Here is a 70,168-nt window from a genome sequence, read left to right on the forward strand (position 1 = left end):
GGGATATAGTGGAGGAGCTGTAGAAAGGGAAGGAACGGAGTGTTGGCATTTATTAGTTTCAGAAGTCTTCTTTAGTTCAGAGCCAGTTGCTAAAATTTCTTATTAACTTTTTTTAAAAAAAAGAATGTATTTGTGCCCCTCCTAGAAGCTTCTAATTTCCAATCAAGGTATGTGTTTCCTATTCATTCAGATTAATTTTAGAGTAGGCATTTTCTTTTCTTTTTTATTAAAAAAAAATAGTGATTTGACAGTGAGAGAGACAGAGAGATAGAGATGTGTTATTCCACTTATTTATGCATTCATTGGTGGCTTCTTGTATGTGTCCTGGCTGGGAATTGAACCTGCAACCTTGGTGTATTGGGATGACACTCTAACCAACTGAGCTACTAGGCCAGGGCTAGAGCCAGCATTTTCTAATTTTGCATGCAAAAATTAATTTAGGTGCCCCAAATCCCTCCATTTTGATCATTTTAATTGATATAATTTCTAGTGAAGTCTTCCCATTTCTGTAAGTACTTGCAAATAAAGGCTTCCTATTTATTGTGTATCCGCAGGAGTATTAATGGGAGCTGGGCTGGGAATTTTTGGCCTTGGAGGCACAATTTCCCATGTTAATTTTAGTTTTCTTTGGATACCTGCAAAGTCTAAACAAATTTCTAGGGATATTGTGTGGTGGGTTGAAGTGTGCTACTTATGTGTTGAGCTCTGAGCGGCTGTTACCACCAGAGTCCCATTCAACCCTCTTACATGTTCCAGTTTCTCTCCCTGGCTGTCTCACACAGCCCAGGACTCAGAGCACTAGGTAAACAACCTTTATGTGTGCATCCCTGGATGAGTCAATTGATTAATTACAGTTGAGATGGAATTCTCTATGGGCTCCTGCACATCATGGGGGATAACCCCTGACACTGCCACAAAGATTCTTAGTCACCTAAGAATACCTTAGACTCGAGAAGGAGGGTGGAAGTGCCCCTTATCTTTGTAGCTGAATGTGTTCAGGTTCTTATTAGTGCAGTAAAAGGCTTTTGTTCAGACGCTCAGAAAACAATTATAATTGAAAACCCAAACAATACCAGCCACCCATTATTGCTCCTGTCTTGCCTTAGCTTAGGTCCTCTCAACCTTGAGCTCTACCTCAAGGATTTTAAAATACGGCTCAAATAAAATCAGGGCCTCTTACCTTAAAACAGGGAGGTCCAGCATTCCAAGGAAACTCACACGATGCAAAGCAAGGAGCTGGTAGGGCAGGTGGGCCCTGCTGGTCCAGCTCCATCTCTGCACCGTGGTCCGGGTGGGCGTCTTTGAGTCCCATTGCACTACGCCAAGTAGATGTCAAGTAAGAAACGTCCAAACCTGTAAGAATTTTTTATGAATTTATTTGTGCCAAACTGACAATTGCTGGGAAGCAAAATCTCAACAGATTGAGGAAATGCTCCAGAAAATGGCAGATTTAACACTTATTTTATACAGCAGAATCAGAGGAAGATGGAAGGGGGTTATATGAAATCCATTGGTGATAGATTAGGGAAGTGGAAGAGAGCAAAGGAGGTGGTGGAGGAAGGGGAAATGTCTAGGATGGGATAAAAAGTAAAACGAATAAACATACTTTCACATAGGCGCATATGGAATAGTTAACAGTTAACAATTAACATGATACTAATAACAGTGAGGGGATCTGTGCTATCTGCTCTGGTGTGGTGGTTGTGTGTGGGATGGGGGAAGGGGTGGGGAAGGAAATTACTTTGATATTCCAAAGGTATGTTATCAGATGTGTTATTGTAGGTGCAAAAAAAGACAGCAGACAGGCTCAGTTAAGGCAAAGATTGATCTTTGTTAGGAAAAAATACTGGCCTAGGACATGACTACCCTCCATGAACTGCTTTTAGTTAGAAAGTTTTAATTCCAGGCCATCCCATGTGGTTACTTTAGGTCTCTGCGTTTGTAAGGCCACCAAGTAGGCCTCCCCTGAGTTGTCAGGTTTAGTATGTGGCCCCTTTCTTGTCCACACCCTCCACCAAGCCAGTCGTCCAGGGATTGGCCTGCTCCAGGCTGGGAGGAGGAGTGGGCAGTGGGAAGAGGCCAGTCCCAAGCCTTCTGTGCTCCTGCCCAGCCTCAGCCATTGGCCACTGGCCCAGTTGATCATGAATCAGTACTTTGTTTCTGAACATGATAATCTCTGGGTTCAGCTCCCCAGGTGTAGTGGGAACCAGGGGGCAGGGAACTGGCAGGGCAAGTTTTGGGAGCATTTAGAGGTCCCTTAGCCAAACACTATCAAATGTCATCTAACATGCCTCTGGCTCTCCACATTTCAAATGTCTGTAAACCTGGAGCTAGAGAAATGAAAATGCATTTAAAAGAGTTGCTAAATTTGCAGTGGCTTTTTCTCAACCTACTAGCTGCAAACTTAACTACTATCATGGGCAGACCTTCCTACTTGAAAAACTTGGGGGTCATTGGGTTCCAAGAACAAGTTCACATTATGATCCCATGGCCCAGCCCCCACCCCCTACCCGCCCCCCCCCCCCCCGACACCTCCCCCAATTTATAATCCCACACTGAAGCCCCTGGGAATTCTAACCCACTGTGCCTTTGCTTAAGTTGTTTCCTCCACCTGGTCTTCCCTTCCCCCACCTTCAGCTCAAGGGAGCATTCCATAGTCACCTCCATCGCACAACCCAACAGGAAGTGCTCCCTTCCCTCATTTTGAAGCCCTCAGCATCCCTTTGCCACTTCTCTGCTGTGTGGCTTTAAACAAGCTACTTAACTTCTCTGAGCCTCACTTTTCTCATCTGTGAAATGGAGCCAATAAGACCAACTTTCAGGGATGGCTGATTAGCCAACGGTTTGCCTTGGTTTCCGGAGTGGTTTAAGCCCTCCAAAGATGGGACAGCTCTTATGGGTGAGGACCCTGGAGCTCAGAGAGGAGCAAAGACGCTTCCAAGTTCACAGAGCCATGTGCAGGCGAGCCAGGGCTCAAAGCCAGGCCATTCCTCACCGCCCTCCCTCTGGTTCTGGTCTGTCTGTGTCCCCAGACTGGGCAGGGCCAGGCAAGGGAGCAGTTTGCTCTTTACCAGCAGCACTCCCTTTGGGGCCAGCCCTCGGCCCCTGGGGCTGGCTGAGCACACACCTATTTCCCAATGTGACGAGGGAAATGGCCTGGGTGTTGGAGGCCCTGGGACATTTGGCAAGTGTTGCTTATACTTCCTGTGATCCTCCTGAGGCTGGAGGAGGCCCAGCCTGCTGGAGCCAAAGCTGTCACAAGGGCCAAGTTCTGCAGTTTCCAGAGAGAAAGGAGAAGTGAGAGTGCGGCTCTCTCCCCTCTGCCACCCCCTCACCACACCCCCAGCGACTTCTTTTCTGTTCTTTCCCTCAGTTCTTCATGCAAAGTCAATGCCTGCAGTCTCAGCCCTGAAGCACAAGGTGGGTTCCCACCACTCACCCACCCTCACCCCCAGGACCAAGGTTGATTCGGGCCTCCTGGAAGCCCGAGGGGATCACCAGGTCAGGCTGAGCTTGCCCTTCTCAGGCTCCAAACATTTATTGTCTGGAATGTATGCTCTGGGTTCTGATCCTTCTTTCATTTATCCACTATTAAATATATCTTGTGATCCACTCTGGACTGCAATAATCCTACATAATAAAAGCATAATATGTTAAGTGTCCAACTGATCAATGGACCTTTTGGTTGACTGCTCGACCAGTTGCTATCATGTCCACTGACCACAAGGGGGTAGACGCTCTGACCATTAGGTTAGCTTGCTGCTGGGGTCCGGCCTGTCGGGACTGGGTGAGAGGGCCGGACATGCCCTGGAGCCCTCCAGCGGTCCCTCCCCTGCCAGCTGGCCAACCTCCTGCGGCCCCTCCCCAGCCGGCCAGCCCCCTTTGGCCCGGATTGGGACTGGGCAAGACAGCCCGATAGGCCCCCATCTCTGGCCAGGCGGAGGGACCCCACCTGTGCACAAATTCGTGCACTGGGCTCTAGTAGTAATAATAATAATAATAATAATAATGCCATAAGAAAGATCTTCCAGGACCAGGGTACCCAAAGGGGTCCTTTTATGAGACTCAAGGCTCAGGCGACAGACAATTTTAGCATAACCAGGTAGGAGAGATACCCCAATAAGAGGTTATCTCGATAGTGCAAAATGTCTGATTGCCCTTTAGATATGAGGTCAGATCTCTGGAGGGCCCACTCCCCTCCACCCCTCCACCCCCAGGGCCCACCATGAGCCCCTCCTACTCTTGCATCCCTCATCCAGGATCAGAAAATGACCAACAATATACACTGGAAGCCAGACACAGAGGAGGCAGGACAGGGTGGGCGAAGGAGAGAAAGAGCAGGAGAAGCCAGGCCTAAGGGGGAAGGAGAGACTTGTGGGGCCTCCGTGGAGAAGGGCCTGGGCTGAGAATGGAGAGTGGGGACAAATGAGGAAACTGCAGTTCAGCAAGGTTAAGCTCAAACTCACACAGCAAGAAAGTGGAAGCTGGGATTCACGCCTACGTCTGTATGACCCCAGCCCAGCTCTTGACTGCTGTGCTGTGCTGGGACCGGCCGAGTCACACGGCCCAGCTGCCCCCGCCGGCTCGCCGAGGCCATGTGAGCCATGAACGCCTCTCTCTCTGCATGTATCCCACCCAAACCCAAGACCGGAGCGCTGAGAGCTCAGCCTGTGGTGCCACTAGCATGTTTTCCTGAAGGTGGGGTGATTAACTCAACACCTTCTCCATACAGATTGCTTCATACCTATTATCTCGTTTAAGCCTCAGAACGACCCCCACGACAGGCAGTTTCCCCAAGTTTCAGAAGGGTCAGAGGACTTGACCAGAGTCACACCCAGCGTAGGTAGCCTGGCTGGGACTGTGCAGGTCTGCAGGCTCCAAACCCAGTGCACTTTCTTCTGGAAAAAGTCAACATTGTAAGGACACAATCACTCTGAGCCGCAGGTCCCTCATCTCCAAACGGAGCAATTACCCCTCCCTCCTGTGTGGTTTTAGGCTTGGAGGTAATGCATGTGGAGCCTCTGGAACAAAGTCCATGCTGTGCAGCCACGTTTTTCATTCTTAAGCAAGCCAGAAGGGTCTTGTTGTGGATGGGAGCATGAAGGAAGCCCTTTTAGAACCAGGCAGCCCTGACTGGTTTAGCTCAGTGGATAGAGCATCGGCCTGCGGACTGAAGGGTCCCAGGTTCGATTCCAGTCAAGGGCATGTACCTTGGTTGCAGACACATCCCCGGTGGGAGTGTGCAGGAGGCAGCTGATCAATGTTTCTCTCTCATCGATGTTTCTAACTTTCTATCCTTTTCCCTTCTTCTCTGTAAAAAAATCAATAACATATATTTAAAAAAATAATAATTATAAATAAATGTTTCCCCATTCTGCCCTTTAAAAAAAAAAAAAAAAAGGAACCAGGCAAAGAGAAAGGAAAAAGAGAAGACACTCGGGAAGTCTCCCGTCTTCCTGGCTCCTCGCAGGCTTCATTAGACTCATAAAATCAAAGTCGGGGGAGACAGGGCTCCAGGGGGCTGATGGGGACCCAGCAGGAGAGAAGCTGGTCTCCCCTGAGGACCCACCCCCTTCTCTCATCACCATGGAGACGGAGCTGGCTGCCCTGCAGGGTTCCTGCCCACCCAGGGCCTGAGGTTGCTGCAAAGGGAGGGGCAGGAGCTCAGCAGACAGAGACCAGTCTAGGAAGCTGGGGATTGGGGGGATTGTGTCTACATCTTCCTCCCCCCCCACCCCCCGCCCCCAATCCCCAAGGCACTGAAGGACTCAGGCTAGTGTGGAATGTATCTGGCGGGTCTGAATCCCAGCTCTGCTAGCAGCTGGCTGCATGACTGTGGGAAAAACACTTCTCTCAAAGCCTCCGTTCCCACATCTGTCAAAAGAAGGGGTAAAAGGAATAAAATGAACACTTGATGAAGAAAACTGTGGGATGAGGAAGAAATGAAATATGATGCACGTAGAAGAATATTTAGTGCTCAGGGAGAACATTCACTCCATACTGTTTATTGAGAGAGAAAAAAAGAGAACTTTACAAAACTGACCAGTGTGATCCCATTTCTCTTTGTTAAGAAAGCACACACTCTATTTATGTTTACCAAGAAAAGGAGCGGGGGAGGTGAAGTACTCTAAAACACTCTGCTTGTTGTCTCCAGAATGGGGACTGCAGGACATTTTTTATTATTTCTCAAATTTTGGCCAATGACCATGGATTACCGTTAAGGTCAGAATGACATGAGTAGCTATCATCTGTGTTTATGATGTAGGGACATTGGCGTGCACGTGGTTTAAAGCCTCTTCTGCCTTCACAGTCACGCAGGGAGGGAGAGTACCCTGACTGTCCCCACTTTACAGAAGAGGAAATTGAGGTTCAGTGAGGTTAAGGGCCTTGACCAAGATCTAACCACCGAGTGGCAGGGCTAAGATTTAAAATCACACTAAGATACTGGACTTCCAAATTCAAGCATTTAATCATTATCGCTACCGCCTCTCAGGACAGGAAAACACTAAAGGTTCTATTTTCTTAAATGGTTCACTATGGAAAATATCGAGGAAATAAAAAATCAAAAGCAGAAGGAAAAATGTAACTTTCAGCTGTAAAATGAGTAAGTCCTGGGGGTCTGATGTACAGCATGGCGACGATAGTTAAGAATACGATATTGCATACTTGGAATTTGCTAAGAGAGTAGATTTTAAGCGTCCTCACCACACACAACAAACGTATAATGACGTGAGATGCTGGACGTGTCAGCTTGGTTGTGGCAATCATTCACAATGTAAACCTACATCATATCATTATGTTGGCTTTGGCCAGGGAGCTCTCAGTTGGTTAGAGCGTCCATTTCTGGTCAGGACAAATACAGGAATCAACCAATGAATGCATAGAGACGTAGAACAACAAATCAATGTTTCTTTCTCTCCCCCTTCCTCTCTCTCTCTCCCTCTTAAAAAAATGAATAAAAAGAACTGAATCTCTAAAAGAAATCATTATGTTGTATGTATATATATCCTTTTATTATATAGGTCAGTTATGCCTCAATAGGACAGGAAAAAAAGAAAAGTATACTGAGCTCTGTCTGATGTACCCACCACCCAGCTCCCAAGAAGTCCTTAAAATTTAGGCTTAAATGAAGGGCTGCGGGTGGGCTCAGAGAGGGGGATGGGAATGTTGCCAGAGCCTTACACACACACACACACACACACTCCCCACACCACACACACCTCCCAGACTCCACTTCTGGCTGCCTCTGGGGCTGTGGCCCCAATCTCGGTGGGGAACCGCAGGCAGCCGTCCTCCCCCTTTCCCACCCCCACCCCAGTTCCTTCCTCCTTTCTAGCTTCTGGTGTAACTTGCGTTTCCCCAGCCGGCTCCTTTGTAGGTCCCTAGTTCCTTGCCAAGACCTTGAGGCGTTGCCAGCTCCGGAGGACGAAGACATGGCCCGGGGCCCTGACAACACACCGAGGTGGGCAGCCCTGATGGTGCTGGCTGCCCTGGGCACAGCGGTGACGGAGACCACCAACCCTGGCATCGTGGCCAGGATCACCCAGAAGGGCCTGGACTACGGTAGGCCTTCCTTCCCTCCTCTCCCACCCCCCAGGAGCATTCACTGAGCACCAGCTGTATGCAGCCCTTTAACTCCAGTGCATGGCATGCTCACAGCTCCTCAAAGTAGGCCCTTCACCCATCTGTATGAAGAAACAGAGGCAAGGAGAACTGCCCGAGATCACAGGGTCGGGCAGTAGCAGAACTGGGACCGGAGTGCGGGGCCTGGAGGACTCCAAGTCCAGGGCCCGGACCCCCAAGGGTTTCATCTTCATGGGACCCGCCTTCCCTCTGCCCAAACCTCAACTCCGGCGTGTAGGCGCTTTACTTTCTTTCCCAGCTTGCTCTCAGCCCTGTCATTTGCCTACAGGTCACTGGCCCCATCTTCAGCGTGGGCAGAGCTCAGGCAGCGAAGAGGCTGAGTGGGCAGGGGGAGGGGCAGAGGGAGCATAGGGAGAGCCCTTCTTAATGGCACCTCCAGGGCAGGGCTTGGCGGCCATACTGTGCACACTGCCCATCTGGGTCCCCCAGGCCACTCATCCAGCCCCAGATAGAGGAGTGCGGGGCAGGAAGCGGCTCCTGCTGACCCGCTCACCTCTGAGCGAGGAGCTTTACACACATCATCTCGTCTCATCTTCATGTCCCCCTGGGTGGAGCATACTGTTACTAGCAACGTTAACGATGAGCAAACTGAAACTTGGAGAAGGCACTGACTGGGTAGGCCAGAGGGCCGCCTGGATTTGAGCTCTGGTCCTGTCTGATGTCCCCTAGTGGAGCTGCTCGATGCTGCCTCCCAGTGGCAGAATGATGAACTGCAGAAGAGTGGAGACATAGACCAAGAAGGCAGAACCTCAGGCTCTGGTTTCCACTGCTGCATCAGGTCCCGGCTCAGGGGGACCTGGTCTCTCATCCCTGAATTCCTACCCCGACACAGGCCGGATACCTCTGAACCCCCAGGGGAAAGGAGTACGGCCCTTCTCTGAACAGTGCTGGGTGGCCCTGAGGGCTCGCCAGGAGCAGAGGTTGGGCTCAGCCTTTAAACCAGAAAGTCTCCAGATTCTGTCACAGCAGCCCTGCTTCCCCTTCTACTCACACCCCATGTGGAAACCACAGCGGGTTTTCTGAAATGCAGACGACCTGCTTGTGTCCCCCTCCTTACTTACACTAGTCAGTGGTTCCCTACTGCCCTCAGATGCCCTGACCCCTGGGCATGGCATTGGAGACCCTTCATGACCTGGCCACTGCCAACCCACAGATCCTGGCCAGCCCACACCACTCCCCCCCACCCCGCCCCCCGGTAGTGACAATGTGTGTGTGTTATTTACTTTTGACCCCCCAGAAGGCTCATCCCAGGGTACAGGCTCTGGGACCAGAAGGCCTGGATTCAAATCCTGCTTCATCACTTGTCAGCTGTGTGGCCACCTTTCTGAATTTCAGTTTTCTCATCTGAGAATTGGGGGTGACAATGGACCTACTTCCTAGGATTGTTCTGATTCAGTAACTTGATGCATGTCCAAGGCCCAGAACAGTGCGGGAAACAGAGAGGTTGATAGATGTTTATTATTATTATTATTATTATTATTATTATTATTATTATTATTACTAGGGGCCCGGTGCACGAAATTCGTGCACTGGGTGTGTGTGTGGGGGAGTGTCCCTCAGCCCAGCCTGCCCCCTCTCACATACTGGGAGCCCTCAGGCGTTGACCCCCATCACCCTCCAATCGCAGGATTGGCCCCTTGCCCAGGACTGACGCCTCTGGCCTAGGCATCCGGCCCGGGCAGCGGGGACCTGCAGTGGCAGCAGGGGGCGCCGCGATTGCGCGGGCTCCGCCCCTGCCCCTGCAGGATGCCTCTGGCTGAGGCGTCCGGCCCGGGCAGCGGGGACCCACAGCTGCAGCGGCCCCGTGATCGTGGGCTTCACTTTAGGCCCAGGCAAGGGGCCCCTAGCTCCTGGGACTGCCAGCTTCGACCGTGCCCAGCTCCCATCGCTGGCTCCACCCCTACTTCCTGCTATCACTGGCCAGGGCGGAAGAGGCACCTGATTCTCCAATCATGGCTGGGGGGCAGGGCAAAGGCGGCCCCAGGGCCGCCTTTGCCCTGCCCCCCAGCTCTTAGCTCCCCCCTGGGTTTCTGATCACTGTCAGTGGCAGGGGGCTTCTTCCTGCTTTCCCTTTCACCTCCCTGCATTGTGCCTACATATGCAAATTAACCGCCATCTTGTTGACAGTTAACTGCCAATCTTAGTTGGCAGTTAATTTGCATATAGCCCTGATTAGCCAATGAAAAGGGTATCGTCGTACGCCAATTACCATTTTTCTCTTTTATTAGTGTTGATTATTATTATTATTATTATTATTATTATTATTATTATTATTATTATTACTAGAGGCCCCGTGCACAAAAATTTGTGCACTCGGGGGGGAAGGGGGGTATCTCAGCCCAGCCTGTGCCCTCTCGCAGTCTGGGACCCCTCGGAAGATAACAACCTGCTGGCTTAGGCCTGCTCCTGGGTGGCAGAGGGCAGGCCCAATCCCTAGATGCAGCCCCTGGTCGGGCTCAGAGCAGGGCCAATTGGCGAGTTGGGGTGCCACCCCCTGTCATGCACAGAGCAGGGTGGATTGGGAGGTTGTGATGCCACCCTCAGTCATGCTCAGGCTAAGGCCGATTGGGGGGTTGGGGCACCGCCCCCTGTCACACTCAAGGCAGGGTTGATGGGGATGTTGTGGCGCCACCCCCTGTCACGCACAGAGCAGGGCCGATCAGGGAGTTGGGGCGCTGCCCCCTGTCACGCACAGAGCAGGGCCGATCAGGGGGTTGGGGAGCTCCCCCCGTCACGCACAGAGCAGGGTCGATCAGGGGGTTGGGGAGCTCCCCCCTGTCACGCATAAAGCAGGGCCGATCAGGGGGTTGGGAAGCTCCCCCCGTCACGCACAGAGCAGGGCCCATCAGGGGGTTGGGGAGCTCCCCCCTGTCACGCACAGAGTAGGGCCGATAGGGGAGTTGGCGCACTGCCCCCTGTCACACACAGAGCAGGGGGGATCAGGGGGTTGGGGCGCCACCCTCTATCACCCACAGAGCAGGGCCGATCAGGGGGTTGGGGCGCCGCCACTCTCACACTCAGGGCAGGGCCGATGGGGAGGTTATGGCTCTACCCTGTCACACACAGAGCAGGGCCCGTTGGGGGGGGAGGGGGTTGGGGCGCCGCACCCTGTCACACACAGAGCCGCAGGGAGATCAGGAAGTTGGGGAGCTCCCCCCTATCAGGCACAGAGCAGGGCTGATCAGGGGGTTGGGGCACCTTCACCTGTCACGAACAGAGCAGGGCCGATAGGGAGGTTGTGGCCCCACCCCCTGTCACACACAGAGCCGCAGGGTGATCAGGGGGTTTGGGCGCTGCCCCCTGTCACGCTGATCCCGGTGCCGGGAGGCTTATTACCCTTTTACTATATAGAATAGAGGCCTGGTGCATGGGTGGGGGCTAGCTGGTTTGCCCTGAAGGGTGTCCCGGATCAGGGTGGGGGTCCCCACTGGGGTGCCTGGCCAGCCTGGGTGAGGGGATGATGGCTGTTTTCAGCTGGTCACACACCCTTCAGGGTGGGGGTCCCCACTGGGGTGCCTGGCCAGTCTGGGTGAGGGGCTGAGGGCTGTTTTCAGGCTGGGACTGAAGCTCCCAACTGCTCCTTTTTTTCTTTTTTTTTTCTTTTTTTTATTCTGAGCCAGCTTTAGCTCTGAGGCTCCAGCTCTTAGGCCTCCACTCCTGAAAGCATGTATCTGGTTTGTTTAGGTTCTACAATCGAAACTCTGTATCAACTCCAGGTCTGAGATCCCAGCTAGCTGGAAGCTGGTTTCTAGGGTTTTGTTTAGCTTCTATTTTTGTAACTATGTTTCAAACTGCCAGCTCAGAGGCCGGCAAAGCAGGCGGGGAACATTGCAGTCCTCCATCACTGAAGCAAGCAAGCCTCATGTTCAGTTTAAGCTGCCTGGCTGCTGGCCACCATCTTGGCTGGCAGTTAATTTGCATATCTCCCTGATTAGCCAATGGGAAGGGTAGCGGTCGTACACCAATTACCATGTTTCTCTTTTATTAGATAGGATTATTATTATTATTATTATTATTTATTAACTAGTTCTTGGAAAGCACAAAGCCTGGGATCCCTCATTTTACAAATTACTCCTTCTCACATATTGTTTGCCTTTTTATTCGTTCTTTGACCAAGCAACAGGATTGGCACATGCAGAGGCCCTATAGAGACATAGTCCAAAAGCCAGAGAGATGGATACCTGTGAGGGCACAGCACAAAGCTAGGCACAGAGTATATGTGCAATCAATACCCATATGATGCATGACTGGGTGTTTAGGGGTGATATTTTAGATCAAGGCTTGGCAAACCACAGCCTGCAGGCCAAATCTGGGCCACCGCAATTTTTAAAATATGTTTTTATTGATTTCAGAGAGGTGGGGAGAGGGAGAGAAAGACAGAAACATCAATGATGAGAGAGAATCATTGATTGGCTGCCTCCTGCATGCCCCACACTGGGGATTCAGCCCGCAATCCAGGCATGTGCCCTTGACTGGAATCGAACCCGGGACCCTTCAGTCTGCAAGCTGATGCTCTATCCACTGAGACAAACCAGCTAGGGCCCACCGCATGTTTTTGTGTGGCCTAAGAACTAAAAATGACGTTTACATTCTTAAACAGTGAAAAAAGCCAAAGGAAGAATAATATCTCACAACATGTGAAAATTATACAACATTGAAATTTCAACGTCCATAAAGTTGTATTGGAACACAGCCACACCCATCATTTCCATACTGTCCATGGCTGCTTTGGGCCAATAAGAGCAGAGTTGAGTGGTTGTGACAGAGACAGTAATAGCCACAGAGCCAAAACTATCTACTCTCTGGCCCTTTACAGAAAACTGTAGCTTTAGACCTTTTCAATCCCACTGTCCTGCGATGGACAGGACCCAGGCTCCCAGGCTGTGCCCTGACAATAACTCCCGCTCTCTCCCCTCAGCCCGCCAGCAGGGAGTGGCCACGCTGCAGAAGGAGCTGGAGAAGATGGAGGTTCCCTCTTTCTCAGGGACCTTTAAGATCAAGTTCCTGGGGAAAGGGGAATATCGCTTCTACAGGTGAGGCCCGCCGAGCTCAATCGTCAGTAGCAGGGCTTGGTAGTGTCCCGGGGCCACCGAAGCCTAGAACCACAGGGCCACACACTCCTAACTCAGAGTGGAGTCCCCCAAGCTTCCGCCATAAAAACTGTCTTCCAGGCGCTCACCGTGACTCCCCGGGGGACGTGTCACGAACCCCAACACTCTGTGGTAGGCCCCTATATCAATTAGGATTTGGGGGGAGAGGGTTTAAGGACAGAGAACCTAATCCAATAGGACCTAGGCAGAAATTACTGGCTCACATGGCTGAGAGGCCCCTGGAGTAGGCTAGCTTCAGGTCAGCTGGAGGCGGACTCACATGTCCTTGCACCTGTTTCTCTCTGGCCACCCTGGGCATCACTTCCGTGGGCAGGTCTAACTCTCAGGCAGGTGTCTTCTCCAAGAGGCAAGGTGAAGTCCTGCGAGTCCTGGGGAAGGAGAGCCCCTTCTCCTGGCAACTCAAGCAAAAACCCTGAGATTCACTCTGGTGTATCTCAGGTTAAGTACAGACTCCTGAACCACGCATCGTGGTCTGAGGAATAGAATCTGCTAATTAGCTTATGCCCAGATCCTAAGCGTGACCCCCCTGAAGATGGAGGCAAAGTCAGCTTTCTTTGGAGCAACACAGAAAAGTTAAATGACAGCTCTGTAAACGCAGTAAGGGGGTGTGGGTGCTGGTGGAAGACCCACAATGTTCTGTAGAGAATTTTATGCACCTATTCATTCAACAAATATTTTTTTAAATATATTTTTATTGATTTCAGAGAGGAAGGGAGAGGGAGAGAGAGATAGAAACATCAATAACGAGAGAGAGTCATTGATCGGCTGCCTCCTGCACGCCCCCCACTGGGGATCGAGCCCGAAACTCAAGCATGTGCCCTTGACTGGAATCGAACCTGGGACCTTCCAGTCCGCAGTCCAACACTCTATCCACTGAGCAAAACCAGCTAGGGCTCAACAAATATTTTTGAGCACTTACTATGTGTCTGACACAGTAGGCTTTGCTACAATAGTGAAAAAAGACAGACACATCTCATCCCTTTACAGAACTTGTAGTAAATTGGATAACATTTATCTTTATTGATCGTCACGCACCATGCAAGACAGAATTTATTGTGCCCATTTTACAAATGAGGAAACTGAGGCTCAAGGATGATTCAGTGACCTGCCCAGGGTTACACAATAGTACATGTAAAGGCAGGATTCAAATACAGATTTGTCTGACTTCAAAGCTTTGCCACCCTGCCCAGTGCCCAGGGCTCCCAGGGCTGCTTTCATAGCGTCTGGGTGGGGTGGGGTGGGTGGGGTGAAGGGCTTGGGTGGGAAGGGTGATTCTACATGAACCACTGGCTGAGTCCTTGTGTGGGACCCCCAGGCTAACAAACATTTCTTCTTCGCAGCCTGGTTATCCGTGAAGTCCAGCTGCCCAGTTCCCAGATAAGACTGTTGCCCAGCGAGGGCCTGGCTCTCTCCGTGACAGATGCCAGTGTCAAGATCAGCGGGAAATGGAAGGCAGGCAAGAATTTCATGTGCGTTTCCAAGCCTGGGGTTGTTAAGTGTGTGGGTAAGCTCTTAGCGACACTTGGAAGGGATGAGAGCCAGGATCTCGGGAATGCCCAGTTTTTGCCTTGCCCGTCACCACTTGTCCTCTTGGGGTTCCTGGGGGAATTTTTCACAGAAGATTCAACATAACCCTCGTTTAGTAACTGAACATGTGTCCTCATCTCAATGCAGGACACTGGCAAGGCTGAGTTAGTGCATGTGGCTTAGGATGGAAGGTGAAGTGGGACCTTTAATTTACCCCTTTAACAGTTAGCTATTGTCGTGCAACAAACATTGCTATCTCAGTGGCTTAAAACAGTTAGTCATATATTATCACTTGCACATCTATGTGTTGGCTGGGGTTCCCCTATCTAGGTTGGGCTTAGCTGAGGCGGCTCTTCTCCACCTGTACCTCTTCCTCCTCTCAGGGCCAATGGACTACCCAGAGCATGTTCTTGGAGATGCAAAAAGACAACAGGAAACATGCAGTTCCCCTTAAAGTCTAGACTCAGAACTGGCCCACGGTCACTTCTACTCATATGCCATTGGCCAAAGCAAGTCACAGGACTATACCCAGGGTCAAGTGCATGGATGCACATCCCTCCACCCCTGCCCCCCACACACACCATAGGCAATGGGGAGGGTACAGATGCAGGAAGGGGTAAAAGATTCTGGCAAATCAACCAAGCTATACCCTGAATCTAACTAAATATTGGGCTCTCACCACATGAGTGACCCTGTCCACTAATGATGGCTCAGACTCACTGTCACTTTAGCAACTTCTCTCCTTTGTGGGGAATCCAGGGAGGAAATGGAGGAGAGTGTGAATCTGCCCTCCCTTACAAGGACCACTAGGTCTGTCCGTTCCCTACAGCAAGAATGGCTGAGGTCTTCACTTGGGCTCTTTTGTATCTATTATTTCACTTACTGATCACACACACACACACACACACACACACACACACAGAGTAAGACTTCATTACATTGTAGAAGAGTTGACTTCATTCATGTCCACCGTCTTATCCAAAACTCATCCCCAAGGGAGGCGTTATGAACTCCGCTAAGGAACAAGAACGTTCATTGATTAAAGTTATTGACCCCAGACAACCAGCTTTTTAGTGGCAAAGCTGGTGTCCCACTGCTGCTGCAGGCTCCGGATGAGGCAACGGAAGCTCAGAGAGGGGAAGAAATACTCCCCACGCTACACAGCATGGGCAGAGGCTGAGGCAGTGGGTGAGAGCAGGGTTCTGCCCGGCGGACATGGGTGGAAACTTCAGGGTGGACTCCAGCTTTCACTCAGCTGCTGTGTGACCGTGAGCACGCTGCCTCCCTCTCTGAACCTGGAGGGAGGGAATAGCAAAACCTACCTTCTAGCATCAGCCTGGAGTTCAAAGTGCGTGCTCCAAGCCTTCCCTTTGTCTCCCTTCAGCAAAACCAGCGGCAACTTTGATGTCAGTGTGGAAGGCGTCTCCATTTCGGCTGGTCTGAACCTGAGCTGTGACCCCGCTTCAGGCCACTCCACCGTCACCTGCTCCGGCTGCAGCAACCACATAGACAGCATCCACGTGCACGTCTCAGGCAGCCACCTGGGGTATGGCCTCCTGGGGCTGTGGGTGGCAGGGGGACGTCAAGGAGGACTGTCCTAATCATCCCTGAGTTTAGAAAACATGCCCTGAGTGTCACCTTCCTGCCAGGCCTTGTTTAGAGGCCTCGGGTGTAGGGGAGAGGACAGGAGCCCTCTGAGGGAGCAGACACCGTCCCTGCCTCCGGGGGGCACTTGCTCACTCAGCATGCATTCAGCAGACTTGCTGAGCTCATTCTATTGCCCCAGGCTCTGTGCTGACCGCTGGATGTGCAGCGCGTTATACAATCCTCACCACAAAACTGCAGGCATGTAGCCAGCCAGCCAGCCAGTCAACACATATCTGCTAAGAATCCTGGGCACCAGGCTTATGCAATGTGCTCAAGAAACAGCAGTGGCCAATGCCAATGTAGCAATAGCCAACTAGCTGGCAGCGATTGGACGTGCACCGTAGTTGGCGCTGTTTTAAGCACCTGCATCCCCTCAGTCAGTCCACACAATGACACTGAGGTTAATCCATTTTCAGGGGCGACAACCCAGGCTCAGAAAGGATAGGAAATAACCTGAGTTTTCATACCTAGTGATGATTGAGAAGGGATTTGGCCCAAGACCCTCTGGCCCCAGATTCTTAGCCACACAGTCCCTGTTCTCTTGAAGCCTCCAGCCCAGTGGGGAAGACAAACATTAATCAGATCGTTACATTAATGAGTAGCTCACGGAGAATTGCAAAAAGGATGTAAGAGTGAAAAAAAAAAAAAGAGGTACAGAGTGAGCAAACACATGGAACAGGAGGATCTGACTAGTCTGGGGGTTGGCCAGTCCTTCCTTGATGAAATGACATTTGAGTTGAGATGAAAAGAATAAGTAGGAGTTAATGAGCTCATTGCTGGGGACAGGGATGTGTTAGCAGAGGGAACAGCACGTGCGAAGGCCCTGGAGTGGGAGGAAGCACAGGACACAAGAGGATCTGGCAGAGCCGTGCGGCTGGAGTGCAGAGGGGAAGGGGAGTGGCCAGGAATGAGGCTGAGCCGGGCAGGGGCCCGGCCACGCCCTATGAGGAAATAACCTTATCAACAGGCCCCAGCCCACAGGGGCAGAGGTGTGTAATGGGTGAGTGCATCCCAGGGACCAGGGTGCCTATGCCTATGTGGAGGGGGTAGGAAGGCTTCCCAGATGAGGCAACCTTCTCGGGGCGGCCCAGGGACACCCGGGAACCTCATGCATGTCCCACATGTCAATCTCCAGGTGGCTGATCCAACTCTTCCACAAGAAAATCGAGTCTTCGCTCCAAAAGACCTTGAACGACAAGGTAGGAGGGGCTCCGGTCAGAGCGGGAGGGGCCCTCCGTGTCCACACACTTCATGCATCACTGGACACTTCTGCCCTCACCAGACCCCCTGCAGTCCTTCCAGCCCTGTGAAACCACAACTCCAGCTCTAAAAACCAGGCATGTCTCTTTTTCTGAGGAGCCCAGTGAGAGGCGAAGAAAGGGTCATCGCCCCCACCCACAGCACACCGCCACCTCGGCGTGGATTACCTCTGTTCTCCCCCAACATTCGTCCCTGCAAAGAAACTGCCATCCTCTCCCCACCAGCCCTCTCTTCTCTTAGCCCTCTGGCCTCCTTCCCCATCCCGGCCCACTCTGAACCCCCTTCCAGGTGTTCCCCCCCGAAAGATGTGCAATTGCTGAGGCGGCCAAGCTATTCTCTGAGGCTGGAACTGGTATGGACGGCAGGCACTGGCCAGTCCTCCAAACCTGCCTTCACCCCAATTCTCCTGGCCCCACACAACTTCTACAGCCGAGAAAGGGGCCCTTCATTGGGCTGGTTTTCCATTAATAAGCCATCAGCCTGCAGGACACCCCTGAGCCTGTCGCACTAGCCAAGCAAGCTGGGCTTCAGGGCACTGGAGAGCCAGGGAAGGTTCCAGGCCGGGCCACCTGCCTGACCTGTGCTTTAGAACAACCTCTCTGACTGCGTGGGAATGGCTGGAGAGACCAGAGTGGAGGCAGGAGTTTGGGGAGACTGAGGAGGCTGTGCAGCCTTCAGGTAGGAGACGCTGGTTTCTCAGTCAAAGGCACGACAATGAGATCATTTACCTGAAGGCACGGTCAAAAGTTGTGCTTTGTTTTGTTTTTTTAAATCAATGCATGGTTACCAAAATATGTAACCGTGGATTATACAATGGCTTTTAGAGTCAAACTTTTTGGGTTTTCATTCTGGCTCTAAGGCTGGATCAGGTGTATGAACTTGAGCAAAGTACTTGACCTTTCTGAGTCTCAGTTTCACCATCTGTAAAAAACCTTCATCAGCAAGGAAGCAAGGATTACTGAGACAATGCAGGCAGTGTGCTTCCCACCAGCCTTCCAGACCCATCGTTCAACTCTCTTTGCAATTAAGTGATAGTATGAGGGGAGTGTTGGCATGTATTCAATATTCAGAACTATTAAAGTAGATTATTTCTTGGTAACACCTTAAGAGTGGCCCCTTGATAGCAGCCAAGCTCAAAAGCAATAATACTGCTGCTGCTGGTGAAGATGATAGTGGGGAAGATGGTGATAGTGAAGATGGTGGTAAAGATGGTGGAGGTGAAGGTGGTGGTGGTGAAGGTGGTGGTGGTGGTGGTGGAGGTGAAGGTGGTGGTGGTGAAGGTGGTGGTGGTGAAGGTGAAGGTGGTGGTGGTGAAGGTGGTGGTGGTGTAGGTGGTGGTGGTGAAGGTGAAGGTGGTGAAGGTGGTGGTGGTGAAGGTGAAGGTGGTGAAGGTGGTGGTGGTGAAGGTGGTGGTGGTGAAGGTGGTGGTGGTGAAGGTGGTGGTGGTGGTGAAGGTGGTAGTGGTGAAGGTGGTGGTGGTGGTGAAGGTGGTGGTGGTGAAGGTGGTGGTGGTGAAGGTGGTGGTGGTGAAGGTGGTGGTGGTGGTGAAGGTGGTAGTGGTGAAGGTGGTGGTGGTGGTGAAGGTGGTGGTGGTGAAGGTGGTGGTGGTGAAGGTGAAGGTGGTGAAGGTGGTGGTGGTGAAGGTGAAGGTGGTGAAGGTGGTGGTGAAGGTGGCGGTGGTGAAGGTGGTGGTGGTGGTGAAGGTGGTGGTGGTGGTGAAGGTGGTGGTGGTGAAGGTGGTGGTGGTGAAGGTGGTGGTGGTGGTGAAGGTGGTGGTGGTGGTGGTGAAGGTGGTGGTGGTGAAGGTGAAGGTGGTGAAGGTGGTGGTGGTGAAGGTGAAGGTGGTGAAGGTGGTGGTGAAGGTGGCGGTGGTGAAGGTGGTGGTGGTGGTGAAGGTGGTGGTGGTGGTGGTGAAGGTGGTGGTGGTGGTGGTGAAGGTGGTGGTGGTGAAGGTGGTGGTGGTGGTGAAGGTGGTGGTGGTGAAGGTGGTGGTGGTGAAGGTGGTGGTGGTGGTGAAGGTGGTGGTGGTGGTGGTGAAGGTGGTGGTGGTGAAGGTGGTGGTGGTGGTGAAGGTGGTGGTGGTGAAGGTGGTAGTGGTGAAGGTGGTGGTGGTGGTGAAGGTGGTGGTGGTGAAGGTGGTGGTGGTGAAGGTGGTGGTGGTGAAGGTGGTGGTGGTGAAGGTGGTGGTGGTGGTGAAGGTGGTAGTGGTGAAGGTGGTGGTGGTGGTGAAGGTGGTGGTGGTGAAGGTGAAGGTGGTGAAGGTGGTGGTGGTGAAGGTGGTGGTGAAGGTGGCGGTGGTGAAGGTGGTGGTGGTGGTGAAGGTGGTGGTGGTGGTGAAGGTGGTGGTGGTGAAGGTGGTGGTGGTGAAGGTGGTGGTGGTGGTGAAGGTGGTGGTGGTGGTGGTGAAGGTGGTGGTGGTGAAGGTGAAGGTGGTGAAGGTGGTGGTGGTGAAGGTGAAGGTGGTGAAGGTGGTGGTGAAGGTGGCGGTGGTGAAGGTGGCGGTGGTGAAGGTGGTGGTGGTGGTGAAGGTGGTGGTGGTGGTGGTGAAGGTGGTGGTGGTGAAGGTGGTGGTGGTGGTGAAGGTGGTGGTGGTGAAGGTGGTGGTGGTGAAGGTGGTGGTGGTGGTGAAGGTGGTGGTGGTGGTGGTGAAGGTGGTGGTGGTGAAGGTGGTGGTGGTGGTGAAGGTGGTGGTGGTGAAGGTGGTGGTGGTGAAGGTGAAGGTGGTGGTGGTGAAGGTGGTGGTGAAGGTGAAGTTGATGGTGGTGATGGTGAGGAGGATGGCCTACATAGGCAGCGTGCTTTCAATGGGCTTGGAATTATGCAGAGAACTCTGTACAAGAATTAGCATTTAATCCATACAAAATCCTTACAAGGGGGTGTATGTCATGATTATCCCATTTTAGAGATGAGTAAACTGAGACACACAGAGAAGAAGTGATAGTGTGGAATGCAAGCCCAAGCCACCCCACCTCAGAGGCAAAGTTCTTAATCATAACAAGAGATTGTTTAGAAGAGGATACTGGCCTGAATGAATGGACAGAAGGATGAAAGAATAAATGAGGGGCCAGGGTGTCCATGATGCCAGGAAGGGCTGGAAAGGGGGAAGAGTGAGCTGGGGAATGGAATTCCAAGAAATCCAGAGTGAAGGGTGGTACAGGAGGGAAGAATAAGTCTGTCAGGTTTGGGGGTGGGGGGTGGGAAGAGGGGCAGCAGCAGGGAGCCAGGCTGCAGCTGTGATGTGATTTGCTGTGGTTTGGAGCCATCTGGAGGCACATGGGTGAGCAGCACTGGAAGCCAGCGGCCTTGGGCAAGCAGCCCAGGTGTCCAGCCGGCCCCAGTTACCCGATTTGCTGTCCTTCCCACCCCTGGGCCACTTGGAGAAGAGGCACAGGTTCCTCAGAGAGTGACGTTCCAAGTCCTCTTGGGACACGCAGTCTTAGGTGATAGAAACACACTTCAGGAAACCAAGTTTCCTCCCTCCTTTATCCCTTCCCTTTTCCCTCCTGATTCCCTCCCACCTTGCCCAGATAAAATAATTTGATTGACTAAGGCAGCGGTTCTAAACCTGTGGGTCGCGACCCCTTTGGTGGTCAAACGATCCTTTCACAGGGGTCGCCTAAGACCATCGGAAAACACATATATAATTACATATTGTTTTTGCGATTAATCACTATGCTTTAATTATGTTCAATTTGTAACAATGAAATTGGGGGTCACCACAACATGAGGAACCGTATTAAAGGGTCGCGGCATTAGGACGGTTGAGAACCACTGGACTAAGGGGAAGAAGGGGAGTGTGAATGCACTCTGGACAGATGGCGGTGGGGACAGCCCTGAGGAGGAGTAAGAACCTGAGGGGCTTGGCTGGGACAAGGTGGCCTTGGGCGCCTGTGGCCAGGAGGCAGCTGGGCCCTCAGGCTGGGCCCTCAGGCTGGCGCTCCGGGGAGAGGTGTGGGCAGCTCACCCTGGACTTGGCCACATGCTGGGAGCAGGGAGGAGGTGACTGCTTGGGTCCCCTGACCCAGGCAGGTGCTGAGACAGAGATTCGGGTGCAAGACATTAATTGGGAGGGGACCCCACACAGAACAGCGAGGGGGAAGAAGGGGCTGGGGCATTCTGAGTGGACTAGTGCTGGGGTTGGGGACACTGGGGCTCAGTCCTGTGGGCGATTCTCAGGAACCCTGGGGCACACACCTCAGAACCGCCCCTAAGGGGAGAGGAAGCTGGGGTATTTAGCCACCAACCTCAGCCCTCTTTGGTTGGGGCTTTCTGGCACTGTGACTCCTTGGCGCTTGGGAGCAAGGCCAGGAGAGTTGCGGGGTGTGGGGAGCTGTTCACACAGGTGCAGGGGACGCGGTGGGCCTAGCAGCGGCCTGGGTGCTCCTGGCAGGGCTCCGGGGAACCTGTGAGTGGGCACAGGGAGCCCAGGAGGAAGGAGCTCCGATATGCAGAGGGAAGAGGAGCCCACAGGGTGTCGGGGAAGAGCGAGGGAAGGGACAGGCGGAGAGCGGGGGGAGTCCTGGGTCCTGGGACGCTAGGAGGGCATTTCTGGGAGACAGTGGCCCACCTGCCAGGGGCTGCCCAAGAGTCAAGAAAGGCGAGGACCAGGGAGACTGAGGCAAGCCACCAGACACTTGGGGCAAATCCCAAACGTGAAGGTGGGGGCTCATCTGACCCCAGCCCGCGCCCAGCCCCTATGCCTTCAGTTAGGGAAGCCCGAGACTTTTATCCTGTTTCCAGCTATGTCTGGCTTGGAAATAAAGAGCCCCAAATATGGCGTCATAAAGCAACTGCAACTTTCTATAATCCTCACAGGTCAGGGAATCAACAGGCTCGGCAGGGCGGCTTAGCTCGTCTCTCCTTGCTGACTGGGTCCCATCAGGGGAGACCCAAAGCTCAGGGCTTGGTGCCTGGGCTGGAGACCCATTCCCCAGCTCCTTGGTGCCTGGGACTGCTGAGCCGAGCAACTACCCGTGGCCTCTCCATGCAGCTAAACAGCATGTCCCTGGGTTCCCGGAGGAAGCAACCAGAGAGGCAGCATTTCAAGAGGCCAAAGTGGAAGCTGCACAGCCGTTTATGGCTGGTTTCTGAAGTTACACAATGTCACTTCTGCTACCACGCACCCCCCCTCTCCCCCCCAGATTCCAGCGGGGAGTTCACAGATCCCACCTCCTGATGGGGGGTGGCAAGAATGGAAAATAGAAGCTGTCACGCTCCATTTTACAGATGGGAACATACAGGTCTAGAGAAATGAAGTTACTCCCTCGGTGGCAAAATCAGCATGTGACCCAGGACTTTTCTGACTTGTGCTTATTTCCTTGAGAGTCATGTGAGGGGCAGGGAGGTCAGGGAGTGTCCGTCTGGCCACACTCAGCAAAGGTGAGTGTGCCCAGGCTTGAGCAGAGGTCTGTCCCCTGCTCCCAGAAGCACAGACCGGAGAAGGCTGACACTGACCACCTCCTGTTTCTCACCACCTCATTCCACAAAGGATCTGAGGCAGCAAAAACAAATGGATAAATACAAACAAACAAAAAAGTCCCACGTTAAAACAGAGAAAACATAAATACCCAATAAGAAAGTTCCACACTTGAGTAGTCAATAAAATGCGGACATGCAGGTCATCCAGTCATATACAGTTACTATTTCCAAGCTACATGGTGGACTCTGAGTTTCCTGGTGGCCAAAGAGAAAAGGGAAACTGGATTAGTTACATGATTTTCAAGGAAACATTCCAGGAAAGCAAGGCATATCCAGATCATTATTCTCAAAGAACGTTTTTACACTATGGGAAGTCCTCCCTGATCACTTCTTTTGTTCTCGCCAGATCTGCCAGGTAGTGACCAAGTCTGTGTCCTCCAAGCTGGAACCTTTTTTCCAGACAATGCCAGGTGAGTGCTAGATGGGGTCGAGGAGACCGAGGTAGAAGGGGTTGAGGGGTAGGGAGACAGGAAGAATGTGATGGAGCCTGGGCCTGGGTGTGAAGGGGCAGACCAGATTAATTTCACATGGCAATTGACACTGGATCCCTATTGGGCCAGGTCCTGGGGCAAGTCCAGAAGGGAGGTGGAAAAACACCCACTCATTCTCCTATCCCCACAACCAAACGCCCTCAGCTCTCTGAGGCCAGACACACATACTGTCCTGAGATCTGAGACTGATCACTTTGCCTCTCTGGGCCTTAGTTTCCGTATCTTTAAAACGGAGACAATTCTGTCTGTCCCCAAGTGCTTGGCAAACTGTGAAGAGCCATAGTAGGTGGGGGAGGACTCCCCTGGCCGAGTGCTCACCGTGTGCCTTGCACCCGGTAGAATTGTCTCTCCATGTCCTCACCACACCCCACTGAGTTTGCATTACCTCCCAATTTTACCACGAGGAAACAGGCTCAGAAAGGAGCCGTGACTTGCCCTGGACTCCCTCCCTGGAAGCCTGGTGTGGAGACACGTGGTTTATGCCCACTGATGATGCTTTACTTTGCTCCAGGCACCACCCAGCCCCTCCAGGGACAGAGCCCATCATGGGGATGTTCAGTGCAGTTGCAATGTCCAAGGATTGGCCTCGCCAGGCGGAAAAATATGTTGGGTTTGAGTCCCAGTTCCGTGCCATCTTGCCTTGGACAGGCTGCCACTTCTGAGCCTCTAACATAGGAAGAACGGGCTAAAGAAGGGACCGGTGTTTATTTAATTTGTACTGTTTGCTGCTGGGAAACAGAGAAACCTTTCAGACCTGAGCCAGCCGGGGTTCAGCCTGGGATATTATTGATGCTAATATCGGTGCCTTCTGGTGTTTGAGCCCCAACATGTACAGGGCACAGGGCATGCACCTTCTTCTCATTTAGTCCTCCAGCACCGTGAGCCACTGCTATCACCCCACTCTACAAATGACAAAAAGTGACTCAGAGAAGCAACAGGACATGGCCAGGGTCTTATAGAGTTTGATGCAAGCCCAAGTCTCTCTGCTCCTTTACCCTGTGTTTTAGCTTCATAGAGGGGCTGTTGGAAGAAGGGGGGAAGATGGTGGCTGTGAATGTGGGGTGTGGATTCATTTTCTTTTGAAGGGAGCTCCGGGTGGGCTCCCTGGAGGAGGTGGAAACGGAACAAGCACTACAGTTCTTAATTCAACTTTAGGGGATACTGACCCTGCATCAAAGGCCCCAAAAACGCTGCCATAGGGAGCCAGCTCATGGTCCGTCTTCTTTCCCTCTAGTGACAGCCAAAATAGATAATGTGGCCGGGATCGATTACTCACTGTTGGCACCACCGATAGCCACGACTGAGACCCTGGATGGGCAGCTGAAGGTGAGACTTATACCAACAATCATATACCCTCACTCCTGGGGCTCCCCATCATCCTGGGAAACAAATCTTACAAAGACTCCACCCTTTCCTCTCTTCCTCAACCACCTGCACCCGAATCTTCTTCCTGCTCAGGCACACGGTCCTCCTGTCATTCCTGGAACACACTCGGTCTGCTCTATCCCTGGCCTTGGTCCTGGCCACTCCTTCTGCCCAGAGACCCCCCCGGCTCTCCCTTCCTTCCTTCAAGTCTCTACTCAAATACCCTCTCTCCCTGGAGACACCTCCTCAGACCAGTGTCACTAAATAGCTCCTCCTCCAGCCCCATATCTGCTTTATTTCTCTCAGCAGCATTTATTACTAACACGCACGTACAAACACACACAGGCACTCACTTGGATTGAAAGAGAAGGGGCTGTGACGGCTTTGTTCTTTACTGTATGTGCAACACCTAGAACTGTGCTTGGCATATAGTAGGTGCTCAATAAATGTTTATTGAATGGGTGGATGCTATGGAAGACACCCATTGATGTTCTCTCACATCGTTGTTCCCTCTCTCCCTCTCTCTCTCCCCTTCCCCTCTTTCTAAGATCAAGGAGCATATCCTCAGGTGAGGATTTAAAAAAACAAAAATAAATATGACCATTTTGTCATATTTGCCTCTGACTTTTTAAAAATGAAACACTGTAGACATAAATAGCTCAGGCCCTCTTGGGCCCCCTCTCCAAACCTGCCATCCCACCCTCCTGAATTAATTACACTGAGGATGTTGGTGCATGTCCTTCTTGCCTACGTGTGTCTGTAATTCTTACACTGGTATTTTGTAGGCCTTTACATTTTACATAAATAGTATCTGACCATATGTATTCATCTACAATTTGCTTCTTTATAATGCAATATTATTATTTTTTAGCTAAATAGATTATTTGCTTTTGCAGTGTGTGGCTAAATTGCTCTTCAGAAACATATCCTAGCTAATAAAAGGGTAATGTGCAAATTAACCATCACTCCATCACAAAGATGGCGTCGCCCAGTCCTCTCAGCCCTACCAGAGTCCCCCAGTCCTGGGCAGCGTGAGCGGCCTGGTGGAATGCTTGCTTCGTTGCCATGATGATGAGGCAAGTGTTCCACCCTGGCCATGGAGGGCCTCTGGGCAGCGGGCACGGAGAGGCGGGGGGAGGGTTGGGGAGGGAACACTTGCGTCATCGCCCTGGCAACGAGGCAAGCGTTCCACACCTGGCTGCAGATGGGCCTCTGGGCCACGGAGAGCCTCTGGGCAGTGGGCGTGGAGTGGCCAGGCCCCGCAGAGAGCTATTGGCGCACAGATTCATGCACAGGGCTACTAGTGAAAATATATTCTCTAAGCCTGTGAATGCTTTTACCATAAACTGGATAGGGTGGGTTTAAAGTACAAATATACTGCCTAGTCAGCATGGCTCAGTGGTTGAGCATCGACCTATGAACCAGAAGGTCATGGATTCAAATCCCAGTCCAGGCACATGGCCGGGTTGCAGGCTCAATCCCCAGTGTGGGGTGTGCAGGAGTCAGCCAATCAATGATTCTCTCTCATCATTGATGTTTCTATCTCTCTCTCCCTCTCCCTTCCTCTCTGAAATCAATAAAAATATATTACAAATAAAATAAAGTACAAGTATACTCACAACAGTTCACCTCTCTCTTTGAAATTGCTGCTAACTTGTTGGATGAAAAAACAAACACAACTCATTGTTCGTTTAGTAGAATTTCTGTGCTTCCTGGTAAGGTTGAGGCAGAGCCAGTGGGATGGTGGGGAGTGTGCTGCTGGGCCCCTGATGCCCGGGGTTCCATTCCGGCTCTGCCACTTACCCGAGTGACCTGGGCCAGCCTCCTCACCTCCCCGTGCCTCAGTGTGGGCTCCTGTGAAATGAGCATGATCGCACCTATCTCACAGGGCTGGTGGGAAGGGCACGTGGACCGTGGCACCCAGGAGACGTTTGGTGCTATTGTTAGTTTCTGACCATGGCTTTCTCCTCTGTGAACGCATGTTTGGTATCCTCAATGCATTTTTCCTGGAATGAACATGTTGCATGATAATGCCTGAAGGATGCCCAGGCTCACTCTGCTGCCTCCACCTCCAGGGGGAGTTCTTCAGCCTGGCCCACCGCAGCCCCCCTCCCTTCACCCCGCCGGCGCTGGCCATACCCATGGACCATGACCACATGGTGTACCTGGGCATCTCCGACTATTTCTTCAATACGGCTGGGCTTGTGTACCAACAGGCTGGAGTTCTGAACCTGACCCTCAAGGATGACATGGTACGTCCGGGCCGGGGGTGGGTGTGGGAAGAGCAGCAGACGGTCTGGATTTGAGTCTGTTCACTCTGGGGAGACCAAGGTCTGGACCTGAGTCAGCCAGACCTGAGTTCGAATATTGATTGGCCCCTCTTTTCTCGCTGGGTCACCTTCGGCAGGTTCCTCCACCTCTCAGAATCTCAGTTTCCTCATCTGTAAAACACCAATAACCGTATCTGCCTCCAAAGGGGGTGATGAGGATTAAGTGAGATAGAAACGCACGGGAAGCACTCAGCGCAGGCTTGGCAGTGGGAGCACTCGGCGAGTGCTCCTAGTGACAGCCAGCACTGACTGAGTCCTTGCTTTATGCCAGGCTCTGTAATCCAGTCCCAGCATCATGTCACCATGATTGTCCTCCTCCTCATTATCTCTATATAGTCATGGCTGGGTCCCGCTCTAGGACTCAGTTTACCCATCTGTAAAATGAAGAGATGGCCATTGTCTCCAGAGTCTAGGTGCAACCTGATCCAACCCAGTCACCAACCACATGGGATTCCTCCTGTGCCTCTCCTGGAAGAGATGTCATAGTCTCCCTCCCCACAGAGGTACCACAGGGATGCTGAGGCCCCGCCTGCCCCTGTGGAAATAAATGAAGACCACCCGAATGAAAACTCTGTAGGGCAACGGGGTCAGCCACCACTTGCATTTGGCAAAGACTCAAAGGCAGGCAGGGGGGTGGGAAAGCTTCCTAGTGAGAGAAAGGGAGGGCTTCAATACATGAATTTGGGCATGAGGGGGACACGAAGGTGTGCGCTTTCGGAGCTTGTCGGGTGGGGAAGCTGGATGTGGGTTAATAGAAGCTGGGCATCCTATACGATTGGTTTAAGAGCATATTTGACTTTGCGGGGCAAAAAACATTGGGCAGCTGGCAGTCACGGAGCTGGTCCTGACTGTCCTGGGTTGGTTGCTGCAGAAGCCCTGATCATTGTTCCACTGTCCTATAGGTCTGGCCATTGTGTTTGTATATTCTGTTTCTTGCCCTCATATGGAATTTGCCCCCTAATCTAGAACATAATTCCCCAGAATCTTTTTTTCTTCTCTTTTCTTGCTACAGATTCCAAAGAAATCCAAATTCCGACTGACAACCAAGTACTTTGGAACCCTCATACCCCAGGTAAGAAAAGGCCTGCCCCCACCCACCACCCCCACTGTAGTCAGCTCATGCGTCAGCCGGGGAGTGCTGGGAGGACAGGGCTCTGCTGAGCGGCCTGACGAGAGCCCCCTCCAGACCCAGGGGTAGTCCAGCCTGAGAGCGTAGCAGTAATTTGCAAAGTCCATCCCCAAACAGAAAGGCTCAGGTGTGGGAGTGGCTGTGTGCTGGGGGCCCTGGGCTGGGTATCCAGCCAGAAAGACCATATCCCTGCCTTCCCCGGGCTCCAGTCTAGTGGAGAGAGAAAATGCTTAGTCAGGCACCCAACACAATAAAAAAAGAAATGCAGACTGTGATAAGTGAAGCCAACAGGTTGATAAGGTCATTAGACAAGGCAGCTAAAGAAAGCCTCTGTTCAAACAGCTCAGCTGCCATAACCAAACGCCAGACTGGGTGGCTTAAACATCAGGGATTTACCTCTCACAGTTCTGGTCCAAGATCGAGGTGGCAGCTGGTTCGGTTTCTGGTGAAGGCTCTCTTCCTGGCTGGTAGATGGCTGCCTTCTTGCAGGGTCCTCAGATGGCCTTTCCTGTGGGCACTTATGGAGAGGGGGAGCTCTCTGGGGTCTCTTCTTACAGGACACTAATCCTATCAGAGCAAGGCCCCACCCTGAAGACTTCATTCAATTGCAATTACTGTACTTCCTTAAGGCCCATCTCCAAATACAGCCACACTGGGGATTAGGAGTTCAATATACTATATGAATTTGGGGATGAGGGGGACACAAGTATTTAGTCCTAACAGCCTCTTCAGTAGTGATACTTGAAGGTGTGACTGATAGGGTAGCTAAGGGAATTGTCTTGAAGCTTAATTTGCATAACAATCGCATTCTTTTTACTCAGACTCTGAGTTTACCTGGGGAGGATTGCAGGCCAACAGAGATGGGGTGTCACCAAATCCCTCCTCATTCCCCCTTGAAGCCACCACTGCTTTCTGAGGAGGTGCCATTTGAACTAAGACCTGAGGGAAGGGAAAGAGCCAAGCTGGGAAAGAATGGAGGGACAAGCATTCAGGGAGAGGGAACAGAGAGTGCAAAGGGTCTTGGGAAAACAGCAGGTCCTATTTGCACAACAGGAGTCCCAGGTGGCTGGCACTGGAGGCGTGTAGAGTGGGGCTGGCAGGGTTTCAGCTGCCAGATCATGGGGTCTCAGGGTTTAGTCAAAATGCAATGGGAAGACATTAGAGGTGTTTATGCAGGGCCAGGACAAGACAGGATTTAGAAACATTTAAGTAAAAGTGTCCCTTTTGTTGGTTGTCCCCACGGGGGGCTGCAGGTGGCCAAGATGTTCCCCAACATGAGCATGCAGTTCCTCGTCAGAGTCTCTTCTCCACCGCACCTCACCGTGTCCCCCGCTGGCCTTGCCTGCACCCCGGTCCTGGAGGCCCAGGCCTTCGCTGTCCTCCCGAACTCCTCCTTGGCCCCTCTCTTCCTGCTTGGCATGGTAAGCTGTTCCAGGGTGTGGGCAGATGGGGAGCCCTGGACAGGAGTGAGGGCACGCCCTCGGGGTCAGGGGACCATGTGAATCCTGCCCAGATTCAAACCTGGACTCTGTAGCTGCAGGGCTGTGACCAGAGCCAGTACACTAACTGCTTTGGGCTCCTGCAGGCACTCATTCATTCAATTATTCATTCGTCATTGGTTTGAAGTATGTGTACTGTTTCTGATTCATTCACTCATATCTTCAGTCTTTTATGCATTTGTGTATTGTTCATTCATTTATTCATTCAATTATTCATTAGATTGCTAACTTGAAATATGCTATATCTCTTCTGGTTTATACATGCATTATTATTCATTTATTCATTTACTTATACCCTTGTCCAATTGATCATTCATTTGTATATTTGTTCTTTCATTCATTATGTATTCATCCACACATATCTTTGTTTATGCCTTCACTGGTATGTTCAATCCCTCACTTATTCAAGTTTTTATTCCATTCTTAATTTGTGCACTCACTCATGTGATCACTGTGCCACGCCGTGAACTTTCGGGAGGCACCCACTCTGGCCGCTGGGAGTGAGGCCAGACTTTCTCCCACCAGGAGGCACTCACAGGCCGCAGGCAGGTCTGCGCAGTCTCAAGCTGAGACCCATTTTCCCCACTTTGCAGATTAAATGGGTTCTCACAGAGTCGCTGAGGCAGGAAGCTCGGTTTTCTAACTCACCAAATATTTGTTGAATGAATAAATGAATGAATGGCTGTGGGAATAGGGCTGGCCTATGGCCTGACTCACAAGTAGCTTGGGAACTCAGACATGGACTCAGGAGCCGGGGAGAAAATGGTACTTGGTCCCAGCCTATGACTCATCAACAAGGAGGAAGAGGTCACCCCCCCACCCCAAGCTGACCCTCCTAGCCGTGGAGGCCTTCCAGAGCCCCCAGGCCTTGAGCCAGCACCTCACCTCCTGGCTTGTTGTTTTGCAGAGCGCGAACGCTTCTGTGGAGGTCGGCGCCATGTCCGACAGGCTTGTGGGAGAGCTCAGCTTGGACAAGTAAGTGGACCTGTGGGTCAGGGGGAGGGAGCTGCCCATTCATTCGTGGGGTCCATGGGCTAGCGATGGCCTTACAGTGTGCCAAGTACTATGCCATTGCTTTCCCGTTCACCCATCACATCGAAGCTTCAAACAGTGTGCAGAGGGCACAATGTTCCCATTTCACAGACAGTGAAACCAATACTCAGAGACCAAGGGACTTGCCCAACGCCACCCGTCGTAGGGTAACCAGCCATCTCAGTTTGCCCGGAGTGTCCCAGTTTGGGCACCTCTCAGTCATGGGCCAACTCATGGCTGATGCCACTCCACACTGAACCACAGCAGCCCCCTGCCACCCCACACCCCCAGCCTTCCTTGGCACTTGGAAAACCCACTTCACCCCCATCCTTGGGACCCTGTCAGCCCTCCCCTGCTGGGAGCCTGGGGTCCATGTGCTGGGTTGAATCCCTGCAGAGGAGGTGTGGGAGCGTAGTGTCTGACTTCCAGGCACCTGCATTGAAAGCACAGGTCGCTGTGGTAAGCAACAAACTTTCCAAACTTCGGCGCCCCTGGCTGTAAAATAGGCCCAAGAATTGCTCTTTCACAGCAGCATTGTCGTGAGGATGAAATGAGGCACTAATATGTGTTGTTGTGTTTGGAACACTTCAAGGGATGAAAATAAGTGCTCGATAAGTAAAAGGAAAAGAGAGACACAGAAAAAGAGAAACGCAGAAATTGCAGGGGAGACAGAGAAAGAGAGACATTCAGAGAGAGGGACACACGCACAAAGGAAGGAAGAGATGTCAAGAAAGAGAGAGGGAGCGTGAGAGACAGAGAGACAGGCAGATGGGGAGACACATAAGAGAGAGACACAAAAGGAGGAAGAGGGAGGATAGAGGTGACACAAAGAAAAAGAAAGACACCCGGAGAGAGTAGATGCCGTGGCCCCAACATTTAGACCTGGCATCTACCTCTTACTCACACTCATGCTGGTTAAACTGAGTCTTGCTTGACCCAGGCTCCTGCCCATGCCCTCCTTCGCCCTGGCACGGAGGTGTCCTTCTTCACCTTGACATGGGTCCCTGAGGCCTCTATGCTGCTCATTTCTGTGACACCCTTTTGAGAAGTGTTACTGCTTTGGGAACAGATGGATTTAATGTTCCTTGAAGCTCCCGTGGGCCTCTCAGGTACAGGAGCCGGAGAGGACGCAGCTGGGTGGTGGCTGAGCACAGACTTTCTGAAATAACCCACAGGGCTGGGGTCCTGGGGCTCCTAAGTCTTGGTGAACAAGAGTGAGTTTTCAAACTTTGTAGGTAATGGAGACAAGAGTGTTGGCCTCCGGGGGACTTATTAGAAAGCCTGCTTTGCTCATTGTTGGCTGTGTGGCCTCAGGCAGGTTGTGTGACCTCTCTGAGTGTCAGCTTTCTTGTCTGCAACATGCCAGTGCGATGGCCCTTGCCTCTTGGAGTCTTGCAGGAATTCATTGGGACAAAGTACTCAAGAGGGTGAATGATAGGGGTTTCAATAAATGGCCATTTATTTCTCCCTTTCCCTGAGATCACATTTAAAATGCCATAAAGGCTGTAAAGAGGAGATAGTTGATTGGCTCAGGCAATTGAAAAGTCCAAGGGTTTCTGAAGGCCAGGGTGGATCCAGGTGCTTAAGTAACGTCCTTGGGACTCTGACTCCCTCGTCTCTTGGCTCTGCTATCCCCGACGCTGGCTTCATTTTCCAGAAGGCTATCGCCAAGTGGTGACAGAAATGGTCACCAGCAGCTTCCTGATTTCCCTGGAGAAAAAAGAACATCCCATTGCCAATATTTCCAGCTGAGACCACCTCTCCTTGGGCCAGCCATGAGCCACAGGGCCAACCCTGAAGCAATCACTGTGGCCAGGGAGGTGGAACCTGCCCCTTGGCCAGCCCACCCGCAGCTGAGCACTGACAGTGTAGAGAATGGGTGGTTTCCCCAAAGGAAAAATCGGGGGGCTGTGACCAGAAGAAGGGGGACGACTACTGGGAGGGGAAACCAAGCAGCCTTCACCAGAGTGGCCCGTCCTCCCCAGTAACTGAATTCTCATACGAGTCAGGAAAATGGTGTCTCAGCCGCCCCTCCCGTTCTCACAGGCTGCTCCTGGAACTGAAGCACTCAGACATCGGCCCCTTCTCGGTGAGTCTGGGGCCCTTGGAGGCTCCTTCCTTCCCCTGATCTTGAGGTAATGGTCCTGAAGACCCCTGGGCTCATGGCATCATTTCAGGAGGCCACTGGTCATTTGCATACAATTTGCATGTGAGGAAATGATGGGAGGAGCTTTGTGGGCCTTGGGCAAGTCACTTTCCTTTCAGAACTTCAGCCCTTCCCCACAAGTCAGGGATAATCCTTCCCATCTGAGCTAATATGGTGAGGCTTCATTGGTGTTAAATGTGCACAATCTGGTATAGAAAATCTGCCCAGTAAATGTTTGTTGAATGAACAAGTGAATTACTTTGCTGAGCACCTGCCACATGGCAGGCGCTGCTCCAGGTGTTGGGATATGCTCATGAAGAAGACAGGGAAGCCACCCTTTCTGGAGCTTCGCATCATAGCGGGAAAGCAGACAATACGAGAGGAAGATTACTTCAGTCAAGATCAGTGCTATGAAAAACAAAACGGAAGTGGGGTAGGCAGTGATGAGAAGGTTGAGGGTTAGACAGTGTGACCAGGGAAAGCCTCTCTGAGGAGGTGATATCTGGGCCGAGGGAGGCAGCAGGGGGGAGATCTGCCGCAGGCAGAAGAAATAGCAGGGACAAAGGCCCCGGGGCTGGCTCACCGGGCCTTCTGGGCTAGAGCAGATGGTGTTGGAAGGGCAGTGAGGAGCAGTGAACTGTTTCATACAGAGTGACATGACCTGATTTGTACCTTGCTGAAAGTTGCCCCAGGCTGGGATTAGGAGAATGGAGTCTGGGGACATTGTTAGACCACATTAATAAATGGGGAGGTGGGCACATTTGTCCATGTGAGAGACGAGGCCAGGAAGAAAGAGAAAGATGATAGATTGGGGACATGTACTTTGGAAGGTCAGACAAAACCTTTTTTTAAATTTTGTAAAATATGTTTTATTGACTTTAGAGAGAGAGAGGAAGGGAGAGATAGGTAGAAACATAAATATTGATTGGCTGCCTCCTGCACGCCCCTCACTGGGGGTCCAGCCTGCAAACTGTGACCTCTTGGTTCATGGGTCGTCACTCAACCACTGAGCCACACTGGCCAGGCCAGGCAAAGCTTGAAGAGAGATATGATGTGTGGGGTGAGGGAAAGGGCATTGAAGAATGAAATCTAGATTTTTGGCTTGAGCAGCTGAGTGAGTGGCAAAGTCACTGAGATGGAGAAGGGCAGGTGGGAGGGAGAGGAGCAGAGTTCTCACCAGCCCAGGTAGATGATGCCAGTACCTGGAATCCCTGACCATCATTAAGTAGACTCACCCCTGCCTCCCTTGCCCAAGGAGGGCCCTGCTGGAGAGCTGCCCACATAAGAAGTAGCTCTAATGCTCTTCAACAGCTGCCCCGAGTGAGCATCACCCTGGTGACTCCCTTTAGACGCCACAGCATGCGGATTCTGCCCACAGCGCCTTACTGCAGTGGCCTCTTGGTGAACCCCTGGAGAACATTTCCTTGGCTCTCCAGCCCTGCCGGGGTTCTTTGTCCCAGCATCAAGAAGGGTTCAGGAATCTGGGAAAGGGGCTGTGCGTAGATGACATAGGAATCCAGAGACTAATAATGAGTCCGGAGACGAGATATAATTTTGAAAGGCATTGGGGGTCAGAGGACCTTCAGCTAAAGGAACTGAAGACTCCCTCCTTGTCTAGGACCCTTGCTTTTATTCACACAATTTGTCCTAAGGCAAGGTGGAGATAATACACTTCAAAGGGTAAGGTTTCAAAGGGTGCAGAAGCATTGTCAGTTTGGGGAATAGCCTACGGCTGTTCAGGTGTTTGGCCAGTAGGAGGCAATAACACGTAGATTAAGATGCCCTTTAACTGTCTGGCACCCACAATCAGTTTCCTATTCAGGCTTGGGGAAATGCCTTTAGCCATTCCCAACAGGTGACTATATGTGTGACTCAACCCTGTTGAGTCCCCAAGTTTCATCAACCTTGATGAAACTCTTAAAATTATGACATGCTGGAGTTGGTCTACGGCACTGCCCCAATACCCCCACCAAGTGGGTGCAACCCCAAAGTCAGACCGCCCCGATGTCCCTCCAAATCCGATGGAACTCCAACCAGCCCTTTCTGTCTGATGAGAGATTACAACAACAACAACAACAAAAAGGCTCAAAGCTACCTCACTGTGTTCTCATGGCTTCACTGGTGCTAAGGCACCCCAGTGTGATGACTCTGTGGGTAACCAACTGCTGCTTCTGCAGAAAATAAAAATGTTAAGTTCCTAGATTCATGGGAAGAAGGGCACCGTGTTTGATGAGCCCAGAGAATTACAGCCTGGGAGAGGAGACTCAATTGTTCCAGAAACAAAAATGTGCATAATTACAAGTTGTAAATGTCACCGCTGCAGGCAATGCTCTTGAGGGTGTTACAGTATAGTTGACTTTTTTTTTTTCATTGCAAAAGCAAAACATATACATTAGAGAACAATCAGAACCTACAGGTTTACAAAAGAAAGAAAATAAAAACCATTTCCTAATTTCCCCATTAGCTAATAATTCGAAGTATATCCTTCCTCACCTTTTGCTATGCGTATTCAATAACAAAATGCAATTCTGTGGTTTCCACAGCCCACTTTCCTTATTCGAAAAATATCATAAATATGTGATTATAATTATACTTCTACACTGTCATGCATAACAATTGTGTAGTTTCCTAGCATCAAAGTGCCACCATGTCCTCCAGATGGCTCCCCAAGTGTGGACATGTAGGCTGCTTTTTAAACAATTGTTATTACAGTATAGTTGACATGCAATATTATATTAGTTTTCAGGTGTACAACACAGTGATTTGACATTTATATTCCTTACAATATGATCACCACACTAAGTCCAGTAACCATCTGTCACCATGCCAACTTAGCACACTATAAGTGACTATATCCCCCTTCCCCATTTTCACCCACCCCTCCATCCCCCTCCCCTCTGGCGACCACACATATAAGTGAAATCATGCTGTATTGTCTTCATCTGTCTGAGTTATTTACCCTCCAGGTCCATCCATGTTGTCACAAATGGCAGAATTTCATTCTTTTTTTTTTTTTTTTTTTTACTGCTGAGTAGTATTCCATTGTTTTTGTTACATTCATCACTCTTTGAGCATCCTTGCATCTGTTTCTGCCCACATCCTGGTCACTTCCTCAGGATAAATGCCTTAGAGGCATGTTTGCAGCCCACCAAACACACACGTTTTTAAGGCTTTTGATGAACATCGCTGAATAACCCTGGGACAGGTTGAGCCAGTGTGCCCTCTAGCCCGCATTTTCACATTTAAATACTCTGCCTTGCACCTTATAGTCCAGAACAGTGATGGCGAACCTTTTGAGCTCGGCGTGTCAGCATTTTGAAAAACCCTAACTTAATTCTGGTGCCGTGTCACATATAGAAATTTTTTGATATTTGCAACCATAGTAAAACAAAGACTTATATTTTTGATATTTATTTTATATATTTAAATGCCATTTAACAAAGAAAAATCAACCAAAAAAAAATGAGTTCGCGTGTCACCTCTGACATGCGCGTCATAGGTTCGCCATCGCTGCTCTAGAACTTGCGTTGCCACTGGAACCTTTAGAGTTAGAGACCACTTCTGTGACCTTGACCGAGCTGCAGAGTTTTCACATCACGGGGGTCCATCTCTCAGCCTTTTCCAGTTGGGAGGTGCCCTGCGTGGGCGGGAGGGTGATGGAAGACCGCGCTGCCTGCATGCCTGACCTGGGCCCGGTTCTCCTCTGGTTTCCAGGTTGAGCTGCTGCAGACCATCATGAACTACATTGTGCCCACGACTGTGCTTCCCAAGGTTAACGGTAAGGAGCTTTGCCGAAACACCTGAGCTTTAGTCCTGGGAGAAGTAGTAGGGATAGTTCTTAGAGCCACCTAACACCTGGCTCCAAGTGTGGGGGCTGAGGGGTGGTCACCTCAGGTGGCACCTGGCCCAGATTCGGGATGAAGAAAACGGAACTCCGCGTGGGTGGCATTCTTATTAAGGCCCATCTGATCCTTATGAGGTGGGGGATTATTAATATCTCCTGCTTTCATGGGAGGGGGTCAGAGAAGTTGAATGACCAGGCCACAGAGCAGGTGAGAGATGGAGCTTGGGTTTCATCCCACCTCTGAAGCCAGAGCCCTTGGCCTTTCTCCAACTCTGGGAGGAAGGCCAGGGGAGAAGGGTCCCAGCTAAGGTCTTATGCTCACCACACTGGTGAGCCTGCCGCTAACGTTGGCATAGCCAGGGGCGATGGTACACAGAGAGGCCCACATAGCATGTGACTAGACTATTAAAAATAATAAATGAAGGCAACAAATTATTATATAGAGTCTGACTCATCCTCCCACCTTGACACATGTAGCTTCATAATGACCTAGGAGACCAGGTTTGAATTTAGCATCGTCCTGAGTTCCAGTTCAGAACGTGGTGGTGTCGGAGAGCTGATCCCTGGCCACCGCCCATCTCTGATTTTATCCTAAACATGGAGGGGCTTCCTGCAACCACAAGTAGATACCCCCAATCACATGTCCACAGGCCATCCACACCCGTGTGAGCAGCGCCCCCTGGTTGCCACCAGGCCTGGTGCCCACCAGCAGGGTGCTCACCCTCAGCAGGTGATCGCGGTCAGAAGGCCTGCTCAGGTCCTGGACGTGAGCTTGGGTGATGGGTGGGAATGCGAGGGTCCCAGGTTTCTCTCCAGTCCAGGGAGGCCGCCCACCTGGCCCCATCTCCTCCCGTCTCCTCCCTGATCCTTTCCTGAACCTCCGTTGCAGAGAGGCTGCAGAAAGGCTACCCTCTCCCGCTGCCCACCCACGTCCAGCTCTTCAACCTGGTGCTTCAGTCTTACCAGGTGAGTCCCAAAGGCCTCTTTTCACTCTGTCTCCTCCACAACCGCAACTGGTGCTGAAAAGCTTTCCCTATGCAAGCCCCGTGCCAAGCACTTTCTACCCTTACAGCACCCCTGGAAGGTGGGCGCTCTTGATAAACAGAGAAGGAAGCCCAAGACTCAGAAATGCCACGTGGCTATTTAATGAAGTTCAGATCCAAAGCCAGGCCCCTGCATATATTTTTTAATTGATTTTCTTAGACAGAGAGGGAGAGAGAGAGAGAGAGTGAGAGAGGGAGGGACATGGATGTGAGAAACATTGATTGGTTGCCTCCCATATGCACCCCAACCAGGGAGCCAACCTGCAACCTGGGCATGTGTCCTGACCAGGAATCGAACCAGCGACTTTTCGAACCAGCTGAGCCACACCGGCCAGGGCCAGGTCCCTGCTTTTAACTGTTGGCTGCATCATTCGCACCTGACACCTGGTAAAAATGGAACTCCCTCGGTGCCATAGAGCCTCTGCGGCTGCATTTAATTATTGTTGCATGCCTCCTCTTTTGCATCGGCGTCATTCCACGCCTGTGGGTATGAAGCCTGGTCAGTGGCTGGCGAATTCAGATACCAGTCCGGGCCTCCTTCTCCCAGCCCGACCCCCAGCCCGACCCCCAGCCCTACCCCCAGCGGCATTGGGCACTCTTTACCCCTTTCTTGGGAGCATTCTTCTTAGCTTCAAAGAGCCCCCTCTCCCTGTTTGCCAGCCGCCTCTCCCTGGGCCTTTCAGTCCCCTTTGCTGCTTCCTGCTTCCCCTTCCTTCCCAGGGGGAGCTCCCCAGGTTCCTGCCCAGGCTCTGCCTTCCCCACTATGGGCTTTCCCTGGTCACGGCCATCAGCTCAGGCTCAGCAGCCACCATTATGCCACCCCGAGGCCCGAGCCTGTCCCAGCGAAGCTGATCGCTCTGCAACAAACCATCGCCTCCTGTTGCCCTCCTTACCTTAGTCATTGTCTTTCCTGATAACCTCTTGGCCCCATGGGAACCCCCACCACCCAGATTCCTTGCCCTCCCTCATTCCCAACATCCAAGCAACCCCCAACTCTTTAGACTAGGGAGCTAGTAGGGCGAAGAGACTGGAGAAAAGTAGATGAGAGAGCAGAGAAAACATATCTCCTATTTGCCCACCTTTCCCCAAGTTCATCCTTAAAAGAAATAATGATCCACGGCACCATTTTATTTCTTCATCTGTGAAAGTTCTGAGTAAAGGGCAGGCAGGAGCAGGGAAGTGGGTTGGCAACCTTGGCTGGAACAAGGGCTCCCTTGAGCTGCCATGAGGCCCGGGTGACAAATGAAGGCCCCGGAGCTGCCAGGGGTCTGCACATCTGAGAGCTGCCAACACATTCAGGGGCGCTGTGATGTGCAGACCCCAGAGACGCGACCCGAGTGCCCCCTCACTCCCGCCTTTCCGTCAGCGGACAGCACCACTCTGCCCTCTCCCAAAGTTCTCTTCTAACAACCCGGCAGCCCCACCCTCACCACAGGGGTGTGCTTCCAGCTGTTGACAGCATTGTGTCTCTTCCTAGAACTTCCTGCTGTTTGGAGCAGATGTTCTCTACAACTGAAGTCGCCACCGTGCGGGGCTGTCAGCACACCAGCCGCTGAGGGGTTGTCAACACTGTTCCCGACAGGCCCGCGGGCCACCTTTCTCCAGGCGCCCCCTCTAGCTCTTGACCCAGAGACCCTTGCGAACGTCTCTGAACTCAGGTTCAGAAATGACCTAAGCATGGAGAGCCTTGCTGCTTGGGAGAGTGTGTGCTGTGTATTTTAGGGATTATGAGCTTCTTTCAAAAGCTAAGCCTGCCAGACATTTCCGCCAGGAATTGCATTTCAGTTGCGTAACCACAATATGTCTCTTTGTGCTTCACACACACACACACACACACACACACACACACACACACACACACGAACGAAAAAGAGAAACACCTGGGGTTTTTTAAACGTGGAATTCTGTGTGATGGTATTGTTTCTTGTTTTATGTCCATTCATTCATTCATTGGCTGTAGTCAGCATGGCCTGCGGCATCAGCGTACAGCACAGATACAGTCGCCTCTTCATTTTTCTAGTTACGACCTTGGGCCCCCACATGCCTCTGTTAGCAAGAAGCGCCATTGCTCCCCTTTGGACACTAAAGGGAGTCTTGCTTTCTCATATCAGAGTGCTGCGTAGATGGGTCCGCTAGGCTGTTGTTCCTGCCACTGCCACCTGGTGTCGCTGTTGAACAGCTATCCTGCAAAGCCTGTTTTCCCTGCCCCACACTTGGGCCCAAGGATGATGGTCCCCCTAGACCAGTGGTTCTCAACTTTCCTAATGCCGTGACCCTTTAATACAGTTCCTCATGTTGTGGTGACCCCCGATTTCATTGTTACAGATTGAACATAATTAAAGCATAGTGATTAATCACAAAAACAGTATGTAATTATATATGTGTTTTCCGATGGTCTTAGGCGACCCCTGTGAAAGGGTCGTTTGACCCCCAAAGGGGTCGCGACCCACAGGTTGAGAACCGCTGCCTGTGCTCTCCTCTCCTGCCCAGCCCTTGGGCCCAAAGCAGAACTGGGCCAGGGGACAGAGGCCATTGAAGGTTTCAGTCGATCGCATTTTCAGCTGCAATTAGCCCTTCCCCATGACTGTCCAGGCTGGCGTGGAAGCCGGGTCACCAGTCCAGACCGTCCTTGAACTCTTAGTGAGCCTCCTCCGGGCTTCAGGATAGTTCCAGCCATGGAACAGCAGGTGTGGCAGCCTCAGGCCATTAGATGGGCTCTAACAACATTTTATTTCAAATTGATTGAGCATTTCTGGAAGGCCTCTTTGAGCTGCTGACATCTGGTCTGAGACCAGAAGGGTGAGGAAGAGTTTGAAGCAGTCAGTGGGATGTGGGGTGACATGACCAGGGTTAGCTTTTAAAATGTTTTGTTGTGACTTCTGAAAGCATTGGAGGGGCAAGAGTGGAAGGGGGTGTGCACAAGTTAGAAATCTGTTGTTCAGACTTCATCCAGGCGGGCGATAACAAAAATAGACAAAAGTGTTTGTCGTGATGAAAAAGCTGATAAAAGGTGTTTTTAAAGAAAAATGTACACACTTCTGCTAACACCATCAATCCTCTGACAAATGGAGGTGGAGGCTCTGGGGCCACAGGGGAAGGGAGGGTCATTGATCAAGCACAGCACAGGAGCGATTTTATTTAATCCCGCGGCACTCTCACCCCCAAAGTGGGAAGTGGCCAGTCCTCTTAGATTGAGTCACTCTCCCTGGGTCCACAGCTTGCAAGTGGCAGAGCTGGATTCCCACCCTCTGCCCTCAGAGCCCATGGTCTCTCCACTCCTCCCAGGTGTCAAAGTCTTGTGTGTCTGATGCTTGGGACGTGCGAGGCAGAACTACCAAGTTCAGTTGTACCGGTTTGCACTGTAGACAGGTGTCAGGCTGGGGGGACACAATCCTTTCTCTAATTTGCCCACCAAGAGGATGCGCCTTTTCCTACTTGCCTAGCGGAGGCTCTGAAATGGAACAGAAAAGCGGCCAGTGGGGCTGGAAGGAAGAGCATGAGTGGGGACACAACACGGATGAGCAGGGGATGACGCAATCCAATTCTCGTTTTTAAAAGACCCCTCTGGTTGGAATCGGGAGCAGAGCTGGTAAGTACAGGGACACAGCCCTGCCTCCTGAACCTTCACCTCATCTCCCACCTTCTCTTTGGACACAGTTGCCTCCCCTCCCCCATCCTCTACTCTCCAAAACACTCAGGCAGCCCCCGTTCCACTCTATAGAAAAAAAAAAGGCAGTATTTCTTGAGCCTGAGGACTGGTGAGTGGAACACACTGTGCCCTGGGGACCGCTCTCTAGTGGCTGAGAAACAGGCAGTTGTTTGGGGGTGTGATCTGAGGACTCCCCAAGACAACCCAACTCATCTGCCAGGCTGCCTACAAACCGCTGTCAGGGCGGCTTCTCCCAGAGGCGGTGCCGCTCCGAGGCCTGCTGACGGGCGGTTTCCTCGGGGAGTGCTGAAAGCGCTCTCGGATTAGATGACTGGGATAGTTGCACACGTCTGTAAATACAGCAAAAACCACTGAACTGTACCCTTTACATGGGCGAGTGCTACGGTATGTGAAATATATGTCGATAAAGCTGTTAAAAAGCAGAAAGAATTGCCTACTCCGGATTCCTAAAAGCTCTCCATTTAATCAGCTTCCTTTGGGGGTCAAGCATTGCCCTCTGGGGTTCCTTTTGGAAAGGGAGACATTAAATATGATGGAGGGGTGCCCTCTGTGGGGAGGCGCGGGGAGGGCCGTGCGGAGACTAACGCTGTGCTCAGCATTTTTGCCACATCCCCTCAGAGGCCATGAGTGCCCCAGCCCTGGGCTAGTCTCTTCACATCTGTTATCTCATCTAATCCTCACGACTCTGAAAGTAGACAAGGGGTCCCCATTTTCCGGATGCAGAGTCTGAGGTTTGGGGAGGTGCTGTGGCCCGCTCGAGGTCACTCAGAGCTTGGGCTAGGGAGCACCGGGCCCTAGTTTCAAAAGTCAACCCAGCTATGCACGGCTGCACAACTGTCCAGATGGTGCTTACCCTCTCCGATCCCCTATTTCTTCCTCTGAAAGTAGAGGGAAAACCTCGCCCTTGTGTTTGGTGTGAGGTTTTTGGGAGGAATCGGTGGTATCATTAATAAGCTCATGGCATGGTGGTTATGAGCATGGGCTGTGCTCCCGGACACTCTGGGTTCAAATCCCAGCTCTGCTATTTATCAGCTGTGTGAACCTGGGCAATTAACTCTCTGGGCTTGGATTTTTCTTATCTGAATCATAAGAATACCAACCTCACAGGGTTGTTATGAGGATCAAATATATGTGCAACCTGTGGGCCTAGGACCTGACACATAGCAATCAAAGTTAGCTCTAAATATCAGTAAATCCAGTAAATCCTTCTCTCTATACTATGAGGACTTGCCATAGTTGCAGTCCCAATGCCTGGCATATAATAGACGCTCAGTAAATATTTACTTTCAAAATCATCTAGGATTTGAATTCATGTCTGAATTCATAGTGACTCAAAGCCACTATGTCGGTAATTCTCAAAGTATAATCCTGAGCTGCCTGCCCGGAGGGGCCTGAGCCCAAGAATCGGAACCGCAGGCTGGCCAGAAAGCAGGGTTCAGGGCTGGCCCACAGTGTGACTTGGGCCAGTCTTCTCCCCCTCTCGGTTACAGTTTCACCATCTGTAAAAGCAGGGGCCCTCTGGAATTCCGGGAAAGGAATCCAATAAAGCGAGCTCTGGCAAATATTAAAGAAGCTCTGGCTGAGAAATTTTCATTTTAACAGAAGCTCCTTAGGGTCCCCAAAGCTATCAAGACCCAGTGAAATGAGGCCACTGCTGGGATTTTAGATGCTGCCAATTGCAGGGGCCAAGGGGATGGGAGGGAGAGATGGGAGGGCTCTCAGGTTCCTCGGGGTCCCCCTGGGGTGAGGGGCGGTGTATCCATTTGGCCAGCCCTGCTCCAGGGGGTCTCCTGGCATCTCAAGTAGGTGATACACAAGCTTCAAACCACACTGGATTGTCACTGACATTCCTATTTTTCTTCTGTACATCCCCATGCCTCAGGGCTCATGTGAGTGTGTGTGTGTGTGTGTTTGAGAGGGGGGGGTGCCTAGGAGAGGGGCTGCCAACAATATTAAAGCCTGGAATTCAAAGTACCCTACAGAGATCCAGAACTGCAGGTCTTCATAACATCTTTGTCTTCCAGCGAGAGCTGATGCTCTCAGGAGTGTGGGCACCGCCAGGGGAAAGTGCACTGAAAACAGAAGTGAACAGAGACACAGAACTGCGAACGTGGAGCTCATTTTGCCCCTGTACTCGAAGCGAGGTCCCACATCAGCACCACCTGGGAGCTTGTTAGAAATGCAGAGTCCTGGCCCCCAAGGGAATCTCCTGGCTCAGAATTCGCATTTAAACAAGATCCCTGGCGTATATATACCACATTCTTTTTTTAAAAAAAAAATATGTGTTTTATTGATTTTTTTACAGAGAGGAAGGGAGAGGGATAGAGAGTTAGAAACATCGGTGAGAGAGAAACATCGATCAGCTGCCTCCTGCACACTCCCCATTGGGTATGTGCCCACAACCAAGGTACATGCCCTTGACCAGAATCGAACCTGGGACCCTTGAGTCCGCAAGCCGACGCTCCATCCACTGAGCCAAACAGTTTAGGGCTATACCACATTCTTATCCATTCATCCATCCATGGGCACTTAGGTTGTTTCTAGATCTTATTGTGAATAATGCTGTAATGAACATGGGGGTGCCGATATTTCATCCATATCCTGTTTTCATTTCCTTTGGCTAAATACCCAGCCCTGGAATTGCTGTATCACATGGTAGTTCTATTGTTAACTGCTTAAGGAACCTCCATACTGTTTTGCATAGTGGCTGCAACAATGTACAGTCCCACCAACAGTTCACGGGGGTTTCCTTTTCTCTCATGCAGAAGTTGTGTGGTATGTGTATACAACGAGTGCTACGCAGCTACGAGGGAGCAGGAGACCCTGCCATGTGCAACACATGGATGAAAGTTGAGAGCATTATGCTAAGGGAGATAAGTCAGACAGAGAAAGACAAAGACGGTATGATCTCACTTACATATGGAATTTTAAGTAGCCAAGCTCATATAAACAGAGAGTAGGCTGATGGTTACAAGGACGAGGGGTGGGGCAGTAGGAGAAATGGTGTTCAGGGCGACTTAGAACCAGTGGATAAATAAGTCCTGGAAATCCAATACATTGCAGAGTGATCGGAGACAGCACCACTGTATTATGGATGTTAAAGTTGCCAAGAGACTAGATTTTAATTGTTTCCACCCCCGAAACCAAAATGATAATTATGCGACAGATAGAGGTGTTGGTTCATGCTATAGCGGCCATCATATTACAACTAGAGGCCTGATGCATGAAATTTGTGCATGGGTAGGGTCCCTAGGCTTGGCCAGTGATCAGGGCCTATCTGTGGGGAGACTGACGGGGTGATTGGGGGAGCCCCCCACTCCCCCGCACTGGCACCCACCTTGGCTGGCCTGGGGACTGCAGGCTGGGGACAGCTCCTGTGTTGAGCGTCTGCCTCCTGGTGGTCAGTGCGCATCATAGCAACCAGTTGTTCCACCAATTGTTCTGCTGTTTGGTCAATTTGCATATTAGGCTTTTATTATATAGGATTATATAGGACAGTGATGGCGAACCTATGGCACGCGTGTCAGAGGTGACACGCGAACTCATCTTTTTGGTTGATTTTTCTTTGTTAAATTGCATTTAAATATATAAAATAAATATCAAAAATATAAGTCTTTGTTTTACTATGGTTGCAAATATCAAAAAATTTCTATATGTGACACGGCACCAGAGTTAAGTTAGGGTTTTTCAAAATGCTGGCACACCTAGCTCAAAAGGTTCGCCATCACTGACATAGGATATACTAGTATAAATATATCAAATCAACACGTGATATACCTTACCCTTATAGGTCAATTATATTGCAATAAAAATACATTTAAAAATAAATAAACAGGAGCCCTGGAGGATTCAAGAAATTCTGTCCTGGTCCAACACCGTCATCTGTACTTGGAGGGAAAGTGAGGATCGGAGAGGGGCATGGTTTGCCCCATGTCACACAGCCCATCAGGCGAGGAGCCCAGACAAAGACCCAGGTTTCTTTGCTGTCAGTGCTCCCCACTTGAAGCAGGTCCCTCCCCCACAAAACCTCCGTGTGGCCTTCCAGATCCAGCAGAATGTCCGCTCTCCACAAAGGCTTTCTCAGTGGCCGCCCGAGACTCCCTTGGTGGCATTCGTCTCTGTGTATTTTCAGTTCTCTCTCTCCCAGCCCACTGTCCCCGCACAAGACCTGCAGGCTCTGGAAAAGAATTCAGAGCTCTCCACAAGAGGAAGGCGCCTGCTACAAAAGATCCATGAGCTGATTGTGTCGCTCAGGGTCCAGACAGGAAACCGGAATCCAGCTCAGATGGCTCTTGGGATTCAAATGAAGAGGCTGGGAGAAAGGCTTAAGGAAACTGGTGAAGGAAGTTTGATATATTTATACTAGTATATCCTATGTCAGTGATGGCGAACCTTTTGAGCTCGGTGTGCCTGCATTTTGAAAAACCCTAACTTAACTCTGGTGCCGTGTCACATATAGAAATTTTTTGATATTTGCAAACATAGTAAAACAAAGACTTATATTTTTGATATTTATTTTATATATTTAAATGCAGTTTAACAAAGCTAGCATCCCTAAGCTTGAAGAGCAAAAATGGAGTCGGGGCATCCATGCCCAGTGAGGGCTGGAGACTGGTGAGGGGCTCAGGGGTGACACCATCATAGCCAGAACTCTCTGCCCACCTGTGGCTGAACCCAACTACAGGTGGGGAAACTGAGTCACGGAGTGCCCAAAGCACCCAGTGGGCGAGTTAGGGTTCACACCCAGGCCATCTGTCCCCAGAGTCCACACCCTTCACCTTGCACTATGTTCTGCTTTATGTTCATTCACTCTTTAAACCAGCGGTTCTCAACCTGTGGGTCGCGACCCCTTAGGGGGTCGAACGGCCCTTTCACAGGGGTTGCCTAAATACATCCTGCATATCAGATATTTACATTATGATTTATAACAGTAGAAAAATTACAGTTATGAAGTAGCAACGAAAATAATTTTATGGTTGGGGTCACCACAACATGAGGAACTGTATTAAAGGGTCGCGGCATTAGGAAGGTTGAGAACCACTGCAAAAACAATTACCTCCTCCATCCACTCAGCATTCCGAGCACTGTGGTTTCCAAATTCTGGGTTTTCTAAATTCTTTTCAACCTTTGTAATCAGAACACAGTAAATATTGTTCTTTTGAAAGGGGGAGCATGTTCACTGCTATGGGACTTCCTGGTGACAGGGTGGTGGCAGCTGTGGCTTTCATAGGAGTGAGTGGACAGCCTGGTAGGAGAAAGGCCTGGGGGTTCTGACCAGCACTGGGGTCACACTGCTGCTGGGGCCCCTGCTGGGTCACCAAGGCACCTTGAGCAGGGGGAGCCCCTATAGCAGCGGAGGCCTGGCCTGAGGCCACAGGGCACGCCGGCCAGGGCAGATCTAAGGTCCAATGTTTGCCGCCGTGGGACTTCCCCCAGCACCCACAAATGGCGCTCAGCCTGGGACATCCTCCAACTGCCACCAGAAGACAAACCTCTGTGTCCCCATGAGGTCCTCACTCTCACACTCTCCAAGGGTGAAAGGGCCCATGGGAGTCACCTGCTCTGTCCTCATTTGACAGAGGGAAACTGGGGCACTGGAGGGCACAAGGCTTGCTGAGGGTCACAGGCCAGGCAGGGCTGAGCCAGGTCGGGACACTGGTTTCCTGATTCCCAGCAAAGGGCCGGTCCCCACCCCGGTAGGCTGAGCCCAGGAAGCAGAAGCCCCCAGGATGGCTGAGTCCTCTCCATCCTGCCTCCAGGAGCACCTGGGCTGCTGGGGCGACAGCCAGGACCTCAGGAACCACAGCCTGAGGACAGAGGAGCTGAGAGGGAGCACCTGGGCTGTGTGCTCCACGTGGGGAGTTCCCAATTCTAGTGCCTTTTGTGACCCTCCGGGAAGACACTGTCACCCCACCCCGTTTGATTGGTTGAGGCAGTCACCATGACCTCCCAGTTTCCAGGGCGGGCACCCAGACTGCAGCTTTTGATGGGAGGAGTAGCAAAGAATTTTTGTCCGTATTTTTAAAGGACCACAATTAGGAAACAGCAGAGAATGGATAATGCTGTGGTGGAGAAAGTGCAGAGGATTCTGGGACCTCAGAGAGGGCCTTTCTCTAATCCAGGAAAACCTGGGGGAGACTAGGGAAGGCTTCCCGGAGGTGAGGGTAGAACAAAACTCACAAAGATAGGGAGTCCTTGGGGACCCCAATGAGTTTAGCACAACCCCTACTATAGATTTTGTTTTCCCAAATGAAATTTCATCACCTTTACTTGCTGCAAATACACTATTACCCAGAACCATGCCCCCAATAAAAATTTTAAATACCAACAAGCAAAAAGATTTTTATTATTTTTATTTATTTATATATTTTTTGATTAATCCTCAGCCAAAGATATTGTTTCCATTGACTTTTGTTTGTTTGTTTTTTAGAGAGTGGAAGGGTGGGCGGGAGGGAGGAGGAGAGAAACATCCATCTGGGAAAGACACAATTGGTTGCTTCCTGCATGCGCCCTGACCAGGGATCAAACCTGCAACCCAGGTACGTCGTGCCTTTGAGTGAGAATCAGACCCAAGACCCTTTGGTGCACGGACCGACGCTCTAACCACGTAGCAACACCAGCCAGGGCAAAAGGATTTTTTTAAATACCTATAATTTTGCCCATCCAACCAGAGACAATCTCTCATAACTCCTTGCTAAGAATTCTTCTGATTGGCAAACATGGAAATAGAACAAAGAACAGAACCTCACCCGATGGTGCCATGAGAAACCGACCCCTCCTGGCCCTCCTTCCTTATCAAGAAACTCACTGATTGCTGCAGCCTCACTTTCCATGGCTGTCTCATCGTTAGCTTCACCAGTGCCCCTTGGTGGGACACCTTAGGTCGGTCCCCCTCCTCCTTCCTGTTTCATGTAGCACAGCAACGGGCACCTTGGAGCAGCGACAGGTTTGCACGCTGACTTAGCTCTGTAACGCTGGGTCAGGTGGCTGGTGTTTACTGACTTGCCGTTGTTACTTACCTTCCTGAAATGTTACTACCACCCTGTTTTCCCAGGGCGGGGTGGGCATGGGGGTGGGGACGGTTCTTTGTTAAACAGAGTGGAGTATAAAGAGGAGAGAATCTGGAGGCGCCAGGCTGGCTTTGAGTCCCAGCTCTGCCCTTTCCTGGGTATAAATCTTTTAAAAAAATTATATATATGCCGGGGTCCAGCCCCAGCAGGTCCAGGGGTCCCCAAAGGTGTAGACGGAGTCGGCGAAGAAGGAATGACACGGAGACAGCGTTCAGTTGATCAGCAGCCTAGCCAGGATCTCCAGCCAAGTTCTGGTCTCGATCTCCAGAGAGGCTCTGCTTCGGAGATCCAGCCAGGTTCTGTCTGAGATCTCCAGCCGGGTTCGGTCTTCAGGTTCTAGTCAGGTTCTCTTGCCATGTTCTATAGTCAGGTTCAGTCCAGGGTCTATTGCCATGTTCTCCCGCTAGGCTCTGTCTCTCTTGGTCCTGTCTTCCAAGCCCTGTGTCCTTAGTTCTGTGTTCTGAGTTCTGTCTGTTTCTGTCTTGTTACAACTGTATTTATACCAGTTGATTCAATCCTATCAATCTCTATTACAAAGGTTAGGGCGTTTCTTATCTCCATTCCAGGGAGAAAAGATTATGTAGTTTAAGCATGATTGTTTGTAGTTAAAGGGATTAATTACCCGCCTGGCACTTAGTTGAGGGGTTTTATTCCCTCCCTAACTTCAGGGGAAAATCCCTACCTGGGGAAAACAACCTTTCTCAGAGACCTTGGTTAAAACACATAGTGCCAAGAAGGTGAGCAAACATATTAAGAACAGTATGCCATATATGCCAGGTCCCTTGAAACAGCAAGCATGGACCGGCTCCCGGCATATATATATATATTATTGATTTTTTTACAGAGAGGAATAGAGAGTTAGAAACATCAATGAGAGAGAAACATCGATCAGCTGCCTCCTACACATCTCCCACTGGGGATGTGCCTGCAAACCAAGGTACATGCCCTTGACCGGAATCGAACCTGGGGCCTTTCAGTCCGCAGGCCGACGCTCTGTCCACTGAGCCAAACCGGGTAGGGCCTGGGTGTAAATCTTGAGCATGTGCCAGCCTCTCTGAGCGTCATTCCCCCCAGCCTTCCTAGCAATGCTCACGGGGTTCTGTGTGAGCGGGTGGACAGATGTTGTCACCTGGGGCCGGGCCGACCTACCCTCTGACCCTGGGGCAGCAGCAACTGGCATCTGAGTCTGACCCATGACCCCGGCTGTGTCGCAAGCAGGTTCCAGGCCCTGTGCCTCCCCCTCCTGTCCGGATTCCAGGAACCTGTCCCCACACAGGGGCTGCCCCAGCCAGCTCCGCTGCTACTTAAGGAAGCTGAGCCCCGCCTGCACTTGCGCAGTCCGGCCCATGCACCCGGACTCCAGGATGGGGGCCCCGGCCAGGGTCCTGCCCTCTCTGCTGCTGGGGCTGCTGCTCGCGTCCTCCCCGGGGGCCCCGGGGGCCAACCCAGGCCTGGTCGCCAGGATCACCGACCAGGGCCTGCAGTATGGTAAGGAGCGGTGGCTGTGGGCTGGACTGGCTGACCCGCTTGGCACCAGGCTGCTCTGGGTTCACGGCGCACAGACAGGGCGCTCTTCCTCCGGGCGGCCCTGGCTGGAACTCTGGCCTCATCACCCAACCCCTGAGTCGCTCAGGCACTTCCTGGTCTTAGCTGGGTTCCCGCCAGTCAACAGACACAAGGATTGGGGTGCAAGTAGTTGATTTGGGAGTTGATTTCAGGACACACTGTAGGGGAGAGGCAACGGGAGATGGGAGAGGGCAGGAGGGCAGGAGGGGGATGTTATTAAACCAGCTCCCACCCAGGGACTGCAGCAATTCCACTGGGGAAATTCTTGGTAAAGTTTGAAAATATGTGCCTGAGAACTAGAAGTCGGAACGGTGGTTACCTCTGGCCAGTGGAGACCGGGAGGCATATGAGGGAGCCTGCAGGGTGCTGGAAGGTGCTGCCTGCCTCTCAGCTGGGGTGGTGGTTACAGGTGTGTATCGAAGCTTTAAAATTACCTGGCAATTTCTTACGATTGGTGCCCTTTGGGTATTTACGTATTTCATGCCTCCATTTTAAAGAATAGGCAAAAGTAGGAGTATTTTTTAAAAGATGCTAAAACAATGCATCAGAATTCATCCACCCATGGGGGCAAGGGATCGGGGGTATTTATACACTGCTCCCCACAGAACTGATCAAGGGCAGCTCCTCATATTCATGGAGCCTCGATTGCCTTACCTATTAAATGGGGTAATAACATTCCCGCAGGAAAGGTTGCTGGGAGCCCAGACTGGCTGGGGGCAGAGAAGGAAGTCAGGGAAGTCTTCCCGGGGAGGGGAGGTAGAACAGGTAAGGGAGAGTTAGCCAGAGGCAGGGGTAGCACTCCGCACAGGGGCCGGCACATGCTTTTGCTGAGGGAGGAATGCATGTTGAAAAGAGGCAGACCGCTGGTCAGCGGTGTAGGCATGTCCTCCTTGAGGGCAGAATCCTGGCTCCCTCATATTTCAGAACAAGCAGAAGGTCCTGTTTATACTGAAACCCTGAATCAAGCAAAATTTGCCTTTGTCTCTTCCGCGTGTGACTGTGCCATGTTTATTTAACCCGCTCTCTGGCGTTGGGCTTTTTGGTCCTCCCAGTGTTTTTACTGTGTAAACCTGCCTGGCCGTTCCCGGCATTGCTGAGTGCCTGCTGTGTGCCAGGCACCACGCCAGGGCTGCCTTTGATCCTCCCAGCCCCTGTGTGCTCTGCAGGGGTTTCCTTTCATCCTCGCGCACCCCAAGGAGGAAAGTATCATCACTGCGTTTTGACAGATGGAGAAAGTGAAGGCTGAGGACTTGTTCAAGGTCACCCAGCTAGAAAGATGCCAAAGCCTGGATTCTATCCCTAAAATCCTCACAGTTTCTTCTGCTCAGGCTAGAAGACACTTAGCTGGGTTCCCACTAGCCAACAGACACAAGGATGCAAGTAGTTGATTTGGGAGTGAATGGGAACCACCCACGAAGGGACGAGAACCGCCCACACAAGCACACGGCCGGCCCTTCTCCCCTCGTGGAGTTGCTGACACGGGCATTCTGTTTGCGCACCATGAAATGGGCACGTAACCCATGCAATGCCGTGATAGCCCCAGTGTTTCTCAAGCCACCTGGCATGCAGGAGGGCTCAATAACCCGTAACTGGAATGAGCGTTAATAAGGAAGTCGGCGTCTCTCCCTGGGTGGTGGGAGCCTCTGAAGGGATTGGAGGGGAGGGAGGCAGGCTGATGACTAGGTTGACTCTCAGCTTCTTCCTGTCCACAGTGGCCAAGGAGGGGCTGGTGGCCCTGCAGAGTGAGCTGCATAGAATTACGCTGCCCGACTTCACTGGGGACTTCAAGATCAAGCATGTTGGACGTGGGCACTACGAGTTCCACAGGTGGGGCTCCCTTCTGCTGGGGCCCCAAGCGGGCTGGGCAGGGGTGGGAGCCTGGAGAGGGAGGGAGAGCCCGAGGATTGGGTCAGAACCCTCTGGGATAGACAGTGGCATAGTTTCTCACCGAGTTCAGAAGGAAGTTCAGGGAGGGAACTGGCTCCGCTATTTGTTCATGAAACAAATATAAATGAAGACATACTGACTGTGGACCTGAGCCTCAGTTTCCTTACCTGTGAAATGGGGATGACCTTGCTACCTCCTTTGGGTAATAATAATCCAGGCTCTCCAGTCTGACCCCTTGGATATAGTCCGGAAGGGAAGATAGACCTTAAACTTTAGACACAGTAGCCCAAGGGTTAGAGCTGAGGTTTGGCATCTGGAAGAGTCAAGGAAGGCTTCCCAGAGGAGGTGGCATTTGAGCTGAGTCTTCAAAGGATTATTATATACTAGAGGCGCGATGCACGAAATTCATGTACAGGTAGGGTCCCTAGGCCGGTGATCAGGGCCGATCCGGGCCTCCGGCTGCCAGCCGGGGCCTGCCTTCCTTCTGTGCCCTGGTGGTCAGTGCACATCATAGTGATCGAACTCCCAAGGGGACACACTTTGCATATTAGCCTTTTATATATATAGCTGAGCAACTGATGCTAAAAAAAAAAAAAAAAAAAAAAAAAGACATGAGGCAGTGTTTGAGGGGCAGACAATGAAAGGAGGGGAATTGAGCCCACAGCTCGTCACTCCTTCCCTGCTCATGACCATTGTTTCCTTCCTTCCTTCTTTTATTCAGTCCACCAGCAAGCGTTTATTGAGCACCTACTCGTTGCCAGGCAGATAAAATGGAACGTGGCCATTCTTTGCCCACTGATGGCCCACAACAGTGTGTCACCTTGGTTTGCTGCCCTCAGCCCTTCTAGCGTCTTTACTCCAGCTGCCCTTGGCCTTCCCTGAATCTGATCCTCACTCCCCCCACGCACACACACCTGAATGTATTAAGGGAGGGGATGGCAGGGGGAAGGAGGTGCAAACCCAGAGGGGTGTGTCCACAGCCGTACTCAGGCCCCCCCCCCCCCCCCCATGCATGCGATCTGTAGGCTCTGATCCTGAGTGTGTGACTTTGGGCAAACGCCCCTCTTCTGTGAGTTTCTATCTCCTTCTCTGTGAAAGGGAAAAAGGACAGTTCTGACCCCTCTGTGAGGCTGTGACACAGTGGGTGCGAGGTGCTTGCCTGGCGGTGTGGTTGGTGTGGGGCGCACAGCAGGCACTTGGTACGTGGGGGGAACCAGACACCTGCCTGAAGCAGCCCTGCCGGTCCAGTTCCCACTGGGGGGAGGTACCAGGCGAGATCAAGGCCCCGGCCAGGGCTGATGCTCCCTCCGTGTCTCTCCCCAGCCTGCACATCCACAGCTGTGAGCTGCTGAGCTCTGCGTTGACACCCCTTCCTGGCCAGGGCCTGAGCCTGTCCATCTCCGACGCCTCCATCCGCGTCCAGGGCGACTGGAAGGTGCGCAAGTCATTCCTGTAAGTTTGCTCGGCTCCCAGGCTCTCGGGCCCTTGGCTTTGGTCCCATTCTTCTCGGGTCCAAGGAGCTCCTCCCTCATCAGAAGGCCACACGGTGGATGGAGGGAGTCCACGGCCAGAGACCCCCAGGTGCCAAGTCCTGGCTCTTGGGCCAATCTCTTCCCATCTTCTGCCTCCCTGGTGGGGTGTCCGTGAGAAAAGTGAGATAATCCTGTGCTTTCTCGGTTTGCTTCCCCCGACAGCAGACCCCAAGGCTTCACGTGAAGGTACCTTATCTGGGAAATGATCTAAGGAGGCACCCGTAGGCATTGGGGGAAGGGAGGCAGGAAGGGAAGGAAGCCACTCTGAGACCCTCTGGGGACAGTGTGGGTGGAGCACGCCTCTGAGTTACCCCAACGCAGACAGGCGACCGTCTTCCTATTTGCCATTGGTCAAGGGAGGCTCCCCAGGCACTTGGACCCTCCAGGGTCCTTGGATGGAAGGTGGGTTCGTCTGCCGTTACGAAATACCCCAGACTCCCAGTTGAAGCATCAGAATTTTATTTTTCTTGCACGTATGGAGGCTAGGGGTCCGAGATGAAGGTGTCAGAAGGTCTAGTTTCTTCTGAGTCCCCTCTCCTTGGCTTGCAGATGGCCGCCCCCTGTGTGTCCTCACATGGTCACCCCTCTGTGCATGCACCCGGGCCTCTCTGCGTGGGCCCTAACTCCTCTTCTCACAAGGTCACCAGTCAGAGGGATTAGGGCCCATCCTAGGGGGCTCGTTTTAACTTAATCACCCCTTTAAGGCTCTGTCTTCAGTACAGTCACATTCCGAGTCCTGGGGTTTAGGCCCTCTACGTATGGGCTGGGGGCGGGGCCCAATTCAGTTGGTAAAAGAGGGCTGCCCAGTCTCTTCTGGGGAACCTGACCTGTCCACTTTAGACCTGAACTGTCTGTGTAGCAGCTGCTGCCACATGCCGTCACTGAGGACGTGAAAAGAGGCTGGGACGACTGTGTGAAACCCCCAATTTGAAGATTTTAGCACAAAAAGAACACAAGAAACCTCATTAATAGTTTTTAGATTGATTACATGTGGAAATGATAATTATAATGACTTGCTCTTTATTTTTGCCTTTCTTAACATGGCTACTAGAAAATTTTAATGACCAATGTGGCTCACATTATACTTCTGTTGGACAGTGATGCTTTAGCAAGATGCTCAGTGTGTGTGTGTGTGTGTGTGTGTGTGTGTGTGTGTGTTTGTGTGTATCAACTATCTATGCACATTCCTTCAATTCCATGAAAGAAATCAGACCACACTCTTCTGCCCTGGCTTTTTTCACTGAAGTATATTCAAGATCTCTTCATAGGAGCATGTAAAGATCTACCTCATTTTTTAAAACCTTTTTTTCCAATGTAAAATTTTTATTGAGGTGAAATCCACAGAATATAACATTAACCATTTTAAAGTATATACTGGTAAGTCAGTGGTGTTGGTACATTCACAATGTTGTGCAACCACTACCTGTGTCTAGTTCTAAAACATTTTGTCACCCCAAGACATAAATGACCCCATACCCATTAATCAGTCACTCCCCATTTCCCTCTCCTCTACCCTCAGGTAACCACCAGTCTGCCTTCTGTCTGTGGATTGCCTGTTCTGGACATTTCATATCAATGGAATCATACAATATGTAACATTTCATGTCTGGCTTCTTCACTTAGCACCATATTTTTGAGATTCATCACATTATAGCATACATCAGGACTTTATCCCTTTTATGGATGGGTAATAGTCCATTGTATAGATAGACTACCTTTGGCCTTTTTTAAAAAAAAAATCCTCATCCAAGGATATGTTCATTGATTTTAGAGAGAGAGGAAGAGGAGGGAGGGGAGAAACATTGATGTGAGAAACATCGACTGGTTGCCTCCCATACATGCAACTTAGGTATGTGCCCTGACTGAGAATCGAGCCCTCGACCATTTCGTTTATGGGACAATGATCCAACCAACTGAGCCACACCAGCCAGGGCTGGCCTCATTCTTTTTAAAGGCTGCATAGCATTGATGCCCACAACTCACTGAACCGTCCCTGCTAGTTGACCTCTAGGTGGTTTTCTCTGTTTTCGCTATTACTCGTGACACTTCAGTGAACTGCCCACACATATATCTTGGCCAGAAGAGCCACAGAGTAAAGGCTTAGAGGTCAGGTTACTGGGCCAAAGATGTGTGTGTCATTAGGAGGGATCCCACAAATCTGTATTCCAGAGGTGTTCGCCCAGCCACAGCACCTGGGGCTTCTGTGGCCCATACCTTCGCAAGCACTGGCCGTTAAAACTTCAAAAGTTTTATCAACCTGATTGGTGGAAGCTGGCGTCATTGTGATTTTTATTTTTAATAACTTTCACATGCTCATTTGCAGTCAAACTTCCTGTTCCTGTCTTTGATCTCTTTTCTTTTTGGTTGGTTTGTCCTTTCCTTATTAATTAGTGTAAGTGTGTTCTTTGTGTATTAAGGAAATGAGCTCATATTCGAAGGAAATTAGCTCTGGCTCTCTCGTGGTGTGGTTTTGTGTTTTTGTTTTTTTTATTTTGCATGTGGCACTTGTTGTTCACTGAAGTTTTAATTTTCTGTGCTGGCAAGTGTACGACCATTTCCTTTGTGGCTTCTGAGAGCTGGGTCCTTCCTAGAAGGGCCTTTGCCCATCCCTGACTATAAACAAGCGAACCCAGGCTTTCTTATAGAACAAGCATGTCAAACTCAGAGGCTAACACGGGCCAAATAAACAAGGCATGCGGCCTGCAGGCTGCGGGTTGGATATGCTTGTTATAGATATTTTATGGACTTCTTTGTAATAAATCTTTGCTTTGTAATAGTATTTGTAAAATTTTTTGTAATTAAATTTTTGCTCCAGCTCCACTTATTTTGGGGTGAGAACTGGGCTTCAGATTTCATATTTCCCCCCACACGGTGGCTGACCTAGCCTAGGAACCCACCATTCTTCTCTCATCTCCTCCAGGAGGCTACACGGCTCCTTTGACGTGCACATCAAGGGCATGACCATTTCCGTCAACCTGGTCCTGGGCAGTGAGTCCTCGGGGAGGCCCACGGTCACTACCTCCAGCTGCAGCACCCACATCCGTGATGTGGAGGTGGACATGTCGGGAAATTTGGGGTAGGTCACCACAGGGGCAGTGCCAGCTGGACCCCTGGCTGCAGCCCGAGGTCCAGCCAGCCAGCCAGCCGGCGACCTGGCCTCTGACAAGCACAAAGGTCCAGGCGTAATGCACGAGCCCGTCACAGGCACTTGGAGGTTGTTACTGGGGACACTGCTGAGATGGACAGATTAACAGACGCACATTCCAGCCAGGAGTCCTGGGGAGCCATTTCCACCAGACGTTTTCAGGAACTACCTCAGGCCAATGAAATGTGGCTGTTGGAGGAACACCAGGGCTTTTGGCCAAAGGAGAGTTTATGAAAAACATACAAGCCCTTGGGCAAGTGTCTTTGAGTGGAGTGTCCTTGATTAGGGAAATGTGGGTTCTTGAGCCCCTCCCCCAAATCGACTGAATTCGCTTGGGGCACAGCAGGGGCTGGGATGCCAGATGCCCTGAATCAGGGAGTGTGCCGGAGCTGGGACTCTGGGTCACAGCAGGTCCCACACTGGGGCAGGGAGGGCTCCCTCGGGAACCGGCCTGCCATAGGCCAGGGCCTGGCTTTCCCGGCGGCCCCGCCCACACTGTGCTCAGTGGCACACAGCTGACCTTGCCCTGTGCTCCATCCCCCAGGTGGCTGCTGAATCTCTTCCACAACCAGATCGAATCCAGATTCCGAGAAATACTGGAGAGCAAGGTAAGAATGTCAGCGCCACGCAAGGGCTGGACTCAAGTCATACGTGGGCCAAGGCCCAGAGAGAACAAGTCACCTGCCGCAGGTGGCAGAGCTGGTGGGTCAGCTGGGCCAGCACGTAGGTCTCTGGACTCTGCGTCTGTCCTGTAAAGCAGAGAATGGTTAGATGCTTGGCCAAGGGTCGGAAGCAGGGGCCAGCAGACTCCCGCCCCACCCTCCACTTGGTCTTGCTCACTGGCCCCCACTCCCCCACAAAGGCCAAAAGGAAAAGCAGCACTTAGATGCCTGCAGCGCCCTGGCAGGAAACTTCAAGAGCGTGTGAACCGGGTGAGAACCCGGGTCCTACCTGGGCAAGCACTGAGCACCTGCCTTGGGAGGGCAGGCAGTGATAGTGTCAGTTTTTCCCATTTAAAAAATTATGTGAAATCTCCAAATTGTTATATCTCTGGCCAAAACAAAAACGTTTCACTCCCATTTCGGAGGTATCATACACCTGGAGCTGTGTCTGTAAGCAGTGTGTGCCTGGGGAGGGAGAAAGTAATGGAGGAGGAAAGAGGGAAATACACACTCATATATCCCTGCGCCTTGGTCCAAGGTCTGCTTTGGCTCTGAGTGCCCCCTGGTGGTTGAATCGGAATAGCGGGCATCCCCACAAACTGGTGTGGCAAGCTGCATTCTGTGCCTTATCTTTTGGGGTCCTGGGGTCTAGGTGAGTGTGGGAAACATGCAAATCTGCTTCTCCAGCACCTCACTGCCGTGTTGTGCTGAGTCGGAGGACACAGAGAGCAATGAGCAATCCAGCCAGCCTGTTAAGTGATGACATTTGGAAGTACCTACTTTAAATACACACTTATTTGGATGGCAGATCTACGTACTATCCAGTTCTGCTCTTCCCCTCTACATTCCAGGAGCCCGGGGCGGCTCAAAAGAACTGTCTGCAATGGGGGAGCTCAGGGCAGTGCCTCTGGCCAGTGTCCACTCATCAGGCTGTGTAGGCGACTCCCTAACTCAGATGTCCAGCCCTGGGATCGACTTGGGAAGGTCTGAGTGGTCCCTGTTGGGGTCCATGTAGGGACCTAAGTGTCTCTGATTATTTCTGTTTGTTCAGTGCCTGGCACATGGTTAGTACTTATATGTTTTTATAAAATCAATGAGCAATGAGCAAATATGTGAAATGTGACTAAAGCAATTAGCACAGCACTAGCTCAAAGCCAGGGAACTCCCTCAGGCTTTCTCTCCCATCCTTTCAGGTTTGCGAAATTATCCAGAAATCGGTGACCTCTGACCTACAGCCTTACCTCCAAACTCTTCCAGGTAGGGTGCCCCCCCCACCAGACAGTTTATTTCTATTAATTCTCATAAGAGCATATATGTATCCTACAAAATCTTAAGTGGGACAGAAGTATAGAAAGTAAAAATTAAAATTCCCTTTTTCTCCTCAAATTTTCTTCCAAGAGGTAATCTCTGTGTTGGGTGTATCCTCTTCAATATTTTCTTTGCATATACAAATATGCATATACATATACATACACATGCACATATGAACATACATTCATATATATTCCTTTGTTCACGAATATAGATTCATTTGCATAATTGTGAGTAATATTAATGTACACAGGATAGACATTGTCCTTGTGTAACTTGTATATGTTGAAGATCTTTCTATATCACTGCATATAAATTGATCTCATTAAAAAAAATCTCTTTGTGGAAGTCAATACTTAGAGAAAAGTGCTCCCATTATAAGTGAACAGCTTGAAGAATTTTTACAAACTGAACACATATATACCAGCTCCCAGATCAATATACAGAATATGATTGCTCTCTCGGGTGTCCTTCTGTCACTATCCACCGCTCCACGGGAACCACTACCTCAACTTCTACCAGCAAAAGCTAGTTTTGCATTTTGTCCATGGATGGAGCCTTACAGTACTTAAAGTCTTTTACCAAAAGCAAAGCCTTTCTTTGTTCAACCTTAAAATGAATTTGACCCGTGTTGTTGTAAACCGTGAGCTCATTCATTCTCCTTGCTGTGTAGTATTCCCCTGAGTCAAAGTCCCTCCATTCTACTGTTGAAGGTCATTTGGGTAGTTTCAGTTTTAGACCATTATGCATAGCACTGCTATGAATATTCTAGCTCATGTAACGCATGTCTTTGGGTTACACTAGGAGTGAAATTGCAGGCTCACCTGGTATGCATAGTTTCAACGTGATCGGATCCTGACAAACAGCTTTCCAACAGAGTTGTAACAGACCTCATTTGAGTAGCTGTGTAGTAGTCCCTCCGATGGCTGTGTCTTCAGTTATTTATTAAGTCCCCAGACTCTGGGCGTGCAGGCTTGGTGCCTTCCTTTGCTATTGCCCATATGGGGAAGGCGGCACCTCGCCCAACCTCCTTGCCTGCGCATGTGAGTGTCTCCTAGCACAGTCCTCAAAAGTGGAGACCCTGGGTTCAGGATGCACAGGTAAAGTTTGTGGTTCGCTCCCTGACAAATAGCCTGAGGTGCCCTCTGATATCATGGCCCCTACGCTCACCTGTGCGCATCCCCTCCAGTGGAGGCCCAGGCAGGCACAGACAACCCTGTGTGAGATACGGATCCCCTGATCCTCCAGGGCGCTAGGGGGGAGAGTCTGAGCCCTCTGCACAGGCCGACCTTCCTGGCTAATTGGTTTGTGTTGATAGGAGGTCAGTTTCCCCTCAGTTGTAAACTTGGGGAGCAATACCCTTGGTCAGAGAATTCTCCCCATTGTGTAGCTTCCTTGGCACGAAGCTCCTGGTGTGAATGGGCTGGCAGACCTGGGCTCCTCTCGCCCTCAGTGTGTGTGTGTGTGTGTGTGTGTGTGTGTGTGTGTGTGTGTGTGTTCGCGCACGTGTGTGTGCGTGTTCCTGGAACCTACTCACGCTCAGGCAGAGCACACCCCTCCCCTGATGGCTAATCCACTACTGGGACAAAAGACCCAGCTGGTCTCTCTCTTACGAAGCAGCTCTTTGCCCAGGGCTGGGCTGGGTGGAGGGTCTGGAGGCAGGGGGGCAGGGGCTCTGAAGAAAGTCACCCCTTCTCCTGTCTGGCTCCTGATTCTGCCCCTCCCCCGGTTCGCAGTCACAACAGAGATCGACTGTCTCGCTGGCATTGATTACAGCCTAATGGAGGCCCCTCGGGCAGCGGCCCAAATGCTGGACGTGATGTTGAAGGTGAGGGACCTGGAGCAGGGGCTTGGGTGGGTCCTGCCTCAGCGAGGCATTCATCCCTCAAGATCAGCTCTTTCTTGGAGCCCCTGTCCGCCTGGCTCAGCTCTGTCCTCATCTCCCTTAGTTCCAGCTGTGTTGAGGGCAGGGCAACCTGGAGTGGTGGGGAGTGTTCCCAGGGCCAGGCTCCTCTCACAAGGGTCTGGTCTGAAAACTCCTAGGCTGGTAGCTTCCCCTCCTTCCCTTCCTCTCCTTCACCTTGCCCTCCATGCAGATGAGCTCAATCAGGAGGTCTGGCCAATAGGTCTTGTGGGTTAACACACCAAAGCTGGTGAGTGTTTTATTAAGGGATTCCGGACATGCACCACTTTAGGAAAGGAAAGACACAAAGGAAAACATCTTTAATGGTGGAGTCTCAGGCAGTGTCTCTAGCCGATGTCCCCCCGCCCCCACCTCCCTATCAACCTGTATAGTGACTACCGAGCTCAGAAGTCCAGCCCTGAGGTAAACTTTGAAAATTCAAATGGACCTTATTTTCTCTCTCCAGGCTGAAATTTTTAACCGTGAACATCGCACCCCAGTTGCTTTCCTTGCTCCTGTCATGAGCCTTCCTGAGGAACACACCCGAATGGTCTACTTTGCCATCTCTGATTATGTCTTCAACACAGCCAGCCTGGTATATCATGAGGCAGGGTACCTGAACTTCTCCATCACAGATGATGTGGTGAGGCTGGCGACAGAATAATGCTTACAAATGATGATGTAACCTGGCTTCTCTTCCTTTTTTCCTTTCTGCCTGATTTACATCAGCAAAGTAATAAATTATGACTAAGAAAAAAGATCGGGACCAGGAAAAATATGTCAGTACAATTTCCCTTTTCACTTTGGCTGCCAGGAAGCTCAAAATCTAAGTTCTTTCTTATAACAACTGTAGAAGACTTTGTGGCTTGCTTGTCTGTGTTTTATTCTCTCCCCCTCCCTCAGTCTAGATCTGTTATTCTAGTTCATAATTTCTCTCATTCTGATAGTTTGTAGGTTTTTGTTGTTTGTTTTTTTTTAAAAAAAAAAGATTTTAGAGAATGAAATGCATTGTTACAAAGAATAGTAAATAAAGACCAAGTTAAAAGCAAAGCACAATTATGAAAACAGTGGACCCATAAATATCTGTCTGGGAGCTTCCTTGTAGCCAAAGTAAAAAGGAACATGATTTAGTGATTCATGGTAAAGAGCAGAAACAAAGTTCTCCTAGCACATACCTCTAAAACAACGTTCTCAAAAGTGGCTTTGTATAAGGAATACTAAATCTTAGAGTGGATCACATCTTTAACCCTTTGCGCTCCAATTTTATATTTGGAATTCAAACAGTCTGGTCCGAATTGGAAGTCCTTCCTCTCTTGGTTGCAGTAGTTCCCTGGCGGAAATTGCCAATTAGCTCAATCACCAACTCAGCTCGACCTTTGACCTGCTACTAGCGCCTGGTCTGTCGAGTCAGCCTCGATGTTGGAGCGCAAAAGGTTAATATGTCTGGGTTTCAGAAGGTTATTTCTAGTAGCTCTTGTAGCCCGTGAACAATGTCAGGATGGTGGGAAAACACAGGGTGGTCCAATTTGGATGATCCAGTTTCCCTGGTGATAAATCGGGGACCACCTGGTGAATGACTGGGTGACTTTCCCTCCCATCATCACATCTGATTCCCCCATCCCACGGTGCTGCAGTCCTTTCTCTTGCAGATGGGATCACATAACTGTGTTTTACCGAGTGTCCACTATATGCTAGGCCTTGTGCCAGATGTGTTGTACCCACCATTTCACTGAACCCTCACGATGCCATGGTAGGTGGGGACTATTGTTAACCAATTTCACAGGTGAGGGAGTCGAAGCTCAGAGAGGTGAAGGGAGTGGCCCGAGACCACATCGTGACAAAGCCAGGAGCCAAACCTAGTCTGTGTGACTGCAAATCCCTCTGTCATGAACCCTCTGAGCGGGTCCCGCATGTCACCTGTGCCCCACAGAGAGCAGAGAGTCCCCGCGGTCTCATGTACCCCTGTTGAATGATGGGCAGGCCTCTTGTCACTGCCATGGAAACCCCGGGCATTCGAGAAGTTCCAGTCCGAAACACCCCCCACCTCTCCCTCTCTGTTCAGACCTTCAGTTCTGGAAGGAGCACCCTAAAACTTCTTTGTGTCTCTTCACTGCAGGTTCCACCGACCTCCAACATCCGACTGACCACCAAGTCCTTCCGCGCCTTCGTCCCCCGGGTAAGGCTCCCCTCAGCCCTCGGTGGTGCAGGCCAGCCTTCAGGGATCTCTCCTTAAAACCCACAGGCTCCTCTCAGCTGGCCCAAGAGTCAGAAGACAGCAATGAGCCCCTCAGTGAAGGCCAGAGTGCTGCAGGCTTTGGGACTTTCTTCCCTTCAAAGCCCCAATAGCACTGGCCTGAGCCCCGGGTCTCCTGGGACTACAGGTTGCCCAGCCTTACAGGTGCCATCTGAGAATCCCAAGGAATGCCATCATGACCCATGCACAACGGAATACAATGCTTGGCGACTGTCACTGATCTAACCCCACTGGGCATTAAGTTGTCTGTAAGGTTTTGTGGGGTTTTTTTAATATATATTTCTTTATTGATTTCAAAGAGGAAGGAAGGAGAGATAGAAACATCAATGATGAGAGAGAATCATTGATTGGCTGCCTCCTGCACGCCCCCTACTGGGGATCAAGCCCGCAACCCAGGCATGTGCCCTTGGCCGGAATCAAACCTGGGACCCTTCAGTCCGCAGGCCGACGCTCTCTCCACCGAGCCAAACTGGCTAGGGCTGTCTGTAAGGTTTTGCCATGATAATGTCCACTCCCTGTGTTCATGGAACGGTGTCCTATGACACCGCTAAGAGAAAAAGGCACCGAGCATTTTATGGGAGTAAAACCCACCAGAAAGCACGCTCAGAGTTACCTGTCGCCCTCCAGGCTCTCCCGGCAAACCCGCACTTTTCTTCTCTTGACATAATCTCCTCATTCTGCCCCCAGCTGGCCAAACGCTACCCCAACATGAACTTGGAGCTGCAGGGAAGAGTGGTCTCTGCCCCCGTCCTGAACTTCAGCCCCGGGAACCTGTCCTTGGCCCCCCAGATGGAGGTTGAGGGCTTCGTGCTCCTGCCGAACTCTGCCAGGGAGCTTATCTTCCAGCTCGGCGTGGTAAGGTTTGCTTTTGCAAGTGCTGTTCCTTTTTCCCGTGTGCTTCCCCTACTCACCACTGGTCCAGTTCCTTCAGATTTCAACTTGAATACCACTTCCTCAAAGAGGCCTTTCTAGATTGCTCTTACCCCAGTGCGCCTTAGGCTCCTTGTCATGTTTCTCTTGCAGCACCCTATTCATTTACTTCATTACATTTATTATGAATGGGCTTAGGCAGCTGACGGCAGGTTTATTTGTTTAATGTAGTTGTCTCCCAGCAAGTGAGTCTGGGCTGCTGTGGGAAGGAAGGCATAGGGGTCTTTGACCTGTTGGCGCTGCATCTATAGCTGACCCCTGAAGACTACATTTCCCAGGATCCCTGGCAGCACTCTGACATCAGCTAGGTCAGCCAGTCGAAGGCACTATCAAGAGAATGGCGGGCAGGAGGAAGGAAGAAGCGGAGTATTTTTTCCTCTCTTTGTCTAGGACAGAGACAGGGGGAGTGACTGTCTCCTCCACGGTGGCTCCCATAAACCCAGCTCTCTCTGTTCTTCTGGCCTTGAGGTGGAAGTAGCTTCCTGCCTCTGTTAATCCCTGAGTGGCCACTTCAACTCTCTTTATTTTTTGGCTTTTCAGCAATTCCATCTCTTGTATCACCAAGTCCCTGGGTTACATTCCCTCTGAGTTAAACACCGAGAGGGCCCCCCCTCCCCAGGGGACCCTGTCTTCTAGGGAAGGGATTTGGAGCCTTTGGGGACTCTTGCTCACTGGGCGGAGAATTTTGTTCTTTTCTTTTAGGTTTGAAACTCAACAAGACACATTTCTGGAAGGGTAATTGCGCCCACATGCTATATCTATAACTTGATATTGTTATGAGAATTTTTGCCACCAATATATTTTAAATGAAAATATAATCTATTATTACTATCATGGCTATTGTTATTCCCAGGGCTGAATCGTAGTCCTGACATAGCTAGAAGTGAGCCCTTTGAGGTCTCAGGGACAGGCACTCTACACTTGCTCTCAGTAGCCTGTTCAAAGTTTACTGTTCTCATAGTCAACCATTTCAAGTAAAAATGGTTCAAGTTCAAACATCAAGCACCTACAGTGAGCCTTCTGGGAGTCTATAGTCTACTAGCAGGTTCCTGCTTTCATTCATCGAGCTGTTTATTTAGAGAAGACAGCTGGTCCTCGTAGTACGTGACAGCCTCCCTCACTCAGACCTGTTTCCTTCTCCTGGAATCTCCAGACCACTAACCTGTCGGCCACGTTGACCTTCAACGCCAGCAAGATCACTGGGTTCCTGAAGCCAGAAAAGTAAGTCAGCCTCCCCCCCACATGGGGGCGCTCAACCAGGCTTGCTCCCTCTGGCTGGCACTCGCCGATTCTCTGTAACTGGAGGTGGGGATGTGACCAGGTCCTCCTGCCAATGTTAAGGGCCCAACATTTAAGAGGGAAACTTAAATCTTGCCCCAGTTAGCCAAATTCTTTTGCCCCTCTGGCCCCACTTCCACGAACTTCCTTTCCACCTAAGCCCCATTACTTCCAGTCTTCTACAGAATGTAGCAATACTGCTTTTTCTTAATCTACGAATTTTAGACATCGGCTATTCTGACTTCCTGAAGTGATAAAGATTGAGCTCTTGTACACTACCCACCTCCCCTCTTTGAGTCTTCCCAATAAGGTGATATCATTGTTTTTAGCTAGTCATCTTTTTCATGACCCCACCCGTGGCCATGTGCCTTCTCAAGCCAGTGCCTCCTTCCTTCCAGGGAACGCCACCTGGCTTAGGTATCCCGCGGGCATCGTACCCACATCTCTGAGTCATTTCTGATCTGTTGTAGGGTACAAGTGGAACTGAAAGAATCTAAAGTTGGACTATTCAATGTAAGTTATTATTGTTTTTATCAATATTATTGTTTTGGTTGGGGTATTGATTAATTCAGAGTCTTTACTAAGCAATGCTACGTGCCTCAGAGTAGAAAATGGAAAAGGAGAAGAGCCGTTCTCTGCCCTAGAAAAGTATAGAAGCTCTCAAGGACATAAAACCCAGGGCGAAGCAAAAGTTACATCCCTATGTAAGGCAGTCTATCATTAAATCTCCTGTTGGACCAATTTTTTTTAAACTGCAAGGAATAGAAAGCCAACTAAAAATGTCTTAAGCATATGAGAGGAATCTATAGAATCATGTGATTAAAAAACAACCACAAAACAAAAACAATGAAGACTACTAAGGCTAGAGATTCCAGGCATAGCTGGACCCAGGTGCTCAAATTAATGCACCAAGAATCTCCATCTCTCTGCTTGCTTTCATCAGTGTTGGTTTTATTCTCAGGCAGGTTATTCCCATTGGTGAAAACCCCCTAAATTTCCTGTGGTTTCATTAAAAAAAAACACACACACACACACCAAAATCCCTGTGCTAGCTCTCATTAGATCAACCTTAGCCACGTGCCCATTCTTCAGCCAATCACTATGGCCAGAAATACGACAAGGCCAGTCAGCCAAGTTTCCTGGAGCCAGAATTTGCAATCCCCAGTAGTATGGACTGAAATTGGAAGGGGGTTCCCAGGAGGAAAATAGGGACTTGTATTAAAACAAGAGAAATTAATTGCTGGGCACACAAAATGAAGAGATGATTTTCACAAAGAGGAAAAAAAATGGTGAAATAGTCCCCTATTAAAGGAAGAAAGAGAATGGGAAGATGGGTGTGGCTGAAGCAATCATGGGGAAATTTCTGAAAAGAGAGAAGGGGGGGTGATGGCAGCTGCTCCTCACAGGCCGAGGAGGAGATGGGAAGACTTGAACTTGTGGTAGTTGTTTTCCTCTTCAGCGTCCCAAGGATACTGACCTCTGACCACACTCACCTGTCCTCCTCTCCCAGGCTTTCCCTTAAGTACTTATGAAGAGGAAAGAAACACATGAAGTGTGGAGAGACACTGTGCACAGGATCCCCAAAGAATGACTCCTTTCAGAGAACAAAGTGGATAATGACACACTAACATTGTATCTGGGCATGGCATGTAAATGTTCTAAAACATTTGTAAAACATATGTAAAGATTCACACAAAGAGTATTCATTAAGTTTTTGGAACATGTGATAAAAAAAAAAAAGCCAGAGCTATAGAATCAGATAAATCTGGATTCAGATTCATACCCTGCAGCCCAGTGTCTAACAAGCCACTTTCATTCTGATGGCCTCAGTTTTCTTATCCATGATATGGGGACATTGATGTCAACTTAAAGGGGTTATTGTAAAGACTAAAGCAAATATATGTAATGCTCTGGGTCCTACACCTGGCACATAGTGAATGTTAAAACTTGTGTATCTTGCCCTGACTGGTTTGGCTCAGTGGATAGAGCGCCTGCCTGCGGACTGAAGGGCCCCAGGTTCGATTCCGGTCAAGGGCATGTACCTTGGTTGTGGGCACATCCCCAGTAGGGGGTGTGCAGGAGGCAGCTGATCGATGCTTCTCTCTCTCATCGATGTTTCTAACTCTCTATCCCTCTCCCTTCCTCTCTGTAAAAAATCAATAAAATATATTAAAGAAAAAACTTGTGTAACTTAAATTTTGTTTATTACACAAGTAATTCAGGAAAACATTCTCACTGTAAAAAACTGTTTTTGAATATTTAAGACAAGGCTAAGCCAAACTTCGATGTTCTTCCTAGAGGAAAGATGGTTGGGTGTGCAGTCTTCCAACATTTTTCTCTTTTTGCACACATATAAGTGTACATCTTGATGTAGGTATCTATCTGAAATTTGCTTTTTCCAAGTCTTTTGCCATGTCAGCACATACCATACCATGTCACCCCCAGGGTGGCGCTGTGGAGGTTTATCGGTGGGCAATATGGCGCATGTGGCCACAGTGTTCTCTGCCAGGTGGAGAACGCTGTGACCAGGTGAACAGTGGCCACATGTGCCATTCTCCTGTTCTCCACCAGGTGGAGCTGTTAGAGGCGCTGCTCAACTACTACATTCTCAACACCCTCTACTCGGAGGTCAATGGTAAGTATCACTATGGATTTCTCCAAGTCAAGAGTGGACACTGGTTTTGGGGGTAAAGAGAGCTGGACTTGGAGTTGGGAGACGGTTCTCCTGTAGGCTATGAGACCTGGGTGAGTCACTTCCCTATGAGCTTCAGGGGCTGTCTTCGCAATGGGAGTGTTGAAGTCCACCTCATCTCCCTCCAGGGCTTAATGAAGGCTGGGGCCTGGGGAAACAATTCAGAGCACAGGAAACTCCTTCTAAGAGAAGAAGAGACTCACAGAGGTGCCCCCCGCCCCCTGAAGTAGCAAGGGAAAGACTAAAGACCTAGTTCATATAGAGAGCACAAGACAGCCCCCTCTAAATTCACATTTCTGATTCAGTTGCCAACACCCTTTAAACATTTAAGCATAAAGACCTAAGCCCTGTTTCATTTGGCTGCAATAGAAAGCAACATGGGGGTGGAGGGCAGATGCCCACGGCTTCTTATCATGAGTGCATTCCGCCCCATGCCTACCACTCCTTCCAAATAGCCTCACGCGGCAAGCTCGGGCTCCTGTAGCAGCCTTCCTGGGGTTAAATCCCAGTTCGACCCCTTTTTGGTGTGTGAGTAAGGATAAGTTACTTGGCCACTCTGTGGCTCAATTTCCTTATCTGTAAAATGAGAATAATAATCCTATCTACTTCACAGTCTTTGGTGATAATTAAATGAGACTATGCTGTGTATAGAGTTTGCACAGAGGCCTTTTTTTTAAAAAAAAAAAAATTCTTTGTCTATAATTGCTATTAACAAATTTCTCTCAATGTTGTGCCTCGACCTCCAGCTAAACTGGCATCAGGCTTCCCCCTTCCTCTGCTAAAACATATTCAGCTCTACGACCCTGTTGTCCAGATCCACAAGGTGAGTGGGTTCAGGGGGCTCAGGCGGTTTGGGGAGGGGACTGTTGAGCTTTCCAGGTTCAGAGGCCAAAGCTCAGAGGGTGAGGTCCAGCCCATCCCTGCAGCCGGGAAAGCCTGACCTGGGGTGGGATGCTAACTGCCACGAAGCCATCCACCTGTCCTTCCAAAGTGGCTCTTCTGTGGGAGCGGAAGGTAGTTGACACGGTCAGGGCTAAACTGCCTTCTACCCCTCACCGTGAGTGACCAGGGGCGGCCGCAACACCAGCTCATTTTTAAATACTGTAATCCTAGATATGCCAACAGGCCACGTTCTAAAAGCCATTTGTAGCTTTTTAAAATGTCTTCTAAATTCTTCAGTGGAAGAGCTTTATTATAAACTAGTTGCCCAGTGCATGAAATTCGTGCCCAGGGGGCAGGGGCGGTATGTGTCTCTCAGCCTGTCTTGCACCCTCTCCAATGGGATTGGGCCTAAACCAGCAGTCGGACATCCCTCTTGCAATCTGGGACCGCTGCATGCCTGCATGCCTGATCGCCCCTAACCACTCTGCCTGCCAGCCTGCTCACCCTCAACTGCCCCCCCCCACTGGCCTTCTCACCCCCATCTGCCCCTCCTTGCTGGCCTGATTGCCCCCAACTGTCCCCCCCCACCACCAGGCTGCTCCCCCCCAGCAGCTCCCCCTGCCAGTCTGATTGCCCCCAACTGCCCCCTCCGCTGGCCTGCTTACCCCCAACTGCCCCCCACCGGCCTGCTTGCCCCCAACTGGTTCCCCCTGCCGGCCTGATCACCCCCAACTGCCTTCCCCTCCTGGCCTGATTGCCCCAACCACCTCTGCCTCGGCTCTGCCACTATGGCTTTGTCTGGGCAGCGGCCACGGAGCCGGCTGGGGCAACCAAGAAAGCCAAGCCTCCCACGCTCGCTCTCTGGCCAGCTTGGCTCCATGGCTCCCACCGGCGCCGCCATCTTTGTCACATCAATTTGCATATTCCCTCCTTATTGGCTGTGGGTGCCGCCATCTTTATCGTGAAGTGGTGGTTAATTTGCATATTACTCGTTTATTAGATAGGATATGTGTTTGGTGTGCTCCCCCTCATAGACCCATTACCCCCACATACACCCACAGTTTGAATTTTAATATACTTCCTTCAGTATTTTTTATCTCGCTAAGCATTTGAAAAAATTGTGTTTTGAATAGTTGCATTGCTAGTGCTCATACATGTTTTCTTTTTGTTGCAATCTAGTCCCCCACGCGCCCCCCCCCCCCCACCCAGTGTTAAGTACTGCCTCATCCATCAGATGGACCATAACTTACTGAACTATTTTAGGACCAAGGAACATATCTAATTCTTCACTATTCTCTCCACTGCTCGATCGAGCATTTTATGGTCCATCTGCGCCTCACAGTCCAGGGTATCTTTCTAGGGCAGCGTCTGTGAGGTGGGGTGACTGGGATGGTGGGCACTGAAGGAGAGGCTGCATTGTGCCTGGCACAGCATCAACATCCAGCAAACAGCAGCTGCGAAGAGAGCGAAGGGCACGGCGTGGCCAGGAAGGTTGAAACGCTGGCCACCTGATATACTTGAGAGTCAAATCTCCAAAAGTCTTTTGGGCGCTGAGATACTCACTCAGCACCCAACTTCAGCTGGGCGTTTACAAGGAGTCAGACGGATTGTTGTTCCGAACAAAGACTGAGCGACAGTTCAGGCAGCTGGCCCCAGGTTTCTCCTCTGTAAAATGGGGTGTAGCCCGTAGCCTCCTGGGCTCCTGGGACAGTAAGAGGCCAAGCACGGAAGCGTCTCGCTCAGTGTGGCACGTGGGAAGTCATTGGAAGATGTATGACATGCTCGTATTCATTGGAATTGTGAGCTCCATTCTGTCCATTCGTTTGACACCCAAAGGCAG

The 70,168-nt window shown here is 50.8% G+C and overlaps 2 protein-coding genes across 3 annotated transcripts in view; both read left to right on the forward strand.

Annotated features, from left to right (window-relative positions):
- Positions 1 to 7,334: 7,334 nt before the first annotated feature.
- Positions 7,335 to 39,400, forward strand: BPI (bactericidal permeability increasing protein). The gene is made up of 15 exons (XM_059706126.1): positions 7,335 to 7,563; positions 12,563 to 12,677; positions 14,096 to 14,224; positions 15,667 to 15,828; positions 17,065 to 17,128; positions 23,014 to 23,077; positions 24,393 to 24,484; positions 26,599 to 26,775; positions 27,866 to 27,925; positions 29,236 to 29,403; positions 30,389 to 30,456; positions 32,560 to 32,602; positions 36,374 to 36,437; positions 37,393 to 37,469; positions 39,024 to 39,400. Exons 1-15 carry the CDS (start codon positions 7,434 to 7,436, stop codon positions 39,060 to 39,062), a joined length of 1,452 nt encoding a protein of 483 aa, XP_059562109.1. The 5' UTR covers positions 7,335 to 7,433; the 3' UTR covers positions 39,063 to 39,400.
- Positions 39,401 to 49,530: 10,130 nt separating this feature from the next.
- LBP (lipopolysaccharide binding protein) overlaps positions 49,531 to 70,168 on the forward strand; it is a 21,425-nt gene continuing 787 nt past the window's right edge. Inside the window, exons 1-14 of one of the 2 annotated variants that reach the window (XM_059706127.1) lie at positions 49,531 to 49,774; positions 51,565 to 51,679; positions 53,063 to 53,191; positions 56,192 to 56,347; positions 56,961 to 57,024; positions 58,272 to 58,335; positions 60,126 to 60,217; positions 60,759 to 60,935; positions 62,409 to 62,468; positions 63,234 to 63,401; positions 64,630 to 64,697; positions 65,225 to 65,267; positions 67,326 to 67,389; positions 68,193 to 68,269. In XM_059706127.1, coding sequence (XP_059562110.1) covers positions 49,633 to 49,774; positions 51,565 to 51,679; positions 53,063 to 53,191; positions 56,192 to 56,347; positions 56,961 to 57,024; positions 58,272 to 58,335; positions 60,126 to 60,217; positions 60,759 to 60,935; positions 62,409 to 62,468; positions 63,234 to 63,401; positions 64,630 to 64,697; positions 65,225 to 65,267; positions 67,326 to 67,389; positions 68,193 to 68,269 — 1,419 coding nt within the window. In that variant the 5' untranslated portion in view covers positions 49,531 to 49,632. The remainder of the gene's footprint in view (positions 49,775 to 51,564; positions 51,680 to 53,062; positions 53,192 to 56,191; positions 56,348 to 56,960; positions 57,025 to 58,271; positions 58,336 to 60,125; positions 60,218 to 60,758; positions 60,936 to 62,408; positions 62,469 to 63,233; positions 63,402 to 64,629; positions 64,698 to 65,224; positions 65,268 to 67,325; positions 67,390 to 68,192; positions 68,270 to 70,168) is intronic. The other variant, XM_059706128.1, reaches the window with a different exon arrangement.

The sequence above is a fragment of the Myotis daubentonii genome, chromosome 8, assembly GCF_963259705.1.
Source record: "Myotis daubentonii chromosome 8, mMyoDau2.1, whole genome shotgun sequence".
Lineage (NCBI taxonomy): Eukaryota > Metazoa > Chordata > Mammalia > Chiroptera > Vespertilionidae > Myotis > Myotis daubentonii.

Bases quoted from the DNA above. Each gene is read 5' to 3' on its own strand.
- BPI (XM_059706126.1), top strand. From the start codon at position 7,434: ATGGCCCGGGGCCCTGACAACACACCGAGGTGGGCAGCCCTGATGGTG. The intron at 23,078-24,392 runs GTGAGTGCTAGA...CTTTCCCTCTAG, and splicing joins TTTTTTCCAGACAATGCCAG to TGACAGCCAAAATAGATAAT. The intron at 36,438-37,392 runs GTAAGGAGCTTT...CCTCCGTTGCAG, and splicing joins TGTGCTTCCCAAGGTTAACG to AGAGGCTGCAGAAAGGCTAC.